Source organism: Micrasema longulum, unplaced genomic scaffold (genome assembly GCF_059751315.1).
Source record: "Micrasema longulum isolate JH-2025_06_02 unplaced genomic scaffold, ASM5975131v1 h1tg001017l, whole genome shotgun sequence".
Classification (NCBI taxonomy): domain Eukaryota; kingdom Metazoa; phylum Arthropoda; class Insecta; order Trichoptera; family Brachycentridae; genus Micrasema; species Micrasema longulum.
In genome coordinates this window covers 1-72,089 of record NW_028278205.1, presented here as the reverse complement: position 1 = coordinate 72,089, position 72,089 = coordinate 1, and the positions used below count along the sequence as shown (strand labels likewise).

Sequence of the window (72,089 nt, the reverse complement as noted above, 5' to 3'; positions counted from 1 at the left end):
CAATGAATGCTACTCGGTGTGTAAAGTGATTAATTATTATAAAATAGTTTGAATTGAATTACCCATCATCAGGTGTTAATATAAACTATATTCAGAATACCTGAGTGAAAGTTGTGTTATAATATATTAAAATTTTATGTGGTAAAAATTACAAAGTGTTTCATTTTAAATCAATTCAAAATGTTTTTCAACAAAGTAAATGCTGAAACAATAAATAATACAAAATAAATAGTTTGTTATTAGTGTTACACATATTTATCTATTTAAAGAACTAACTTTAGTTTGGGAAGAGCACTCCTCTCATCGACGGGTGATACAAAACTAACATTATGAAAACAGAATACCTACTCTTTCAAATGTAATCATAAAGTCTAACTCTAAAATAAACAACTAAAGTAGGATTCGTGGGTTGGTATTCCACTTATCTACTGTGTTGACATATATATGGGTCTGAGTCTAGAGGAGGAGTAAGGAAACATGATCAATACAGACAAGAGAATGTTAAGGAGAATTTAATGTCACATTAAGATGGAATTCTTTTTACAGAATAAACTTGTGTAACACTTATTACAAAAAAATATATATAATCATTTATCGTGTCTAAATAAACTTCGACATACTGAAAACATTGTAAATTGATAAATTTAAATATTTTTTACCTGTAGGGAGGCACATCCTTTCTATTCTGGTGAACCGGAGAGGTCTTACTCTGGGGGACACCCCTGACCACACCCACCGGGTGGTTCCCGGAGTGTATCACACTTCCCATTACCATTGGCTGTGCGTTGTTCATAGTGTCACTCTGCATCTGTACCAACGTGTCTTGCCCGTTATTGAGCCAACCATTGGCACTGCTGTTAAACACATTAAACAAGAAACAATAAACCAACAATATCACAACCAACAAGTAAACTACAAGAATCACCGCCATGTAATCCATTCGTATTTTTTCAGACATATCGACAGGAAAAAAAACACAAGAAAACGCATAATGTATTCCTACGATTCATGCAAATACAGTTTTTGGCCAATGTGTTCAGCAAAAGGACATCTGATACAGTCTCCAACACAATCACAACCCACTTTACATTAAATAATCTTATTACGCTTGTAACAATATAAAAGTAACGACATTACTAGTTGAAGACTGAATCAAACTAGACTGACTTAATGTAGAAAAGAGAAATTTATTATGTAGTTACTTTTGTACTTTTCTAATCAGGTTTTTACTATACTTGTATAAATATTAAATAAAATAGTGAAGAGGTTGAACATAATAAATTATGTATTATAAAGATACCAGTTAGGGAATAGTCGACTCTTTAATACCATACCTGTGAGTGAGACTTTTCCGTCCATCTTTGGACCTCTCTAGCCCGTGTGTTGCGAGATCACTACTGCCCCCTGATTGACTGCTTCCAGAACTGAAATTCAATAAGTATTTTTAATAAGAATATTTCCAGTTTCTCCAAATGTTTTATTTTATACATATATAAAAGTTCATTTATACATATTATATTAAAGCAGGTTTATTGTCTTAGGGTAATTTCATTCTACACACCTAAATAGTTTACTACGTTTGTAGAAAACTGTTGAATTTTAAAACCTAGAATATGGGTGGCCAACGCGGGGCCGGGTATCAACTTGGGGCCCACGAAGCCGGATCATAATTATGAATAAACATTTTTACTTTTAGTGTACCTTAAACCGCTAAAAGGAAAATTTCGAGAGCGCAGCTGAAATACCGTGTCCAGAAAAGGAGAAATATTTCTCCCAAATAAGCCTGGCATATCAAACTGTTACTAGACGTGAATTCATAATGGAAAACATATAAAAAAATAATTTGAAAAATCAAGCATCTGAGTTCATATTATATTCTCTAGCATTAGAAAACTCTTTAAGTGTAGCATCAGCTTCAGTGGAAATTAACATTGACGATCTTAGCTCTGCCAAACAAAGTTACGTTAAACGAAAATAGTTAGTGATTCATATTTTTTATTTGTTTTTTTTATTTTTATTTGTAACTTTTTTAAAAACCTGTTAAGGTTATATTAGCTTATTTTAATACATGTCAAATTATGTTATGTCTCATCTGCTTCGTGTAGTCATCATGTGGTCCTTAATGCTGATTTTTAAATAGTCTCCAGTATTATTTTTAAAGTAGTTAGGTAAGTTATTGTAGTATTTATGTCCATTGTATAGTATTTTTGATTGCCCTGCATTTGTCCTTGCTTTTTAATGTGGTAGTGTTGTTATTGTCTGGTATTATATTTGTGTGTCAGTATTTTTGGTTACTGTTATGTCATCGTCTTGTATGTTCACGAGTGCAATTTTATTTTCTATTTTTATCATCACAATTTATGTAAATATATATTTCTTTTTTTTTTAACTAAAAAATACACATAATATTTAAGAAAACTAACAAATAATGGTATAAACAACCCCTGTGTGAACTTCAAAAAACAGTGAGATGACTCACACAAAGTTGCTAAAATAATCAGAAGAAGAATGAGAAATATGAAAAAATTAGGAAACATAATGTATCTGAATTGATTAACTTGTAATATAGTAAGTAAAATTATTGTTTTATAATACATATTAATTATAATGTAAATTGTAACTATATTATTTAAGTTTATTTTTACAACTATCTAAATAAATACATTACATTACACAACTGGCTTTTTTTTCATTCAGTTCAATTGTAGGGTTTAAACCCTTAAGTAAGGTATGTTGTATATTAGTTTTATGATTATAAAAATATTAAATGCATAGTAAATAATGTAGATAAGGTGTCCTTTTATATCAATGATTCATAAGAATGCAATTTGTATCTCAATAGTAAATAGTTAGCATAACGGAAAATAATTGTGTTTCTACTTTCACTTCTATAGTCTGTAAGCAGGGTCTTGTTTACACAAGGTTACAACAAGATTGGGCAATTGAATAATAAGAAGAAAATAAATGGCTCAGAAACCCCAGAGTACAAATTATATGCACCATAACTAATTATTTGTATTTTTAGTTAGTTAAATCTTTTTGAAAGGGGAATATGGATATGTTTATGACCTGTAATTGGCCGATTTAAGATATCACTTGTGAGTAGGGTTGCCAACTCAATCAACCGAAAATCGGTGTCAGGAGGAAAAATGAAAAACAACTATAATCAAATAAGAGATTTTTTTTTTTTTTATATTCACACAACAACATCACAACTACATGGGCATATTTTCTTAAAATTATACCTATTTTTTACGCTGTGCGCATTGTTATATGAGGTTGCTGCGTACGTTCTCGGACTTCAATGTTAGTTATGAAATCGAACCCACTTATGCCTAATATTCTCCTAAAGCAGTTACTCTCAAAACTCAGAAGTCCGGCGTTTTGAGTTTAAACTGTTAGGGTTATAAAAACATATAAGGTCATAGTCATGTTTTCTCGTTTAGTTAGTGTAGAGTCGCCATGTGCTTTGTAATGTTGATTTTAAATTTGCTTCCAATATTTTATATTTAAAGCAGTAACTTTGTGGTTATTCATTATAACAAAATAAATAAAACAACTTCGTTTTCAAACAGCCTAAGTATTAGTGTGTCTCTACAGGTTCCAAAAGATACAATTGTGTGTGTTTATTGAACGCGTAGGCCCCATTAACACGAATCGTCCAAATCCACAGTAAAATTAGGATGGATTGATTATATTATGTTGTATTTATTTAAAATTAATTCAGGGGCTACTCTTAGGTGAAAATCCTGCAAAAGTAAATCAAGTGGAGATTAGTCACCTTATTGCGTTTGCCTGACATTAAATAAATAAATGTAATTAAAAAAAATAACTAGAATTCTATAAATATCAACCCACCTTTGGTTATATTATTGTACTGTGCGGATTTTACAGCTGTGTGAAATGGCCCGTATTTCCAGGTATGATTTATGACATGATTAGAGTAATTGTAACTCAGGTACAGGTGACTTTTGAATTTATTAAAAAAAAAAAAAACCCTTTTTTCATATAATTTACTGAGAGATACAATGACAAAATAATAATAAAATAAAATAGTAATAATAGCGAACGGTTATGCTGCGGTAGCAATTCCAGTGAATACAAGTAGATCTAGTTTTATTTTGGTGCTGATTCATAGTAAATAATAAAAAATTAAGTATTTTGGTGTATGCATTAAAAATAATATAAAACATAGAATAAAAAGACAAAATATGAATTAAAACTAAATAATAAATAAATATAAGAATACACATTAATTATATCCGCATTAATACGAAACATTGCTGTGTAAAATCACTCTGAATAAATATTTCACGTAAACGTGAAATATTTATTCAGAGTGATTTGGTTGGGGTAAACCCCATGCACGGCAACCAAACACGTTAACCACTATACCGTATTATATATATTATTTTGGTGCTTTTCGTTTTATCTGCTAGAAAACTAAACATATTATTTTTATACCATTTTATGATATTGGGGTAAATAAATTAGTTTTAATAGATATCTCATGAGTAACAAAGGTTTTTATCTTATACTTTTGTTTTTAGTAGGTATACAGACGCTTTACTAATGATGATTTTAATTTGTCATTTATTTAGCTTCAAATTTATATTTATTTAGTTTTTTCAGAAAACGCAGTAAATATGTTTTGTATGTCCAAATTATCTATTTGCTAATCTCTTTATCATTAACTATTAGTTTTTCCCGCTGTTTCAACTTATGAGCACGCTTGAGAATGATCCGTTCGCTATGGTATAGGTGTTTACTTTATTATGACATTATACTAATTTTTATTACTAATTACTAGACGTATGGGTCGAATGTTAATTAAAGGTTTTCCCGCCTATTCAGTATTATTAGATTTTGATAACGAGGCAAACATTATGGTAATAATCCTAATCCTTACAAAGAATTCAATAATCAACCACCAATACCAATAAACAACCTAACATTAAGATAAATAGTATCCGACGTGTTACTATAAAATGTTTCATTGTATTACATATTACAAATTTTATAAGATAAATAAATAAACATGAATACTTCTGAATTAAATAAATAAACACATTAATATTTTTGTATGTTTACTTCATTTTGTATTTTTTTTTTGTAAATCGCCTTCGTGCATTTATTTAAAATAAAAGAAAAAATATTTAAAATTAAATATTCAAGAAAAAAATATAATATGGAGAGAAAAGAATCACTCTGTATTTAAAATCTATACTTGTAAGGGTACTGTGATCGCCTCAATTTAGGCTGCGTTACCTATACATACAAACGTAAATTTAAATTTCAAACATTAAAAATATGAAATTGTTACTTTTGCAAAATAGTTTACCTTAGATCTCAATTTGTTGCAACAGAGATGGAAAACATTTTTGAGAAGGGAATATGGAAGTCTAGGCATTTACAGGGCTTATGACTTGTCATTAGCTGGTTTAAGTGGCCACTTTACACACCACAGGCCCTGAAAATCCCTTCTCAAAAATGTTTTCCCTATCTGTTTCAACAAATTTAGTTCCAAATAACTCCCTAGGGAGGAAATCCAGCCTGTCTATAAACATTTGGACATACTCAAAACATTGTTAGTTTACTTTATACGGAGGATTTCTCACTGTTTGTAATACTTTATACACGCTTGCAGTACCGTAGAAAATTTCATCTTTGCAAATATATTACATTAACCAGTTACCCATTACCCAATTTATGTCAAAAAAAAATATAATTAAAATAATAATTTATTTATTTTACCGTGTTGCATTTCCTGGAGGCGATTTTAAGCCTAAATTGCTGTAATTAATTGGAGAGCCAATACCGCCTTGTTGTTGGTGGTTGGACTTTGTATTTATAGAATCGGATCGTTGGAGAATAAACTGGACATCATTGGAATATTCTCCCCATTTCATTAAAATCTGGAAACGAAACAAAAACGATATACAATATTGCTCATTTAAAAAACATTTAGCAGCAACAATACTCTGAAATAAAATATAAATAAATATAGAGATTCATTTTGTAATTTACCTTTAGCGGAAATTCATGAGGTGCTAAAAGTCTTTCATTACTTCTCCAACGCTCAATAAGTGTAAAGCGACCAACTTTACCAGTGGCGTGAGCTAAAGCAAACACTACATCCTGTAAACAATGATAAGCAGTAAATAAATAGATTTCTAAAATTAATTAGGAGAGTTAGGAAGTAAAAAATATTCAACCGAAATAACTAACAATGGTAGGTACTAATTTGAAAAGGTGGCTATAGCATTCTATTAATCAAAAATTAGATTTATGATTAATAGAATGCTATAGCCACCACAATATTACAGATATAATGCTAAAACTGTGTGGTAAAAGGAAAAATTCCATTGATGTTCCACTAACCTAAAAATAGGATTCTGCATTCGTTAAAATTGAAACCAGATATCTTGAAAATAAATAAACAAATTGACAAACCTGGCAGGTTGTGACTTCTGTAACTCCACAGACTATCCTTTGTATTCCTTCGACCCAAACCTTCAGCTCCATCTAATTTCTCAGAAGTATGCACTAATGTGTGTCACTGGCACGACTGGCACATACTAGAAAGCAAGTGCGAATATATTTATACATAAATCCATTTTCCAGATTTTCACTCGACTATTTTTGCCTATTAACAAAAAAAGTCAACTAGTACCCACATGTAAAATATTTTTACGATAACTGCAACGTTAGGCGGATGTAAATATTTAGGATAGTTATGAGTAGACAACAATGTAAACAAAACAAAAATGTAATTTATTAAATTATAAAACTGTCAGAGTAATGATGAGTAGTATTTAAACTAGATAAGAAAATAGCGCACAAATTACGCGAATGAACTTTGATGAGATAAGGATCGTTTTTGAGTAAAATAAGGTCAAAAGGTAATGTACCTGCTAATCGTAGGTTACAAGTTAAAAGACGCTAAACTCAATAATATAAATACACCCTTATGTATAATGGAATAATTTAACTATCCGAAAAACTCAATATAAGGATGAAGACATTTAATAACGCTCATTTTCACTCCACAAAACAATAAACGCCTTATATTTCACTAAGTTATTTTGAGCTTTCTTGTTTGTTAGCTAATGTCACTGGTCGGCCATTTATGGATTGACCACGATTTGACGTTTGAATTTACTAGGCCACGTAAACGCTGAACTTGAACTTAAATTATGTCTGATTGATAAATAATTCAATTAATTATAACATGTATATACTCATACTTATAAGTACATAATACTTATGCGTTTTATAGGTTTTAAACGGTTTTAGTTGATTTAGGGAAGTAAATGAGTTTAAAGTAGGTACTTTTACGATAGGAATATTTGTTAAATTTTATTTTGATTTCGATTGGAGTGGGCGGAGATGGTATATTTATTAATGTTTGATCATGGTTTGATCGGCAAAACCTATGTAAAAGGTTTTAACATTTTCAATAATTCAATCATTAATTATTTTCATTCAGAAAACTTAGTTTTAAAATTCCATCATCAGGTACCTACGTTTTATTTTTTACTGAATTAAAAAATTCCTTAGCTTGCCAAAGCTATCACTCTCGGTAAATATTGATTTGATAAAGATTTGATTCTTCTTTATAAATGATTTAGTTGAAATATGGTAGTCATATTGTCATCTTTTAAAAATTGCCCCTTTCTTCCTCTCTTCTCCTTTATCTTCTAGAAGTAAAAACAAAAATATAAACTTACATTATATGTAGGTACCTTATTTCCACATTCCCCAATAATTCAATTTTTCCTTCATCTTGGTTATTTGTTTCCTTCCTCTCTGTTGAGATATCGATCGCTTTCGATAAAATCCTAAGATGGTTAAATTCCAGTATTTGTCTACTAAGGTTTGGACATACTCAAAATATTATATACCTTATGGCATTCAATTATTTTTATTCTATGCCTTATGCTTATGTCATCATTATAGTGATCTCTTTAGCCATACTCAAGAGTGCATAAGGCACTGAATTATAATTATAATAACAAGTAATATTTTTTTATGTTCTAAATATGAAAACATTCATCACACTATATCATCTCTTCTATCTTCTCTAAACCTTTGAAATGATTTTTTTTATGGGAAAATTTCTGAGTAAGATGGTATAAACTTTTAGGAGGCTGTTATTCCTACTTAGATCTTCTAAATATCCAGTGGCGAATTTGCCCTAAGGCCAAGTAGGTCTAGGCCTAGGATAGCCAGATATTAGGGATGGCCAAACGTAACAAAAAAATATTATAATATTAAAATATGGGCGTACGCAGGGAAGGCGTTTTACATACTCGAAAGAGTTATTCATTTTTTTGCAGTGTCAATTCAGCATTTGGAACTCTTTCAAGCCCATTTTACCGTGAAAAGTCTATCAACGACTCGTTGGTCAGCTCGTGCAGATGCATGCAAAAGTTTACACGAATCGTGGAATGAAATCCATGGAGCATTAGTCTCCATCGAAAATGACAGGCAAAGAGAGGTATACGTATGGAACTGGACGTCTTGAAACGGCGTTTTTTGAGGATTTTTACTGAATCGCATCAACTTGACAAGTACAACTTTAAACTTTAAAAACTTTATGATGTACTAATCTATTTTATTGGCAAAACACGAGATAACTTTGATGATTTCGAAAATAAAGCCAAAAAACTGTCCTATGCACAGGAATATGAAAGAGATTTTCGACGCAATCGGAAGCGTAAGCTACTTCCTGGTGAGACTAATACAGGTGAAGAGATGCGGCAAAAGAATGATCTAGAAAACCTCAGAATCACTACACTTGAAAGGGGCGGCTGGTACTAGGTACCTACACTACACGGCCTAGATCGGCCGAGACTGCAAATCCGCCACTGTAAATATCCCAGTCTACATAAAATTATTCACATGCATGGCAGAAATCATCCTTCGTGAATTGCCAAAAAAATAAAAAATATTTGTAGTATTAACTAGTAATGGAGATGACAAGTCTCATGCACAGTAGGAAATATTATTTATCATATTCACATATCATCGGGATTATAAAACAACTACTCATGTGATTTTCTTCAAATTTACATGAGAGCGATTAGAATTTATTTTTGACACTATGTCACAACTCACAACTTGATAAGTGCAAAAGTATACCATTTGATACGTGAGTAAGTGAAATATATGTTTATATATATGTTCTTTTTCAGACCTGGAAAAAATTTACTTTATCATAGAATTTCAAATAGTCTTAATTCTATGTACTTTATATAACTTTTTCAATATCTATATCATAGAATTAAGATTCTATATTCTATGATCTATATATATATATATATAAAAGGCAATGTTCAAATGGTTGTCCTCGATGGACTGAATAACTACTGGACCGATTTACGCGCGGTTCCCAGATAAATGTACATCTTTGCCCCGAGAAGGTTTATAGCTCATAAAATCTTCAATTTATTGAGTAGAAAAAAAGTTAGGAGCATACCAAGTGTTTTTTTTTATCCATCACCAGGGTTGCATTTGCCGAGAATGCGTTTTCTAAAAAAATGGATGGATGTTATTTTTTGTGTATTAAAAAGTTTGTTTTTAAATGTTTACAGACAACATTAGTTTTTTTATGGATCCCAATAGATTATTTCGTTGAATTCCTTATTATCTACCCATTTATTTATTTTTTCTGTATTTTTGGTTATACTAAAATAATATCAACTGATATTCTATACATTTTTGAAAATCGCATTCTTGACTCAAGTGCATCCCTGAGCAGAGTTTGACATTTGCTAAAAGAATTCTATATTTGAAAATAATAGATTATTTCATGTTTTGGAATTCAAACATAAACAAGTACTTAGGTACCTACTTAAATTCAATTTTTGAATATCCATTATTTTTAGATTTGGAATTCAATCATAAACAAATACGTAGGTACCTACTTACCAATGAAAAGTTCAAAAAAAAATTTTTTTTCGTTTATCCTAACGGTTTTTACTAAAGATTTTAATCAAAGTTTTGTAAGTTTACGTAATTATGTTTAATCGTAAGAGAAAAATATTAAAACATACCTACTAAAGTATGAGGAGAATTTATGACACAGAACACTCAGGCTTAAGAAAATAGATAGAAGATAAAAGTATAAAAGAATAACAAAATCTCCAGATAAATCACTTTTCAGCAGATTTTTGTCATCACGAACTAACTCAGAACTCTCAAAATATCCAAGCGAATACACTAGAGGTCTTGCTTGCATATACCTACTTGCTTAGTCTTCTTCTTGAGTCCAGTGTTGAACAAATATCTCCCGTTCAGACATCCACAATTCCTTGTCAGCCACTTCCCTTTGCCACCTTGTATCTGCAATCCTCCTGATATCGTCGGACCATTTGGTCTGGGGTCTCTCTACTTGTGTATACTTAGTCAACAACTATTATATTTCCTTGGGCAAAATTTAGAGCAATTCTCAGCAAAATAAACACCTACACAGGTGTAAGTTATTTTGCTAAATTTTAATAGTGAGTATGCTCAACCAGATATTATTATACCTACCTACAAAGATCTTTTTTCTTCTGGATCATATTATTATTTTGCTTCACCTTGTAGAACAATAATTTAACTAAATATTGATTATTGTATGAATAGTACCTACTATCAGGTACCAATGGTATTTTTATTCCCTTTTTTTTACTGTGAACAAAAGAAAAAACGCAGGCAATTAAAAAAATCCCATACATTGTAATATATTAAACTTGTTTTTATGTTATTAAGTTATATTTATTATTTATAAGTTTTCTTTCAAAAAAACTCTTTAAACACTTTTAATTGAAAGAAGTACTTTACTAGGATCCTAACTTTACTAGGAGACAGCTCCAATAGGCCCTGAGCCCTACCGTGGGTTGCCCAAATGTGCTTCTCGGAACGAGCTTAGGTAATGGGCTAGGAGGCAGAGAGTAATGCTTTTGCAATAAGTACCTGGTCAGCACCATGCAAAGGAACTGATAAAGAGGTACTCGCAAAGATTTGCCTTCGACCTAATAAAGATCAGCCGAAATCATGTGAGAGTTATCACTAGAGCCCTCACAGGGCACTGTAGATTAAACAAACACCTTGCTAGAATGAACCTTTCTGAAAGTTCCAGATTTAGGTTCTGAAGTGCAAATGAGGAAATACCTGTACACATTCTTTGTGAATGTGATGTTTTACATCATAAAAGGAGCCTTATCCTCGGGGATCACTGGTTAAACCTGAGGATGTTAAAGAGCTAACCCCCTACCTAATAGCCTGATACTTTGCGGATCTGAGCATGGAGGGGGAGATTTAGCAAAATGAAAACTCTCGCCTTCCACACAGTAGCCAGGCTCTTTATAGACCCTGGGCTTGGAGGGCAAGAACTATTAAGGGCACCCGTCTCAATAGATCTTCACAGGGCGCAGTGAGGTGGGGAGCTTGTATAACACTGACCTCCACCCTTAAGAAAAAAATAACAATTACTAGAATCCTGGGATGTCCTATTTAGTTTTTTTAGCCCTTGAAAAATGTTTATGTGATGAAAACTGTAAATGACAAAGAAAATTAATAGTATTTAAGTATCTCTAAAATATTATAGGCTGTTGTATTCTCTTATGAAAAAAGATGAAAATATATTTTTCAACAATATTTTGAGTATGTCCAAATGTTTGTAGATAGGGCCCGATTTTACTCAACACTTGAGATTGAAATTTATTAAAAAAGCGGAAAAACATTTTCCAAGAGAGAATATAAAAATATAGGCATTTACAGGGCTGTTGGCAGGACTGTCATTAAAACATTTTTCCTTTCTATTGCAGTCTTCAAACATTTGAACAACTCGAAATAATAAATTGTTAATTTAACTAACCGGTATAAATTTTTAAATTTATTTTCAGGTTTTACCTATCGCGTGAAATAATTCAGCTAGACATATCTAATCCAAAAAGTCAACAGCCAAAAGATTTGAGGAAATGTGGATTTTTAAACATTGGCAGAATGGTGAATGTCACGCAGTGTGTAAAGTGGCCACTTAACCCAACCAACGACAGGTTACAAGATGTTTTTTTCTCTGTTGCAATAAATTTAGATATATTTTTCACACATTAAATATAAAGCATGGAAAAAAATAATTAAAACTATAAATATTATTGAAAATTTAATATAAAAAGCAAATCCTTTATAAAAATACTTTATGCTGAAAATGTACCAATAACATGAGGTAATGATAAAGCAAGTTTTTCCATTCCTGAAATATTCTGCAGACTTCCATATTATTGGTTTATGGACGATGTATTAATATATATCTTGCGGTGGTGGATTACCAAATAATAATCTCCATGAGGGTGGATGGATATATTTCTGATTACCAGAAAGACTCAGAAGGCTCATCCAATTGTTAAGATAATTCAACATCTCTTCGGCATCAGGTATGTTATCTCCCTCAGAACAATATTTAAACAGAATAAGACAAGGAAGTTTGACTTGTGTGCATATTTCTAAGAACTTTTTAGCAAATCCCCCTCCATGTATTTCATTATCTTCTTTATCAGTGGAAAAATTTATCCACTTTAAAGCCTTAAATACATCTTGATTTATAACATATTTGTTATGAATGTATCTGAAAGGAACTGTACTAATACTGTGTCTTTCAGAAGCAAAACTACTAGACAGTATTACAATCTGCTGAAGAGAATGTGCTTTTCCCAATTCTGCTACTTTGGTGAGAAAATCGTGGGAATATTTCTTAGCTAAAGGGGATCTTAGTTGTAATACTGCTATCTTTTTAGTAATGTTGGCATATAATTCACACGAAACCATTAAAGCTCCCGACGTTAGGTCATAAGGATCACTTCCAATTATAGGAACGATCGCTGGATGCCACACAGAGCCAACTTTTTCCATTTGGAGGGATGATATCACTAAATCAGCTGTCAATTGTCCAACATTTCCAATGGACACACATGGAATGATTAAAGTGTATAAATTAAAATCAAAGTCGGGTTTTAATTTCAACATCGTGTGTTCGGTAGGTTCGAAAAAACTAGGGCGTTACTTAGATACACAAAACTAGTACACAAATAAATCAGAACGCAAGAACTGAGTAAAATTTTTGCAATTTTTTATGTCAACTTTATGACGAAGCTTATTTCAATTTTCAATATCGAATCAAAATATCAAAATAAACAGTTTACGGGTTGCCAACATTGACATTCTGAATGATTCAGAAATTAGGCAGAAAGTTTTTCTCTTTTACTCTTAAGCCAAATAACACGTGAGTAAACGAAGTAGAATTATGGCGATTATTGGCTTTATTATCATGAAGATAGTGTAAAAATGCTAACTTGCTTGTAGCCGGTTGTAATTTTTGTCACTTGTGCCTAATATCACTCCATGTTTTTCGAAGTTTGCATGATCTGTCACTAATCAGTTCAGCCAACATAAAAAAAACATTAGAAATGACAGAATGTTATCGTCGGAATTTAAGCAATTCGAACAAAATTGAACTTTAGTGCGGTGACTTAATCGTGGTCGTTATAATTCCTAATACAAAGATCTGAAAAAGAACAGTTATATTTTTTCAGTACTTTTCCCCAAACCGAAAGTTCAAAGTAGTGTTAAGCTTAATTGATTCGTTACTGATTGATCGGGCATTAGAGAAACTAAATTTATTATTTATACGAAACATTTATAGGTAATTTATGTATTTAAATAAAATATTAGAATTCTGTGTTTGTGATCGCGTAAAAATTTTAGTTGTGTTTTTTTGATACCAGGGCTGATTTCTTAAGATTTACATTATAGTAATAAAACATCTAGCTGTTTTGTCTTTCCAGATCCAGATAATTACTTGGAATCATATTGTGCACCTATTTGATGGATATTGTTCCACGACTTTTACAAGTTTTAACGAGAATTATGACACAACTTCAAGTGATATAAAGGATAATGTATTTGACATTTGTTGGGGCCAAGTGATCGAATATTGAAAATATTTATTTGTATTTCCCCTTTGTTCATTTGCATCTTCATCCATTAACATGTTTTCAAGTTTAAGAAGCTTTTTAAATAGACATAAAAGAAAGTTTATTGTGACAAGTGTTGTTATAGGTGGTTCGGCGATGGCTATTAGCTATGCACATAAGAAATTAAGAGAATGGCAAGAAAGAGAGACACGAAACTTTATGGATATGACCCGAAAGAAAAACCATTTTGAGAGTACAGAAAGGACTTGTAATCAGACAATATTGTCACTTGCCCCGTCCGTGTGTGAAGCGGTCAACAGAGCTCTGGAAACACAGGAAATTCTTGATCTTCTTCGTAACAACCCAGAAAATAAGGTAGAACTCTGGGACGAGCTGAAAATTCTGACATTTGCTAGAATTTCCTCCATGATTTATGCATTTACTATTCTCGTTGTTACTTTAAGAATACAATTAAATATCATTGGTGGATATCTATATAAAGATTCGACAAATAGAGACTCTTCTCCTATAATTAACAGTAACATCCAGCAAAAATACTTGTCACTTTGTCATTATTTTGTCTCGGGAGGTGTTGAGAAGTTGTGTAAACAGATCGAAAGCAAAGTACAGCCCGTCGTACAACCGATCCCTTTGAACAAAAAAGTATCGCTTAAAGATATTGAACAAATGTTTTGGTCAATCCAAAACTCCCTCTTTATCGACAACTCTGATCCATTAAAACAAATGATTTCTTATTTGATAGAAGACACCGAAACATCCGATGACGAATTATTGAAGACATTATTGAACGAAACGATGGATCTCTTGGAGAGTGAAGAAGTTATATCGTTAGGACTTTCCAGTGTAAGCCGTGGTTTTGCTTTGGTAGTAGATCATATTGCGGAGTTTTTCAACCTGCCTACTCACACTAATGGAAAGGTTTCCATTGTAGAATTAGGAAGCCAGGAAGGGACATCCAATGGCTCTGTTAACAAGTCTCAGCTGAATACATTTGTCAGCGTGAATAAAGTAGAATTGTCACTTGCCAAATTGATTCCTATTATCCACAAGTTGATATCTCAGCCCCTAGGAGGGGACCTTTCCGGAGTGCTGGGTACGGCCATGCAACAGTTAATGTTGAACGATAAGCTTAAGGTGCTGGGTGCCAATATTTACGAAACATTTTGTAGTTAGGATTGTTATGAATGAAACAGTCATCGTAAGTGTTTTTATCTATTACTTGGGTATTATTTATATGGGGCTAGAAATAAAAACATAGATTTTTTATAGTTTAAGTTTCCACTACCCTTAAGAATAATTAACTTTTATTTTTTAGGTTATTTTATGTGACTCAAAGTGTGTATTTATGGGAATAATAAAAATATTTTTGTTAAAAATACGCTTTTATTTATTTTTCTTTCATCTTTTAGACCACGAGAATCTGGATATTTCAATAATATTATTCTATAATTGCCATGTTAATTTATTTGATGTTTCTTAAAACTTGTTTTTCAATTAAAAATTTGGCTTATGATACACATTTAATACATCTTAAGTGAGTAAAAGTTTGTTTTTATACCTGTAGTAAAACAATACATCATAATATGTGTAATATTGATTGTCATGACACACCAAAAATATTAAAATTTATGGCCTATTTTCAAAATATTATAAGTATGTACACAATAAAAGCTAAAAGAAAATATATAGTTATTTTACAGTGTTTATTGGACCCCTGATCTGGAAACCAAAATACTACCAACAAATCACAACCTGCGATACATTTTGAAATTTGCTAGGTTTAAATAATTTATTTGTTTTTTATATGTGTTATTGTAATATTTAATATCCATTTATCTTGTCTCAAAGTCACCCGTGACCATTAAATAGATTTATTACAACAAGGAAGTTCAGTGCAACGGTAAATTGGATATAAAAAATGTTTTACTAAGCATGGTCAAAATTTGAACATTTAATTTTATGAAGAAGTTTCTCTAAAACGTATGAAAATATTCATAAAAATGGACTACTTTGAATGGTGTCACTAGTTCTCATCAATGACAGAGTGTTGTGATATGACACATTTCCGGTTATCAGGAAGCTAACCCACCAATCAGGAGAACTCACTGTAGAGAACTTATTACATCACAGGTGGAGTGATTTCAAAATCAAAAACCTTTAAAAAATCATAGCGCTAATAATATGATACATAAAATTTTTAAAAAATAAACATTTTTGGCTTAGTTTGATAGTATATTAACAAGTAAAAAAATATGAAAAACCACTGGATGTCCTCATTAGGTAGGTACATCTTTTGAGTGTATATATTAATTCTTGTTGTTTCACATTAACTTAAAATACTGTGCTAAAAAAATTATCTGCACACAGTGCTGAAATGTCGTGTTACATTAAGCAGAAGATGAGATATTTTGAAATATAATATGTATTGTATGAACATCTAATTTAGGCCTGTTTCAGCAAAATACAACTTTATTATTCGAAGAAATAAGAGATATAAATTTCAAGTCTTGTATTCTATGTAGACTCATGCGACATAGCCACACAAGAGTTAAAATTGTTTTTGAAGAGTTTCTATCCAATATTTATATATATGACTCTGGGAATGTTGTGACAATCAATCGATTCAATATTATTTACCTATTTGTCCAGTATAACGGATATTTAAAAAAAATCTAATTGTAATGAGTAGGTAATGAAAAAGTCGTGATTATATCAGTTCGTGTCTAAAGAGTCTTATGTCATCTCAATATATTGTTTGTCTTCTCATACTATTGATGTTTTCTTTTTTAATTTTCAAGGTTATCTCTATTATGTTATACATAATACGTGAATATAACTAAATATTCAATACAATGAGATTTACCGATCTTTGTCGAAATAGTAAACTCGTATTTTCATAGTTATTGACATAAATATATGTATTTTCAATTGATTTTGCTGGAATATACGCTACTAATATAAATACCCAAAATTTTGAATTGTCAGTTTAAAGACACAAATAAATATCAATAAATCTTGTATCTTCCGTTTGTTATTGAGGGTTTGATTTTGTCAGTTTTTAATGTATGGATGGGTATGAATTAAAACGATTTTTTTGTTCTAATTTTATTTAGAACCATTAATTTAATCTGTTTTTCTTCCAACTCAAAGTTAACATATCACAACAGAGAGGAAGAATATTTTAGAGAAGGGAACATGGATGCCTAGATATTTACAGGGCTTACGACCTGTCATTGACTGGTTTATGTGACCACTTTACAGATTGTGTAACATTTAGTTAAGTACACCTCATAGCGCAGTGATTAGTGAGTTCACCTACTACGCTTGAAGACCAGAGTTGGATTCCTAGCGGAGTCGACATGAAATATTGGTTTTAAAACTGATTTTACTCATCAAAATTTCATTGTCCCTGGACTGGCACTTGAAGCGTAAGTTTAATCACCTTACCTTCTTATATCAGATAATCAAGATAAACTACATTTGCAATGCCCTATGCACCATCGGGGGGGTATTGGAATATGATGATGACGATAATTTTTTTACTAAGCTAAATAACATGAATTAAATTAAAATATATTCTTTTGAATTTGTTGCAACAGAGAAGAAAAACATTTTTGAGAAAGGAATATGGAAATCTAGGCATGATCAGGGCTTTTGACCTGTCATTGGCTGGATTATGTTGCCATTTTACGCACTGTGTAATTCTACCATTTACCATTCTGCCTATATTTGAACATCCACATTTCCTCAACTCTTCCATCTGTTGACTTTTGTGAAGTAAAAGAGCTGAAACCTTTATCATGTTTTCGTTTATTTTTTTATAATATTTGTTTAACTCCACAACTTGACAAGAGGCATCTAAGGTCTTTTCACGTTTTTAAATTATTATTTTTAAATAAGCAAAACAATAAGTATGATAGTAACAGTACTATTTTTTCGTGCGACGCGTTGTTGGGTTAATTTTCTACAATAGGTAGTTTAAAATATGCATATTTTGAATTACTTGAAAAGGAAAAGTTTCGCGCCCTGGGGGTTAAAGGTTACCGTGCCATGTTTGTACCTACGCAATGTTAGAAGCGGATTCAGCGGGCTCGACGTATGGCGTATGGCGTCAAAATGACCACTGACTATATCGAGGGTTTGCTGACAGAATGCATGAAGTCATTAAAAAAAGTTTCGGGATAATCGCCTTTAGAGCTTTTTTATTCTTTCAGCGCATTATTTCTCCCATAATTTTAATTTATTCAATTTTTTTTAAAGCTTTAAATGAGTAATCTTTATTCTAGGCATAGCATAAAATTTGAAATCAACACCAATAACTTGCACCTATATTTTAAATATGTCGAGGCTGTGCTGACAGAATGCAGTCTATATAAATTTCAAATATTTTTAAATATCGATGCAAGCTGTTGATATCAAATTTTATGCTATGCCTGGAATAAAGATTACTATTTTAAAGCTTTAAAAAAACATATATTTATATAATTATAAGAGAAATAATACATTGAAATAATAAAAAAGCTTTAAATGCGATTATCCCGCAACTTGTTTTAATGACTTAATGCATTCTGTCAGTAAAGCCTCGATATAGTACAAGTGAATATGACGCGAAGCCAACTGCGAGCCGTTTTGTAGGTGCATGTTTTTAAACCCGAAATTTGTAAATAAAATCTTGTTTTTATACATTGATAGTTATATCATTAGAACCGCTCTAGGTATTTAATATATTTTCAACGTTATTCCCGGTTTGTTGAAAATACTCTAATCATAACACCCAGGATTTAATAAAACCACAATGAATTATTGTGATGTCACCAAGAATCGAACTCTGAACCCTCCTTGCGTGGGGCAAGCTGGTGCACCGTGGTCTTACGTTAAATCGTTTTTTTTTCTTCATTTTATGATAATCATTACACAAAATCGTAAATCTATAGGTACCTGTTTATTTTATCATATATCATAGTCATACCTATGCAATTCATGGCGTTTATTATTGTTTTCGCAATCCGCGAATGTCGCTTAATTGTATTTTTACGATACAGAGATCAAGGACAAAAGAACTAAACTTAAAACAATTAAAATCTCTGACGTATACATAGGAGATTTTAAATTTTAGGTGTTAACCAGCAGGCTTATTCTGTCACAATTTCGTTTCGTAAGTTAGTTCGTTCGTCATATATCCATCTCATTCTAACGCAGTTAAAACCACATTTCCCTCTTATACGATACGATTGAATTATTTACGAAACGAATTAGTTACAGCATAAGGCCACAAAGTTGTAAATTTATTTTTATTTAATTTCTTTAGGATGCGAAGCATAGGTATTAGCTTAGCACTTAGTTCGTGAAATGCTAATCACTGAATTTGCCAAATATTGCTTTTTTTGCACTATGGCAAAATGCTGTTTCACAGTGTCCTACAGCTTAATATTAGTAATGGAAACGAATACTATTGTTTTCCTTTCATTGCCGTGCTAATGTAAATACCTCAGCACGTAAACGCTAAATGTTTTTTAAAAAAATAATGATTTCCATCTCTGGTTTGTTTGACCCTTTGAGACCGTATGTATGTTCGAACGAACATATTAGCTTTGCGGTTTTATTTATCCCATAATAAATTAAAAAATGATGTCGGGTTTTTGTTTTCTAATTGCTGGAAATCTTTTCCGCTAGGTTGCAATCCGCAATCTTACTTAAAACAGCATTCAAATTTTGACTGATTGACATTAGTTAGAGCACCTAATGACCTAATTCCTTGCGTTGTTATTTTGACTGTTTAAGGTATATAATCTATTTTTTTCACGCAATAATTATTTATTTTGTTGCATTAAGGCGTATTCTTACGATACCACAAGCCATAACATCAATTTTTGAAAGTTATTTACTAGAATTTTACAGTGAAACATAATGTTCGTTCAATCGAACATTCGGTCTCAAATGTAATTTTTTTTGCTAGTATGACTGATTGTTCATGTTTTATTATCGTTAGAAACTCTTTAATTTTTGCAGGAATTATATTAAATCTTTTATTTATTTTATTCATGAATGGCCAAAACAATGATATCATATGAATATTTTTACAATTTACAGATAAATACAAGTCGAAATCGCTCTACTATTAGAAGGCGAAATATCAAACATTGAGCTGGAAAAGGAAGACAAAATTGATAAAATACTGGATCTCTGGAGTCACAAGCCCTGTAAATGCCTAGACATCCATATTCCCTCCTGGAAAATGTTTCTCCTCTATAACAGAGACAGCAACAAATGCAGATTTAAATACCTCCCTAGGGAGGAAATCCAGCCTGTCTACAAGCATTTGGACATACTCAAAACAGTGTTAATATGTTTAAATTACATGTTTTTATAATAACTGTTTTTTTTTATTGATAAAATAATTTTTAGTATGTATTTGCAATTTGTATTTATTTTTCATACTAAAAAAAAAATCTTTTGACACCTAATTTGTGTTCAAACGAACACTGGAATAACTTAAATAAAAAATAAAAGAATAAACTAATTTTTTTTTTCTTATCTGTTATCAAGCATCTAATATTTTTTTACAATTTCCAGATTTAATTTAGGTTTCAAAGGGTTAACATCGGCAAAACCCTTGAAGTAAAATCTAAATAAATAAAATCTAGTGTAATCTAAATTATTATTGTCGATTCGAATTATGTGGAAAAGTATTGATTTAGCACTCGGAAAATAAATGAAATTGTTATATTTCAAACATTCACAGTATATATTGCTATGTTTTAGATTCTTCAATTACTCACCCCCTGTTCACAGTTACCAACCGTTTTAGGTGTTTTTGCGATTATTTTTCGCGATTTTTAATTTCCTTTCTGAATTTCTTCAATCTTTTTAAGTTTTTTTAATTTTTCAAAATATGCTCTTTGACTTTAATGAAATGAATGTGTTTCGCGAGATTTTGGTGTAGAAAAAAATAATAATTACCAAACATAAAATATTTTATAAAACCTAGACATGTTTAGCTCGGCACTGCATCAAGTGGTATTGCGAGTACCTTCTACTCTAATAATAATATAAAGTACGATGATACAATACCGTGATTATACCAAATTAAAGAATAAAATATCACATCGATATACACCATAAAAATACCGTTAAATTATACGAATTTGAATAAATTACGTCGTGTTGCGTCGCGTCACTAAATTTAATTTTCCACTCAAATGTCAACAGTTTTGAATCGTGCAATCTTTATTTCCCAATGGTTTTCATCATTTTTCAATGTAGGGATTCAGAATCTGCCTCATTGATTAGATACCCATTTTTTTAGCGATACTCGTTATGTTGCAACGGCTGGCGGCCAGCAAACATCTAATACTATTTTCTCTACAGATGTTAATATTTCGTAAAGTAAATAGTCAAAAGTCCAGTTCACGGCCACATTGCATCAAAATGCCAGGAAAAAATGTTTATTCAGTATTATTTTCAATTTTATCACAACAGTCCGAAGTCACACGTGATTCGCATGTGTCGCGGGTTCAGTTTTAAGATTATTATTTCGCACCAGTAATACAATAAATTTATTGTCACCCTGTTATTTATGTACGTCGAAAAGGGGCGTAAACAAGGTGTATTTAGACGTTTTAATGGCTATCTATTATGCATTTAGTTAACCGAGTTATTTTACTAGTGTTATTATCTACAGTAAATTTTATAATGCGACCCGAGTTGCACAGTGTACGATTTGAACGAGTGCTAAGTGTTTTGTTTACATATTTTAAATAAGATTTAAAATATTGTGTTAGGTGGTTTTTTAAGTGTTGCCAATCAAAACGTTTCATGTCCACTATGTTCCATTTTGGTTTTAAAACATCATTTCGGTAAGTAGGTACTAGCATAATATTTTTACCAGTTTTTTTATACATTTATACGTTTGATACGTTTAATCCAGTTTAGTAATTTTGTAGATCATTTTATTATTATTGATTTTATCGCTCTCGCGACATCGTCAGACAGGAGACCTGCATAAACCTGTTATTTATTCAAGTACCTATTATTTGTTTTTTTTAATAAATCTTCACTAATCGTTGTGAACATTAGAAAAACTAATTTAACCGATTACGTTTTAAAATGTACCACATTGGTATCTATATTTTTTAGTACACCTCTTTTCAGCAGGCTAGTTTAATTCATAATTAAATATTGTAAATAGTAGGTTGTTTTTTAAATTTAAAACATAACGTTATTCCCTATGAAGAATGGTCAATTGCTTCTGATCAGTTTAATCCAGGGTAAAACATGAAATTGATATTTCTGTTGAAAGAAAAAAAAATGGCACATGCTTTATTTTAACTAATTACAAACCAATGAACTATAACTTTTACACTCGTATTTGATGATTGGTGCATTCATTATTTTATTTAGCTTGCTTTTTTTTTAGATGAGCCGCTAATTTATTCATAAATTATATTTCATCAATCATGACTTATGTGTAATGACTGGTTGACATTCAATAGCTCGAAGATTTTATTACTTCTACGTGATGACGAAAAGTGATGTCGAAAGTTCTCATGAATGTCATTTTGCAATAACATTTACTTTACATACTAAAATGGTCCATTTCATACGCTATGATGGTAAAAATCCACACGGCACGATAAAATTGTCAAGGTGGATTGAAAAATTGGGAAATTTATATTGGTCCTGTGAAGTCAATGAAATTTGATACTAGATCCCATACATAGCTTTCAAATAGATTAATCAATTGCAACAAGGATTGAGAACAGGGCTGTCCGAAGTTGTGCATTCCACGACGTGATTTTAATCTACCGGAAATACGAACAGTTTTTACAATTTTTTTTGCGTAGAACATTATTTTCTTTTTATGGCATCCCAAATAAATTAATGAAATATATATTCATATGGCAACAAGTTTTCTCTCACTATCATTATGGGGATTCTTAAACTGTATATTTGTTTGCATTTTGTCATGTTTGTCAGACGGACGTGACGTCAACCGTACCGGTGCTCCACATGATTGGTGCGAAAGCCGATGCTCGTCGTCTATTGGGCTTACACTTTGCACTTGTCGTTCGACGCAACGAGAGTTATTAACTAGTAATAGTTCTACATTATCTCTGGAATTATTGGTCATAGTTCTACATTATCTCTGTTATTGGTTATAGTTACGCGAGCTTACCTGTCGGCCGTTCATTCATTTGTTGACTTCCCTGTATTTTTATTTTATTACAAAGTATGAATTATAAATACATATATATATTTAAGGGTTAACCCGCTAAGCCTCTATTTCAGAGGATTGTCAACCGGTGGCAAAGAGGAGATAAGAAAGGGGGTTATGAAAATACACCACAACACCCAGACCAATTGAGAAAATCATATTTCTTGGATTTTTTCTTGCAACTGGCGAGAGTCGAACCCGTGCCTCCAGTTTCACAGTTGGCCGTCTAACCAACTGCTCCACGGCGCCTGTATTTTCTATTTTATTTTATTTGTTGTGGTTCACAAACAATAAACAATACATACGACATTGGTAAAATAATCCCAATTTGTTATGTTTAGTTATTGTTCATCAATTATATGTGAACACAACATGAACGAATAAGTAAAAAAAAATTTTTCGTATATTCGTATTTCGCGCCTTTATTATTATTTTCGAAAAAGTAATTTCGTATTTCGCGCCCTTTTTTTCCACTAAGTCATCTCGATCAGTATTAGTCACATCGGATCATACAATACGGCGTTGTAAAGGTGTGAGTGTATACTACAAACGCTTGTTCGGCAGTATTGCGCTTGGTCGATTCAGTCGTGAACTATCGTGCGTCGAGTATGGGGGTCTTAAAGGAAGAAATTCGACATATTTTACATTTACTACCTGAAAGGGAAAAACGCGTCGAAAGCGACCCAAAAAAATTGCGATGAATACATCGCATTTTTTTTTGTATACGGGGCCGATACTCTTTCGGTTCATGCTGCACAACAGTGGTTCAAGCGATTTCGTTCTGGTGTAGTGGAGGTGAATGATGCACCACGCTCTGGCAGGCCTGTCGTCGAAAATGTCGATAAAATCATAGAAAATATCGAGATAGACCATCATGTTAGTAGTCGTAGCATCGCCCAGGAGCTGAATATCTATCTTAAAACCGTTTCGAACCATTTGCAGAAGGTTGAACTTAAAAAAAAAACTCGATATTTGGGCGCCACATGAGCTGATGCAAAAAAACCTCATAGACCGAATTTCCACCTGCGAATCGCTGCTGAATCGTAACAAAATCGACCCATTTCCGAAGCGGATGGTGGCTGGTGATGAAAAGTGGGTCACTTACGACAATGTCAAGCGACAGAGATCCTGGTCGAAAGCCAACAAAGCGGCCCAGACTATGAGCTGCTCCCCTATGGCCAAACGCTCAATTCTGCCCTCTACTGTGAACAACTCGACCGTTTGAAGCTGGCGATCGAACAAAAGCGGCCAGCATTGGTGAATAGGAGAGGAATCGTGTTTCATCAGGAAAACGCCAGGCCGCACACATCTTTGATGTAGCGCCAGAAGCTCCGGGAACTCGGATGGGAAGTTCTTATGCATCCACCCTATAGTCTGGACCAGGCACCAAGTGACTACCACCTGTTCCTGTCTATGGCCAACGCGCTTGGGGGCACAAATTTGGCCTCAATAGAGGCCTGTGAAAATTGGTTGTCCAAGTTTTTTGCCAATAGGGACGAAGTTGGATTCTCGTTGGCAACAAGTTATCGAACAGAACGGCGCACATTTTACTTAAATCGGATGATTGTCACACTTTTTATAAAGCATTGAAATAAAGCGAAAAATACGAAATTACCTTTTCCCCAACCTAATATACATATATATTTATATATTTTTATTGACTAGCTTAATTAAAGTCTATTAATATTATTAAAGTTATTATAATAAATTACACTAACAGGTTATTACAAATTAATTTACCTAACTAACATAAGGGAATATTTGATTTTATAAATTGCGTTACAGTTCTTTTATAATTATTTAACAATATCAGCATTACTTTCCACATAATTATATACTCTTAACATACGTGATAATGCATTAAAGTGCGCCATATTATTATCGAAGGTTGGAAGATAAAATGTTGTGTACGATCTCAATCGCCAGACTGGAGACATTCAGGGGTACATTTTCAAACAAAATGTATTATGAATATTACAATTAATTATATTATAAAGATACATCAAGTCTAAAATCTATCTTCCAAATTCCAACTTATCTGAACCATATAAACTAGCAATTGAACAAAAATAAATAAATAAAGAACACTAAAATTATAGGTATGGTTTGCATACACATATAAGGTACATATTTTATATTTTAGTGAGTAAAGTAGGTATGTGATAGTAAATAACCCAACTTTATAAAAATATTGGAATATAAAAAAACTAAATATAATTCTAGGTATTGCGATTTTCAATGAAAGTTCTAGCATGTGCTTATATAATGTACAACTACAAAACATCACTAATCATAGTATAAATAATATTATCTTCACGCGAAACCAACTTTTTTTACAAAATACTCGGTTCTATTTACAGTAACACATTACGAGTACTCCAAAACAAATATCTGATTATCTTAATAAATAACACGTTGCCAAATGCAAAATTCTGAAAAAATGAATTCTTACTAAAATGGCGGAAGTCCCATTTCACACGCATCGTCGAAATCCACACGGCACGGTAAAATCATTCCGTATTTATAATAATATTTAAAATTTATTTAGCGGCAACTCTTTTTGTACTTTGTGTAACAATGCGCGAACCAACTTCGAAATGCACTTACCCAAGATACAAAGGTATGGAAATCAATGTGAACAAATATTCGATATTTTCAATACAAATTGTGTTGATGAATTAAAATGTAATCTCATTCGGTATTTTTTTAAAACAGTAATGGATTTAGTCTAAAATTTATTATTAAATTTAACTTTGTTTTCTTTGATACGTTTTTAAAAATTATTTTAACTTTAATAGTATAAATACTTGTAGGTACATCGGCGGATTTATTGCAAAATGGCAACTTTTTCCAATCAACTGATGAAATAATTATGTTATTTGAAAAATTGAAGCTTTCTTATTGCTCTAAAAAACATGTTATTAATAATGTATTATTGAGGCATTTTTTTGACAGAATTTTAGGGTGATTATAATAGTAAAAATGTTTATTCAAGTAAAAAGGCTATAAATAGTGCAGAGCCTATTTTACCATGTAACAAAAACCATTATTATCATTTATCATTTATTTATTTAACTTTTTGTTCATAGTATTTTATTTATTTATTTATTTAAATCTTAAAGTAGGGCACACATATCATACATATTGTTATGTGTGTTCTAATAATAACATTGCAAATATATTTAATTTATAAATTGTTTATCACATATGTCTTGACCATTATTTTAAATTTTGATATGTTTTTTTCTTCATAAATATTTTTTTCCATTTCGTAATACTTTTTAATTGCTTTAAATAAAATTGAATTTTGTGACTTTGCCTTTTTCCTAAATGGAAGTCTAATTTTGTTCTTTTCTCTAGTATTGTGATCGTGTTCATGCTGGTTCCGATCAATTTTTTTCCAAAATTCTGTTTTTTTTATTAGAGTTTATAATTTTATGAACAAATATCATTGTATTGTAAAATATTCTTTGTTTATATGTTAATAATTTCATTTCATTTACCATCGACTATACCCTCGTATATCTGTTTTTTTTCAAAATGATTCTAAAGGCTTTATTTTGTAATACAGTTAGTTTAATGACTTGTACATTGGCGGGCATATTATCAAATGGCAATATTTTCCGACCAATAAACATTTTACACGAAGGTAAAATAATCAATTCTATGCTACAGGTACCAGTCCAGAAACAATCTGGGCGTGAGGACGGATGACAATATCCGACAAAGGCCCTTCATCTAATTTGCCAAACCCATAGTGAGAGGGACTGTGAAGTTATAGAGTAGTTAAATTCAATGAAAATCGCGATGTATAAAATTATTACGTTTTAAAAAGTAACTCATTTATTGACAAAAAAACATCGCTTTTTGTATGAGTGAAACTGATACAAAGACCCACGGTCTTTAAAACGGTTTCGGGTATGTAGAGTAATGTACTTTCAGTCCAGGAACAATGAAATATTGTAATTGAAAAAAAACCTTTAAAATCAATATATCACTTCCACCCTGCCAGTAATCGAACCCAGGACCTCAAGAATGGTAGGCGAACGCGCCAACTACTACAAAACGAGGCGGACTTATCTCCACTCGATTTTCTTATACAGGATTTTTACCCGAGAGCAGTCATCGAGTTAAAAACACTTATCCAGGGTTCTGGTTTTATTTCACCACATAACTGTATTCTTGATCCTCCTGGACCCAGAGGAAAGTATCAATAAGAAATGACTAAGATGTATTACATATAATAAATTCTTATTTCCACACCAATCACTGGAGGTTGTCTATTTTTGGTGTGGTATTGTTTATTTTTTAAGGAATAACTCGCTAAGCTTCTATTCTAGAGGCTTGTCAGCAGGTGGGAAAAAAGGATATGAAAAGAAGTTATGAATAAAATACCACACACCCAGACCTTGCAACTAGCGGGAATCGAACCCGCGACGCCAGTTTCACAGTTGGCCGTTTAACCAACTGCACAACGGCGCCTATCAAATTTCGTTTCATTTTCTTTTTCATCATTTCTAAACTAACACCAAAAGTGAAGCAAAATGGTAACATCTCTTGTAGAGCAGAGAATTTTCTTTCGAATGACGTATAACCATTATCATTTTGGCCAATGTTTTGAGAATGAGTTTGAGTCTGCCGACTGGCTGGATTTTCTCCCTAGGGAATTATTCATATTTAAATTTGTTACGATGGAGAGGGAAAACATTTTTGAGAAGGGAATATGGAAGTCTAGGCATTATCAGGGCTGTCATATGCTGGTTTAAGTGTCTACTTTACAAACTGTGAATGTGGAAAAAAAATGTTCAGGCGTTGTCTACATGATAAAGGTCTCAGCTCTTTTACTTCACGTTCTTTTGTTTTGTCCTCCCCTTACGGGGGTGGTATTCGGATCCTCTGCCTCTGACCACCCAGTGAGTCCTTTTTTATTCAAGGCCGCTCTCTCATTGTAAATATCCGTGTTCTACTTATGTTTGTTGTGTTAGTTATGTTTGTTGTGTTACTATAGTTTTAAGTCATTGTTTTTGTATATTTGGATACGTTTATTTATGTAAATTGTTTGTAAAAGAAAATTTTTGATGGAAGTTCATTGTAATTTATTATATAAATAAAACACGAGTGATACTTTGACACGAGTGATTAATTTACTTACATATAACTTTGAATTATGTATCCTTACCTCTGTTCTGTATAAATACATTTAACTTTTTAATAAAGGTACCAGTCTCGAAGATGTCGCGAAAGCGATGAAACCGGTCACTGGATATTCCAAATTTGTGGATTAAAGTATCACTCGTGTTTTATTTATATAATAAATTAAATTGTTTGTGTAAATACGTATTTCTGAATAAAAAAAACAGAGGCATTGAGGGGATCCTGAGGGGTGGGGACGACGTGTTGGCCTCTGTCCATACATCCTCCTCCCTCCTCCTTAATCTGCATAGAGTTTGTATTCCATAGGAATATTTATAATAACTTTCCTCTATGCGCAGTTGACAGAGAGTCGCCCAGAACTCTATAACAGTTGCGGGTGGATGGTGGGCTTAAGGATCTCCCCTCAATGAAGATGGAAGAGTTGAGGAAATGTGGATGTTCAAACATAGACAGAATGGTGAATGTTACACGGTGTGTAAAGTGGCCACTTAACCAGCCAATGACAGGTCATAAGCCCTGTAAATGCCTAGACTTCCATATTCCCTTCTCAAAAATGTTTTCCTCTCCGTTGCAACAAATTTTAATTACCATTTTGTTTTACTTTTTGTGTTCGGTTTTAAATTAGAAAAAAAACAAGCTCCACATAATATGTTAAAATCCAATACTTTTCGTTTTTTCGTAAGTGATATTAATTTACGATATTTGGTACCATAATGTTGGTAATGCTATTGACTTTATAGTGATTTCACGAATCCAATGCCAATTTTTCCATACTCAAAAATCCACTGCTAGTCATTGAATCATCAGTTTGTCACGTAGTAAAAACCTATTTATAACCTAATGAAAATAGTTTAAAATGTGTCCATTGTGATACAGCGTGGGTTATCCTGATCCATAAAATGGTTTGAGTCTTAGGATTCCCCCTGTTTGTTTATGTTATATTTCAATATCATTATTAGTGTAGTTTTCCTAGTGCGTCAAACCATTATACTCAAATCGCTAATGTTGAGCTTTAGCAACATGGTGTGCAAAACAAAAAACAATAATATTAAATTTATCTTGATCTTATTTGTCATTAAATAAGCGATAATACAATATTACAATTTACTATCTCCACGCTTTTTTCCTCATTTGGTATTTTACTAACTGTATCACTCACTCTCTATTAATCTCTCATCATATCTTCATTTCTTTCAATCATTCACTATCTTGGTCTCTCTCTTTCTCTTATTATCTTACTCTCTCTTGATCTCTCATTCTCCTCTTACTGAAGAGTAAGATAAGAGACCGAGAGAATTAGATACCAACCTTACTCTCTCGGTCTCTTAATCTTCCTCTTATTATAATATCTTACTCTCTCTTGAATCTCTCACTCTTTCTCTTGTTATCTTACTCTCTTTTGATCTTACTATTATTGACAGGCGCCGCGCCGTGGCGCAATTGGTTAGACGGCCAACCGTGAAACTGGCTCCGCGGATTTGATTTCCGCCAGAAAGATTTTCTCTCAATTGGTTTGGGTGTTGAAATGTATTTTTTTATAACCTCCTACCTTATACCTTCTTTCCTACCTGCTGACAAGCTTCTAAATAGAGGATTAACGAGTTATTCCTTTAAAAAAAAAATATCTTACCCTCTCTTAATCACTCGTTCTTTCTCTTTCTTGATCTCTCAGTCTTTTTTTTCGGTTATTTATTTATTTATTTTTTTGCACCCAATAACAGTGGTGAATTACATCACAAAACTCCCAGGCTTGAGAAAAAACACATTTATTTTTTTGTGTTCTCACCGTGAATCGAACCCGGAACCTTCCGTGTGTGAGTTAAGCGTCTTGACCACTACACCACGGAGGCCGCTTCTCTTTCTTGATCTCTTAAACTCTCTTAATCTTTCACTCTTTCACTCTCTCTCGATCTCTTACTCTTTGTCGTAGAAAATCAAAATAAAGCTACGAGTACATAATATTCACGTAGACCCTTTGAATGACAACCCAATGAAACAAAAAAACACAATTTGCCTACAATAATTTAAATAAATCCAAATATTTGCAGACAAGGTTGGATTTCAGTCCCTGGGGAGTCATTAAGATTAAAATTTGGTTTATGAGGTGACTTTACACACTGTGTAACATTCATCATTCTGCCTGTCAGTCTGCAAAATAACCACTTACGCCAGACAATGATAGGTCATAAGCCCCTTAAATGCCTAAACTTCCACATTCCTTTTGCAAAAATGTTTCCCTCTCTGTTGCAATATTTTTTAATACTATTTATGATGGAAAATACATTTGTAATTCAATAAGAATCAAAACTGCGCACCAACTACTACACCACTTATTGTAATAAGTTCTTACCCCTTTGTCTGTTGCAATTAATTACATACGAGCTGAACACGGCAATACTTTGCTATTGCTAGATTTGCATACATACTCGTATATATAAATGAACACAATCGAAAGTTTGATACCAATTATTGTGTTCAGTTCAAATCAGATATGTACATACTGATACATTATTTTTGTGTTTCGGATTACATAAATTCTGAAGATATGCGGTGAAAGGGAATTTTGATAAATAGGTATTTGAACATTGTTTTCCTATCACCGTCTCGAAGATGCCTTCCCGATGCTATGCGAAAAAGACAACTGCATTTCGGACCTTTTATGCCTAACTAAAATAGACAAAATCAACGTATCGCTGTCCCATTTTCAAATAAATAATTATTTTTGCATTAGCCAAACTCTGGTTTTCTATTAACAGGGGTGCACTTCATGTGGGAATGCGATTTTCAAAAATGTAAATGTCAGTTAATATTATTTTATTAGTACTGAAAATCCATTAGAAAGAAATAAATAGGGAGAAAAGACCAATAAAGTATTCATAAATTATGCAGAAGATGTAAACATTCAATATGACTAAAAAATTCAATAAATAAGAAACTAAAGTGAGAAAAGAATAATTATTAACATTGGCGTTCTCTATGGAGGTTATCATTGGTAATAAATAAAAATACCGAATGCACACTCCGAGCTAACCATACACACACATGAACGCACATATAAAACATACACAAACATACACATACATTACATGCGGCACATATACATAGCATGAACCACTTATTCAGCAAATATCCCAAATAATCACCTCCATATTAACATACTGCAAACATGTATATTACTTATTCTTTTTATTTCTTTTACATTATAAATCTATATCTATACAGGTCCATCACCAGTTATTCCACATTTTATCACAGTTATCAATTTCTATTCGAAGAAACTAATTAGTCAAACCAGATTTGAATCTAAAGTCTTTTGGCTGCTTTTAATATTGCTAACTTTTCATACTGAATTTTTTTATTCTGTTTTTTCTACTGTTGATTTTTTTTTCAAAACTTTAATTTCTTTTATTATTACTTTGTGACGATTTTTTTTGACATTCTTAAAAAGTTATACTTATTTTTTGAAAATCTTTTCGCACGAGCGAATGTCTTATGTTCTTACCTATAAATTACTTTTACTAAGTTTTAATATCCCCTTCCAATAAACTTTCACTAATGCATTAGAGACCATGGTCCTTACAAAAAGAATTGTAGTAAAGCTCAAATGCACACAGCGATCCATGGAAAGATCCATGCTTGTTGTAAGCCTAAAAGCTAGGGTTTCCTAGGACAGCGGTGCTCGTATTTTAACGGCCGTAGTGAACGGTGATGCAGTGGACAGTCGTCGTAACGGTGACTAGAGAGTGGTTTCCTAGGAAAACGGTGTTAAATGGTGTTGATAACACCGTTTTCCTAGGAAACCACTCTCTAGTCGACGTTACGACGGCTGTCTACTGCATCACCGCTCACTGCGGCCGTTAAAATACGGGCCCCGCTGTCCTAGGAAACCCTAGCTTAAGAGACAGAATAAGAAATGAGGAAATTGGGAACAGAACCAGAATAGCGGATATCATGGATCGCGTAGCAGGACTGAAGTGGCAATGGGCAGGACATGATGCGAGACAAGACCCCACAAGATGGAACCCTAAAATTTTAAGATGTAGACCTTGGGAGAATTGACGAGGCGTCGGAAGATCTCAAAAAAGATGGTCCGACGACATAGCTGCTGTGGGGGGTAAAAATTGGCTGCAAGCAGCAACCGACCGAAAAAATTGGAAGGATATGGAAGAGGCCTATATCCAGCAGTGGAGGACAAAAGGCTGGAGAAGAAGAAAAAGAAATGTAAATTTTGATAACTTTTAATACAACTTTTCTACTTATTATTTTTGGGTTCCTTTAAATATTGTTTTTTGTTATAATTTCTTGATCATGTTTTAAATTTCATTTTTAAATTACTTTTAGTATTGTTTTTTTCCACTTATATTATTATTCTTGTACCCAATTGTGACTAAAGAGACAATAATATAGTTAATTGATAATTAATTATTATGTATACATTAGCACGTAATATAATCTGGAAACTTCACTGGTCTATTAGGAATAAGTCAATTTGGTATACTTTAAAATTACGTAAATTATACTGTATGTTGTCCAGAATAATGTGAAAAAAAAGCTACTAAGCGGACAAAACGTATTGTTATTAAATACATAATGAATTTAATGACCCTAAAAAATCAATTAATGTTTGTTCCTCTGTATATCTTCGGCACATTTTGTACATCCTGTATGTGACAGTAATATGTATTTTTTTCCTTGTAAACAACCTTTGGGTTATGGACCAACGTCCTATGGATATAATGGAATATAGCGAGGCTACGTATGCGAGATCCGAAGGATTAATAAATAATTTACTAACCTAAAAAAATTCAGTTTCCTCTTGGACTTCCTTGCGGAAGGATGTTCACAGACGTATTGTTTATAAAGGATTTGCAATACTGCAGTTCTTGGAGTTGTAAAACAGTGAGTTTTTGTTATTATATCGTATGCTTGTTTAAAAATAATCGTAATGTAATAAAACAACGCATAATATGGTGTTTCCACGTTTTCAAAAAAATATTTTTAGATAGGCTATTTTTTTTCCGTGCGATGTCGGATAATTTTTTTACAATGGTTTAAAACACGCATATTTCAAATTAATTGGAAACCAGACGTTTCACACCCAATGAGACAAACGGCACCTATTACGTTACCGCAATGTTTTTAGAATTGCACTTGGCGGGCATTGCGTGTGACGTCAACGTGACGCGGTCAAATGCCGGCCGTTTTTTATGTGCTCGTTTTTAAATCGTAAAATTATGAATGAAAACCAGTTTTTATATATTGATAGTTGTATCATCAGAATCGTAAAAAAGGCTCTTAAAAAATATTATATATTTTCAACGTTATTTGAATTTTTAAAGAAAATCTAACATACTCGGGATAGATTTAGCAAAATGTAAACTCTCGCCTTCCACACAGTAGCCAGGCTCTTTATAAACCAGGTCCCCGATTACAATGGGAAGTTAACATTTATCTTCAATTGTATCTACAAAGTAAAATTAAGTTTTATGTATGAAAAGCAGAATATGCATACGTTTTTTTATTTTAAACATGTTACCGACGAAGATACTTTAAATACTCACGCAAATATCGATTTTTCTTTATAGACAGTCGAAGATAACTCTGTTAACTTCCCATTGTAATCGGGGCCCTGGACTTGGAGGGTGAGAACTATTCATGGGGACCCGTCAAATAGATCTTTGCAGGTCGCAGTGACGTCAGGAGCTTGCATAGCACTGACCCCCACCTCTAAGAATAAGAACATACTCGTATTATGGTACATAATGAGAACATTACATTCTTAAATTGGCAAGTGTAAAAATGATAAACTGTATTTTAATAAAATCAGTACTTGGATAGCATTATCTGTTTTCGATATGAAGGTTTATTTATATACAGTAGGTTTATAAGACAAATAATTGATTGCTGATTTATAGACATAATTATTTTGACAGTTGTAAATTGAAATACTACAAACATTGACATATAATACATAGACACGCCCGAAAGAGTAAAATATTTCAAAAAATGTGAATACGTACCCATTGTTACTAAGTACTGTTTAACCAGGGCTGCATTCAACGAGCATGCATATGCTACCAAAAATCAAAGGATACTCATTTTTAATACATAAAAAAGTTTGTGTTTTGACGTTAACCATTAACATTAGTTTTTGCTGGATCCCAATCAGGTTCTTGCCTTAAATTCCTTATAATTTCGACCCATTTTTTTTTCACTGGATTTTGGGGAATGTAAAAATAATATTATCGCCATAGAATTAAGAATAGTCCAGAAGGAGCGTAGAATCATAATTTAATACATCGGACTGTGTCCAATAATTCCCCCACTATGCTCTACTTTCGCCACGCGCATTCGTGAGGTCGCAGCGTAATGTTGCTTGATGGGAAAAAAAATTATCATAACACAAATATAAGGTAAAAAAAAGCAATCTGTTAATTTCTCTAAAATTTTATTGTGCACGTGGAAATATTGATTGACACAACAGAGTAAATAAGTAGAGGGTCATTTAATAAGAGTAATTGAATTAATAAACTTTAAACTTAAAATATAAAACAAATTTTATTTTAGATAAAACGGATATTTTTATATCATGTTTAACAATATTTGATGTTTTGAAGATAATGTCAGTCAAATGTCCACCACAGAGTTGTTTAATCCAAAATCCAAATTTCATTAGTTCTCTCATTAGATGAGCAAAGTGGGGAAAAAAATTACTACCCTGGCAACACTAACGAAATGTTCATTTTGTTTCTTCGACAATCTGACAGATGGAAAAATAATTCAATTTTTAAGTAATGCATTTGTTACATACACATTCATATGCTAATTACACATAAAATGTGATTGCATCCTGTTTCTTTAAGATCCTAGCAGTATTTCTACTCTTTAAAAGGACACAACACGGCATAGTTGAATTCAAATCAGGAGTTGCGTACTGAGCGACGTCTACAAAGAATCTAATGGTAAACGTAAACCTACTCATTTATGAGTAGTTGAGTCGCCTATTGTTTGATGTGCGTATGCGGTTTCTGGACTATTCTTAATTCTATGATTAACGCATATTTATTATATTTTAAAAATATATTCCTATCATGTACCCCCCCCCAATGAGTAAAAAAAGATTCGCAATTGCGCCGCTAGGCGTAGTTTGACGTTCACAAAAATAATATTCACATTTAAATACTAATTGTTTTAAGGTTTGTTAATCACTCATAAACAAATATTTACCAATGAAAAGTGACACAATTATTTTTACAATGTTTATCCGAAAGCTTTTACACGTTCTCATGACACAAGTAGGCATTTTTGTTTCGATTCTAAACGTTACGCCTAGCGACTAAATACGCATTGGACATGACTGAGCGTTTAGGCATGAGTTAAGAGTAATCATTTTTGAGGGCTCAGTGCATGTCTATGTATTAACATGTTAATGACTACAAATCTGTAAAATATTCCTGAAAATTTATTTATTTTATGCTTACATATTGATAATTGAATTTTAAGAATGCCAACACTTTTTGACTATATTCCGTGTGGAGAAATATTCCTACAGACGCAACTAAAGCTCTTGTAAATGCTTATGTCGTTTCGCGTCTAGATTACTGTAATGGAATATACGCAGATCTCTCAAAATATCAACTTCAATGCAGCAGCAAGGCTTATTACGGGAGTGAAAAAATATTCTCACATCTTACAACATCTTCAAGATTTGCACTGGTTGAAAAGCCCAGAGAGAATAAAATACAAGTTTTGCTGAACAGTATTCAAATCCCTTTATGAAAAGGCTCCAAGATACCTATTGGACCTTTGTATTAGGGAAAATACATGTCAAAGAAAATCTACTCTTAGGTCAGCATTTGATTCAGGGAGAGGAAAACTTGTTAAAATCCGGCGCCCCCCAAACACTATATTTGGAGATTGCGCTTTTGCCGTTGCCGGCCCCTCTGCCTGGAACCAATTGCCTTCAAACTTACGAGTCATCGACAGTCCCAGTCAGTTTAGATCCCAACTAAAATCTCACTTCTTTAGATTATTTATCATACCCTCAATTTTAAATCAGAAAATATAATATGTCTCTAAGTTCAGTTAGAATGTAAGTTTAAGTATGCAATTGTAAAGCGCCCTTTTAGTGATTTTTCACAAAAAATGGCGCTATATAAATCAGTCAAATATTATTATTGTTATTATATATACTGGATACATAATAACATTCGAGATCTTGGGATACTTTTTGATAACAAACTCAAATAAACCATCACATTGACCACATTTCAAAGAAAGCGTCCAAAATCTGTGGATTTATTTTGCGAATATCTAAGCCATTCAAAAGCCCGAAAATTGCAATTACATTGTATAAATCATTTGTTCGTAGTTTGCTTGAATTTAATTATATAATATGGTCTCCTAATTATAATATTCATATAACGCGGATTGAATCGGTGCAACGGAAATTTTAAAAATCATTAATATTTAGAATAGGATCTAATACTTTCATAATCAACTATTATGTTCGTCTAGAGTACTTTCTTATTTTTAATTTAGAATTCAGAAGGATTTTGGCTGGTTTGATATTCTTGCACAAATTAATGTCTAACTGTACAGATGCCCATGATATCCTTGCTCAGATAAACCTTAATGTACCTCACCGTAACTTGCGTACCAATCCTGTCTTTGCTGTTGGAAATTATAAAACTAACATCGGATTCTTTTCCCCTCTGCCAAGGATCCTCAGAACGGTGAACGAAATCTCACTAAACGGTACTGTCGATGTGTTCCTACAGCAAGGGCAGGCATTTAAGAAGCAAGCAGTGTGTCTCTCCTGACTCGCGATGTCACACTTGCCATTTCCGCCTAGATTATGCTATATACATACATTTTGTTAATTATACACTTTGTTAATTTAAGTAGATTTAAAGAATGTTTAAATTAAGTAATACTAATTAATGCCAATCTATTAGGGCTTACTTAAGTCTGTTGATTGGCTAAAAAATAATAAAAAAACATGAAATGCGATTTCTTTTCCTTCATCGTTATCACTGATAGGTTAATTTAATGTAATTGTTACTATTTTATTTGTGCGTAGGGTAAGCGTCTATTACACCACAGTGGCCACCTTATTTCAATTTGCAATAGATTTTTTCCAATCAAATTGTTTACAAACAAACAAAATCAACGACAAATGGCTTCAAAAAAGAAATCAAGTTTTTTGGATACATTATTTTTTATTGTTTAAACGGCAATCATCCACTAAAGCTAGATGTTTTTGCCAGAGTCAAGTTAAACGTTTAGTTACATTGGTATTATATACATCAGTTATCACGATTACAAAGTACAGTAGAACCCCAATTATCCGAACTCAGACCATCCGAATCACTGATTACCCGAAACGCTTTATTTATTTATTTATTATAAAGAAACAAACAGTCGAAATGATATAGTAACATTAAAAAAAATACACTTTAAAGACAGACCAGCAAAGTTTCTAAATAAGAATCATACATATTATTAAATTGCGTTACAACAAAAGGGTGTGTTTATGTGTATTTGTATGAGCGTAAGTGTAGATGTGGGTTTATGTGTATTAGGTAGGAGTAAGTGTTCAGGTGTGTGTAAGTGTGAGCATTATTAAATAGTAAGTGGGATCGTATCGGAGCCAGTAATAATGAGTCTTAATTTATTTTAAAATAAATTAAGAGGCGTGTAAAATATATCAATAGATGAAAAAAAAGTTATACATTATAGTTAGAGCAAGAACGATAGAGGAAAGAGTGTTGTGCATATTTAATGCTTTCAGAATTTTAGAAAATTTTTTTTAGATGGAAACGTACTGCGATTCGCAAAACATTGATTCTGTCTACGCGCGCTATTGTCCTTTCCTCCGCGAATTGTCCTCCTTTACTTAACAACTGTTCGTTTTGATTGATGAGATGTGCGACTTGGCTGCCCGAGAACGGATGATCACAGTTAAACAGCTTACTTTGACTGAAATGTTCAGCAAGCAATGATTTTCATTTACAGTACAGTACGTACATACTGAACTAATGTACATCACTTGCCTTTTCATTTAATTAAAAATAAATGCATACTGGAAATAAATAATATTTTCGTAATTTCAGCATATGTTAATTTGGTTTTTCTTTTATTTTTCTTTTCTTTTCTTTTCTTGTCTTTTCTTTTCTTTTCTTTTCTTTTCTTTTCTTTTCTTTTCTTTTCTTTTCTTTTCTTTTCTTTTCTTTTCTTTTCTTTTCTTTTCTTTTCTTTTCTTTTCTTTTCTTTTCTTTTCTTTTCTTTTCGTGGTCATGTCATACCATATATATGTGCTATGAACTTTTGAATGAACTTAGGAATAGCCCACGCTTAGACGCTGTAGTCTTTGTAGGCATTTTTTTTTCAATTTATTTTAAGATGTATTTTTCCAAAGTGTATTTTTGTAATTATATTTCTACGTAAATAATATGTGTATGGAAAAATAAACAAACAAAAAAATATTAAAAAAAGAATAATAATAATAATTGAAAGCTCATTTACTTTAAAATAGTTTTTTTTCCAATTTTCAACATACATACATACATACAGTAATTGATTCTAATAGACCCCTTCTTTGGAAAAAATCCAACTATCCGAAAGGGGTCCAGTCTCAATTGATTCGGATAATAGGAATTCTACTGTATCCATCATTATAACAAACAATACAGTTTGTTTTTTTTAATTTTTAAAGAATTAACTGACAACATTTTTGAAATAAATAAAACCATTTTGTGATTGGGATCAGAAACAAGGGTAGATATTTGAATGAGGAAGTTCAGCCCTACGGGAAATCAGATATAAAACATGTATTTTTACGCGCGGTAAAAATTAGAGCGTTCAATTTTAGGGCGAAGTTTCTGAAAATGTAAGAAAAAAAAAAAGAAAAATGGCTTTGAATGAAAACGAATTGCTTTAAACGACATCACTAGTTCTTCCGAATCAACCAATGATGAGAGTGTTGTGATAGGTTTCTGTTATTCTATTATTTCATACTATGTACTACATGATTATTGTGCACTGCTGTGATTATTTCTGTAAATTATTTTTTTTGTTGTAAAAGGTTCTTTGAACCGTTGATGTATAAATGAATAAATAAATATACCATTTTTCTTCCACTCCTTTCGTGAATAATTTCTTTGGAGAAAATTACCATTTTAATACAACTTGGGTGAAATGTGAACAATTTATTGACGGGTAGTCGGAAACACTAGGAATTATTTAGTGGCAATCCAATCCAATAATAAATTATGATGTATTATAAAATGGTGGAAAGACTATTTTCAAAGCTTTTTCCGTACCCGGCTATTCGACCTTGACGGGGTTGCCATGACGCCCCGCCATCTTGAATCGTGACGTCACTCGTTTTCATTCAATGTTTAAATCTTTCTTATAGTGAAGAAGTTCCGTGCTACGGGAAATTAGATACAAAAATGTTTTCTTACGCGAGGGAAAAATCAAAGCATTAAATTGCAAAGCGAAGTTTCTTGAAAATGTACAAAAAAAAATAAATATGATTTTAATAAAAAATATCTACTTTGAACGACGCCGACGCGACGTCAGTAGTTCTTCGGAATCAACCAATGAGGAAGTTCAGCGTCTTTTTTATTTTTTATTTATTTGTTAATTGACTATTAAACTAAGCTAATTATAAATATATATATATATCGTATTATCATCGCAATGATTTTTTGAAGTATTGTATTTCTGAAATAACTCCACGTGTCACGTCAGAGGTTCTTCTCTGTCAGTTCTTACGATTGGTTCATTTCCGGTAAGCTAACCGGATATCCTTCACAGCTCTCATATCATTGGTTGGTTTATATGAACTAGTGACGTCGTTTAAAGTAGTGCGTGTTTATTAAAATATTTTTTACTATTTTTCCGTATATTTTCTTTAATTTAATGCTCTAATTTTTACCGCGTGCAAGAAAACATTTTTTGTATCCCGTAGGGCTAAAGTTTCTTATCGTTGCGATAGATTTCAGGGCTACGGGAAGTCAATTCACCAATCAGCAGAACTCATTGAAGAGAACTTGTGAAGTCACACGCGGAGAAACTTCTGTATTACAAAACTTTCAAAAAATCATGGCGCTGATAATACGATACTTTAGAACTAACTTGATAACCATATGAATGAAAGTAAAAACATATATCTTAATGTTGGTAGACAAAAATTGAAACAACTATTTGAAATGGTTATATTGAAGTCTGTCATTTCTTCTTCTTCTCTGTCGTTCCTCAGTTCTGAGGATCGTGATCATTGGTACTCACTCCAGCCATTCCATTGACAAAGGGTCTCCACCCTTCACGGCTCTTCACCCTCTTCACAGCTCCATATAGGTTCGCCCGTGGCGTTGTTTTCGCCTGATCGATCCATCGAGCTGCAGCTCTGCCCCTGCTTCTTATGTGTCCGAAGAGCTGCAGAATATATCGGCAGCATATGGCCGATAGGGGAACTTTTACATTGAGTTCCTCCAGTATGGAGATATATGTTCTTCTGGCTGTCCATGGTATTCCCAGCGTTCGATGCCAACATCACATCTCGAAGGCATCTATTCTCTCCTGCTCACGTGTTTTATTTGTCCACGTTTCTGCGCCATTTAAGAATATTAGGAACACGAGAGTACGCACTATGAACATTTTAGTTTCCTTTGGGATCTTGCCAAATTTTAGTGAGTCGAGTCATGGCTTTTTTTGCGATTAGGATGTATCTTTTAATTTCTGATGTGCATATACTGCCCGCAGAGATGGATGAGCCTAAATAAAAAAAAAAATAGCTCGGTCAACGATCATGAGCTTCGTTTTAGTTCTATTTATTTTGTACCCAAATTTGCGACTTTCTTCTGCTACCCGAGCCAATTTATCTGCCATTTCCAGCTCGTCTTTAGCAAGTAATGTGGTATCATCAGCAAATCTGAGGTAGTTGATTAGGCAACCACTAATTTTGATTCCTCTTTTCCAGCCTTCCATTCCATCGCTCTTCTCATTACGTGGTCCCCGTACAAGTCTGTCATTTACATGACTTATAATTTGACATTACCAGATCAATTATATACTACGTGATCGGATCATTTCATAAATGGTTTAATGGTTTTTTAACACACATTCTTTAAAAATGAATATATAAAAATTATATTGTTAAGTCATTTAATTTATTTTCTATCTGATATTTTTGGGCTTATGATAATTATTATGAAAAATACTGTAATCGGTTCACACAATATTTCATTACAATTAATTTTGAATTATGTATAAATAACTATATGATGGTCTTAAAATAAACAAATAAAAGTATGATAAAATAAAATAAATTGTCTTAAAATAAACAAATAAAAGTATGATAAAATAAAATAAATTTAATGAATCAGTATTTATATTCGATTAAACCAATGGGCTAAGTAGAAAAAATATAATAAAGTGATTTCAGGCGATTCCTTTTGTAAAATAAAAAATAATATGTACATTCCGCACATCAATAAAGGTTTCAGTTCGTTTACTCCTTAAATGTCAACAGACGGACGAATCAGGTAATGTGGATGTTTAAATAAGAAGGTAAATGTTAAACAATGTGCGCAAAGTGTAAAGATAAACCAGCCAATTAAAAATAGTTATTGAAAAATGAAATATTTGACTAAAGGAATCGATCCTAGGACCTCAACAAGCATGGTAAGCGAACGCTACAATTAACACACCATGAAAGAGACTTTTCTTCACATGATTTTAGAATTTTTAACTGAGACCAGCTATCTAGTCGAAAACAATTGTTCAGGACTGTATTCTTTAACCGCCTCGACACAAAACAATAAGTATAACATTCATAAAATAATCACGCCGATTACAGAAATCTGTAAATATTTTTTTTTTTAAAGTAAATCTTATTCAACCTAATGCAATGTATTCATGAGAATTTGGTTTATGGGGTAGAATTTCTTTCCTTTGGGGAGGGGATTTCTTTACGCATGCGCCCTCCGCCCCGCATTCTCCTTATGGATTTTTATACCGGGATGCTGACTAACCAAATGTTCTTATGTCACACCCTCTCCATGTCCTTTGCGATTCCAGCAATGTCAATAATACTAATTCAAAGTGTAACCAAGTCTACAAAATTAAATTAAACGGTAAATAATACGTTCAAGCAATTTGTAAAAATAGTCAATTGGAAAATGGACTCGCCGAAGTGATTCTTTAGTGCTTTCTATTTTGCGGCGAATTGTGATATTTCTAAGCGTGTTTTGTGTTTTAAAGTGCGCAAGAAGGATTAATTTTCTTGGAATTCTTATTGGATTTTCCAATGTAAGTATAAAAATATGCTTTAAAGTACATATCAATTAAAGGGTGCACGCCATAAACTGGCTTTTTGCATTTTTTTCAACTTTCGAGATATTAAACCATTTTTTTTCCTGAATGAGGTCAGGAAAATAAATTATTTATAACTAACAAACTGTGGCTCCTTTTTTGATAAATTGTACGAAAAAAAAAAGGTGTGACCCCTAGCAAAACAACTAGTTAAGCTAGGAAGGAGATTTTAAAATTTATTCAAATCTAGAGAATATAGACGTTTTTGTTAGTTTCTTTACTGTGATTGAATATATTAGTAATAGTATATTATTTTTTACATAGGATTCACTGAATCTCTTATAAATATAAAAAAATTAGATCTCTATAACATAATTCACCAATTAGTAAATTAAACCTAACAAACGATTAAAAATATAATTTAGATGAATGGAATACCTATCAAAAAAATTAACGGAGTATTCCACAAATTTAGTTTTTATTCTTAAATCTGCTCTCCTGTAAAACTATATTTTTGCTAATGGACCCGTTTTTGCCGAATACAATGATTGCGGACCGTTTTCACGAAGCGAAATATTTACAAAAAAAAAACAAAATATGTTCTTTGACGAAAATGGATTCTTCTATTTATTTATTAACATCTTAAGAACTAATATATGCTTTTAGTAACATTTAAATTTTTATGAAAATTTCTTAAGAACATGTTTTTTTCAAATTGATTTGAAATATTTCAATGCTTTCTATTCCTTTTATTTCTTCAGGTAACTCATTGTACAGCTTCAATCCCTTGCACAATGAGTTTTGAAACTCTGTTTTTCTCCTCTTTGGTAATCTTTTTTTTTTATCCCTAGTTTCATATGTATGACATTGCACATATATGAGGTCTATCGATTGGTAAAATAATATTTTAGCTAAACGATCAATGTGCGAATTTGCTTCGGTTCGAGTTGGATTGGATTATCATTTAATTGTATAACAATATGAAAATATGATTACACAATTAAATTAATTTGTAATATATGTATCAGCGTTTTATTTTACACGGAAAATATTATAATATACCTACAAATTGAACGGTTTGAGTAGGTAGGAAGAAATTGTCAGAACATGTCAATGAGGAACTTCAGTCCCACGGGAAATTAAGAACTAAACATTTTGATAAAAACGAACTACTTTAAACGACGTCACTGTTTCATATGAATTAACCAATGGTGAGAGAGTTATGGAAGATTTCCAGTTTGTGTGCCGTGAATAGGCCAATGGGCAGAACTTATCGAGAATAAGCGGAAGAGAACCTCTGACATCACACGCGGAGATATTTCAGAAATACAAAACTTTGAAAAATCGTAACGCTTCTAGTACGATATATAAAAATTGAAAAATTTTTTTTTGCTTAGTTTAATAGTCTATTAACAAATAATAAAATCACTGATCCTCCTTGTTGCAAATTAAACGGTTTGAGTAGGTAGGAAGAAATTTTCGTAAGCCAATATGCCCTCCCTTTTGCAAATGTATGTAAACTATATATTTATATAAAATGTTAAAATAAATAAATAAACAAATACAATATTTCAGAAAAAACATACCTGTCCATAGGTATATGTGGACATGTTATACAGGGTGTTCTTTAAACCCTGTCACATCCGAAACCACGATGGTCAGTATGGGCAAGAAGACATATAGGAACATCAAAATAAATTTTTAGAAAATATTAAAAAAAACAAATGGTTGCTTACTTCTGCAAGGGAGAAGCGAGGAGAGGGGAGGGGGAGTCTGATACACCGTCAACCACATGGCCACGCCCCCCTCGCTTCTCCCCTGCAGAAGAAAGCAACCATTTGTTTTTTTTAATTTCTGCGTTTTAAAAATGGTTTTAAATATGCTAATATGTATTCTTGCCCATACTGATCATCGAGGTTTCGGATGTGACAGGGTTTAAAGAACACCCTGTATAATATAACAAAAAAATATTCCACGCAGAAGTAAACTTGTATTATATTCCCAACACAAATAAACTCTTTCGTACATGCCTATCGCACAATATGTTGCCATACCGTTTTTGTGAAAAATTGGGAAAGCTTGGATCTATATTGTTGATTTCCAGTACATGAGTTAGGATGTAGAATTTCTATAAAAAGTATTTTTGTTTTTGTTAAAACCCCAGTAGATATTACAATATTTGAGTTTGTCCAAATGTTTGCAGACAAAAGACTGGATTTCACTCCCTCGGGAGTCATTACGATTAACAAATTACAACAGGGATGGAGAATACCTTAAATAAGGGAATATGAAAGTCAAGGCATTTACAGGGCTTATGACCTGTCATTGGCTGGTTTAAGTGGCCACTTTACACACTGTGTAACATTCACCATTTTGCCTATGTTTGAACATCCATATTTCTTCAATTCTTCCATTTGTTGATTTTAGTGAAGTTAAAGAGCTGAAACCTTTATTGTTGTGAAGAGATTCATCTGACTGAATTATTTCACATGAAATTGAGAGTTGCTTAGTTGAGATATATATCCAGTTGTCCAGATTTTTATTGAAATTTATATTTATGTAATAATGTTGTCTGTAATATACATGCTTCCACTTTCTATTTTGTTGTATCCCAACTCCACACAGGGCTCTTGACCTCATAGAGTTAGGGATACGTTATATATATTTGTAATATGTATCTTTATAATAGAATAAATAAAATAAAATTGAAGGATAAAATGACATTAATAAATAATGTACGCATTTTGTAATAGTTTTTTATGGTAAAGTTCGTATATTCATGACAATAGGGTTGACCGAATTTCGATCCGCAATCGCATTACTACAAATTTGCAATCTGTCAAAATCGTTATATTTATGCTTCCGTCTATAAGGCGGTTTTAAAAAAAAAATAAAGGAAAAATTCTTGAATCGCACATAGTCTCGCTTGAAATAGAGAACAGAAATGATCTAGTTTAATCTTTCTGGCAGCTATTTCTCTCACGTCGTCGTAGGGTGCAAATGCTAAACCTATTTTGCCATTTAAGAAACTGCATCAGTGAAGAACCTCAATTCAATCCATGGCAGGCAGAACTTTGTAATTAAAACCAAGGTCCATCCGGTAACACTCCGCGGGAGTGAGAAAAAGTTTCAGTTTCTTTGATAGAACCTGTCAGTTGGCAAGTCTTGCAGAGTGAGACTTCTTGACCTTATAGGTCTTTCCAAGTTCCTTGATTCAAAGGTTGAGCGGCATGAAGTCTCTAAGAATAAACACCAAAGAGATCGTTCGTAACTCTTACAAAACCTGGCCAGACAATTTGACGTTAAATAGTCCAATTTCTTTTTATTATATTTTTTATTGACCGTGTCTATCCACATACTAGAAGCATGCGTGTAATCGGAGCCTCAACTGTTTATCCACAAAGAATCATAAAAATTAGAATAATACCTTATTGGAATAAAAACATAAAATAATAATTTTCTATATCTAGACAATATTGAAACGGGTTGTGGTCTACTCACGGATCAGAGGTCCTTGGTTCGAACCCCACTCCTACCTGAACTTGATAACCATTTTCTAAAAGTAAATTATTTACTCTCGACTCGTTATATATGACCGTTGTAAATGACCTCAAAATTAAAATATTTGGGATAATCGTAAGAACGCAAATATATCTTTTAAAAAAATGCGTTTTGTGGCTCCGTTATTTTTAAAATATGGAAGTTTTATTCTTTAGTATGCACAATTTAACATATAAATGAATGAAGTCAATGCAGTACTCGTATGTTGAATGTACATACGTCTATGAAATACCTACATTATTACAATAGCGGTATTCTTATCTACCGCAAAACGACCGATCCTTTTACTAGTTTACCAGGGTTGGATGAAGACATTTAGAAGAAGTACAAAACTGCGAAATTGATAATGATGTATTTATATTAAAGCATTAAGTATTTTTTTAAGGGAGAAAACCCACCTCCAAACTCAGCTTTTATAGAGTCATAGGGGACGTCAGCCACGCCATTTTAACGAATGAACTTTTTATATACATTTTTTTTTTGCCATGTGACTGAAGTAATTATAAAATATACACGATTTCTCTACCCTAGTCTCTCTTAATGCCCCCGTCACAACTGTATTGAAAAAAAACAATATTTTTCAATAGAGCATTATAAATAAAATTTACAAAGTTATCAAACATTAGCATTAAGTATAGCGACCGACCAAAGTTTCGCTCTCGAATTCAGCCTGAAAAAGATTTTCGGTGTCAGACAATTTACGGCCGAAACCAAAACTAACCACGGCCGAAACTACAGTCGATTGCAATGTATTCTTCTTCTTCGCGTGTCATGTCGGGTCCCCCCGACGTTGACGACCACTTGGGAGAAAGCTTCTCTATCCTGAACAGTGCGAAACAGCTCCTCCACAGTTCTAATCCTAGTCCATGCGAGGATGTTTCGAAGCCAGGAAAGCTGTTTTCTTCCGACACCTCTAGGTCCCTCGATCTCCCCTTCATTTATTTATTTATTTATTTATTTATATATATATATATAAGATACATATCACAAAAAAATAATAACGTATCCTAACTATATGAGGCATTGAGATCTACTGATTCATTTGTTAACTTACCGTAAACCGAAAATCTATCACAACTTTCTTATCCTTAGTTGATTCGAAAGAAATAGTGACGCTATGTGCAAAGTAGTTCGTTTATATTCATCATCACCATTCTCTTTCCGCACCTAATGGTGCACGTGGCACTGCATTGGTACATCAATCGCAGCGTATCTTAATCATTTTTGTTACATGAATGTAAGATGATCAGTGTTATACGCTTCAGGTAGCAGTCCAGAGACTATGAAATATTCTGGTAAGAAAACACATTTTCAAATAAAAATTTCATATTAACCATGCCGGGAATCGAACCCGAGACCTCTCGCATGGTAGGCAAACGCGCTGACCATCATACCACGAGGTCGAAACCTTTTTTATTATTATTTTTTTCATACATTTTCAAGAAACTACACCTTACAATTTAATGCTCTAATTTTTACCGAGCGTAAAAATACATTTGTTATATCCGATTTCCAGTAGAGCTGAACATTCTCTTTAGATGTAATAAATGTTTATTTACACGCGATAAAAATTAGAGCATTTGACTGACGGCGAAGTTTTTCAAAAATGTATGAAAAAAAACTACTGTCTCAAGTTCTTCCGAATCAACTAATGATAGAGTGTTGTGGGATATTTCCGGTTTCCGGGAAGCCACCTTACCACTCAAGATAACTCACCGACTATGACTAGTGACGTCACGGGCGGAGTAATTTAAAAATTACAAAGATTAAAAAAATCATAGCGACGATACTATGAAAAGATAACATGAAAATTTGGCTTTGTTTGATAGTTTATCAACAAATAAAAAATAAATAAAAATCAAACCGCTGAACTTCCTTATCCAGCTGAAATTTTCACGGATCTGTTTGCATTTTCAAAATGGGTTGAAATGGGTTCATCATTTTTTCATAAAACACATTTTGTCAATTTAAATGTAAACGCAACCATTATTTAACTGGTTTTCAAGTTCATATAAAATATTTTTTATTCTAACAAATCGAGAAGACAAACCTTTTTAAAGGTAAAGTCTTGATTTCAAATGAAAATACCAACTGCTTTCTCTAAGACACAAACAAGGCTGAGAACCACTTTTTCAGTGCTTTTCACACATTATTTATTTACTTTTTTCTGTTTTTTTTTTTAGTTTTGATTTAGTTGTGTTCGTTTTGTTATTGAATACTAAATATTTGTTTTACCATAATTTTAATCATTTTTCACTTAATAATTATAATTTGTATAAATTACATTAATTTTACTTATGCGTCGACCGGTTTTGAGATTACTTCATCATCTTCAGGATTTATACTAACTTTAAATCACTAGCGTTACTATTTATATTGATACTAAAATATAGTCAGAAAAGAACCGAAGAATTAAAAAAAGAGATAAAAAGATGCTATTAATCATAGCGAAAATAATTTTAGAAGAGGAATCGAAGTTAACTCATTTGATGTTTTGGGAAATTTTTGGTTACAGCTCTAATTATTTTTAATTTTGATGAAGTAGTAACTTCAAAACCGTTAGACGTATAACTAAAAATTAATGTGGTTTATCCAAACTTATAAACAAATAAATGTAAAGTGTCATACTACAAAGTCAAAAATGTTTTTGATATTTATTGATTTATTTTATTTCATTTTTTCATTCAAAATTATACTCGTATTTATTAAAGCTTTTTAGGCTGTGCCCGTGTAAATAAAAAAAATAATTAAAAATCTATATAAAATAAATCAATGATTTGTTTATCTAAAACCAACGAATCACCACGCCATTTCCCCGTGTGGATAAACAGAAAGGATAGAACGCCACATCTCGCATACAGACGTCGCTTCCTCTTTACTGACTTTTGTGAATTAAAAGAGCTGAAACCTTTCTTGATGTTGATGAGATTCATCTGGCTGAATGACAAAAGTCAAGAGTGAAAGTACATTCCTCCACATAACCGAAACCGTTTTGAAGACCGTGGGTCTTTCTATCGGTTTCTCTCAAACAAAAAGCCATGTTTTTTTGTCAATAAACGAGTTACTCTTTTAAAATCTACAATCTTCCTTAATCTCTTCTCCTTTCCTCTTTCCTGTTTTTTCCTTTTCCCATTGATTAATAGTTTTGATTCAGGGTAATTTTAAAACGAATAAGTTTATTTCTATTTTTGTGTATCTTTAGCTTTTTATTCTTTATATGTATGTCTGTAACTTGAATTATAATGAAAAACTATTATTTTATTGGTTGGTTGAAAGAAATTGCCATTTGGCAATAAGCCCGCTAATGTATAAATAACATTATGCACAAAAAGTTTAATAAAAATATTTTTTTATTTATCAATATTTTTATTGAATTTAACTCTAGAAACCATTTTGAAGACCGTGGGTTTTCTATCGGTTTTTCTCAAACAAAAAGCCATGTTTTTTTTGTCAAACGAGTTACTCTTTTAAAATGTACAATTTTATTTACCGATATTTTTATTAAATTTAACTCTACTGCTTTTACTGTTTCTTTCACTGTGAGTTTGGCAAATTATATTGGGGGCCTTCGTCGGATATGGTCATTCATCCACATGACCATATTGTAAACACGAATGGTAGCAAAAACTGTATTTACTTGTATCTAATAGCCTATGTCCATTATGGTAACAAAAGTTAACAGATGGAAGAGTTAAGGAAATGTGGATGTTTAAACATAGGCAGAATGGTGAATGTCACACAGTGTTAAACCAGCCAATGACAGGTCACAAGTCTTGTAAATGCCTAGACTTTCAAATTCTCTTCTCAAAAACGTTTTCCCTCTATTGCAACAAATTTAGATCTTAATGTTATTTAATTTTTACAACCGACACCGATTCGGTACTGGCCTTTTCATTCCACAAAAATGTCGTGCATTCTTAATTTTAATATCTTGTACAAGTATGTAAACAAATAATACTTCACAGAACTAACGTTTCCTTCGCATGTCATAACTATATTATTGTGAGTGTCTACTTGTACCCAGTTTAAATTTCTTATTAAGAAGGTTTTTTTGCACAAAGAGTTGTTAACAGTGTGGTAGAACATAAAATAATATCTTTACCTCAGAGCGTAAAATGCGGGAGTCAACTTTTTGCCATTTTGAAGTTAAAAATTGATAAATTATCACAATAAGCTATTTTTACGTGAATAAAACGAGAAGTCCACTTTCGTCTTATAAATGGTTTTTATAGTTAAAATAAAAATCTGAAGTCCAATTTGTTTTAACGAAAAATGTGTATGTTTTAATGTTGTCCCAGATACCCTTTTTTTAAATGTACTCTTATTATCAAAAGAATCATTATTTTACATTCAACCTATCTCATTCGGTTCAAAAGGTTTTGAAAATCGCAATATCAAAAAATCTCGTTTCTTGAACATTTCATTTATTGTGACTCCCGTGGATTGTCTTTCAAGGTACAGATATTTTGGATAATTATTTTTTTAAGTACGAACCGTTACACTTTTTATTTAAAAAAATACATAAACAATATTTAAATCTATTCTAAATCAGTAAAATCCGTGTGTGAGATAGAACCAGGACCATGGACGTGTATTTTCGACTCGATGGCTACTTTCAGGTAAAAATCCTAAAAAACGATATCGAGTGTAGATTACCGTATTTTTCGGACCGTAGACGTACTTTTTTACTTTGGAATTTCAACCAAAAATTGAGGTGCGTCTTATGGTCCGATAAGTCTTATCGTCCGCAAAATACAGTAATCCACTTTGCAGTTCAGTGGTTGGAGCATTCGCCTACCATGTTTGAAGTTCGAGTTTTATTTTTTAACCTTTCCTAGCCGACCTAGCCTAAGAACACAGATCTAAAGTCACGCAACCCGTTAGCGGGTAGGTGAAAGGGGGAATGTACGTAAAATTGTAAAAATGAAGCATTTTAGGGTACAAAGTTTTATTTCCTTTGTAATAAGTGGTAGTGCTGTGGACTCCAGATCAGAGATTCGAACCCCACTCTACACTGTCTTCCATAATGGCCCCAAAATGGAATAAAAATGCACTTAGAAACCTAATGTATCAGATGATTTCAATGAGAAGAATAAAAATATTGGTAATTATACTATTTTATGCAGAAAAAGTTTTACGATGTGAATTATATTCCCAATAAAACTAATCTTTATATACAAAAGGCAATATTCGTATGTGTGTCCTCGACAGAATGAATATCTACTGGACTGATTTATGTGCGGTTTTAAGCGAAATATAGATCCTGGCCACGAGCATATTTATAGCTATTAAAATCTTCAATTTATAAAGTAGAAAAAAATTTAGGAGCGTAAATGTTCTTTTTTATCTATCACCAGGGTTGCAGAGACTAGGTTGAGAGAGGTTGACGAGAATGCACACAATAAAAAATTGGGAAGATGTGATTTTTTAGTGAGTAAATAAGTTTGTTTTTGAATGTCTACAACAACATTTGTTTTTTATGGATCCCAGTCAGATGATTTCCTTAAATTCCTTATAATTTCTACTTATTTATGTATTTTTACTGGATTTTTGAAAATAGTATCAACTGACATTCGATACATTTAAAAAAAAACGCATTTTAAATATAGTGCACCCCGGTTGGTGAGAAAAACAAAGTTTGATATTGAACTTTCGATTGTGTTCATTCAGTCTATAAAGGAGCATGTACTCAAATCTAGCAATAGCAAAGCATTTCCGGGTTCAGCTAGTATATTATAAATACTCGATGAATAAATTCATAGATTCTTACAAAAACTTGACTAACGTACCCAACTATTCAAATATGCGTATTTTTTAAATATTGATTTATAATAGACAATAAGATAATGAAATAAAATATATCTTTTGTGATCTTTGTGTTCAATGACGTATATATTATTTCATAGTCACGTTTCAAGTGCCTAAAACATGGTATTCTTTTTATTTATTAATAAAACATATTAGGTAGTAACATAAGTTGCGTCTGTTTTTTCCTGATTTATTAATAAGCACCAAAATGAAAACAAAATGGTGAAGATAACGTCATTCGAAAGAAAATTTTCTGCTTTATAATGTATCGTGTTTAGGACTTACATTCGAGACTCGGCACTCGAGACGCTAGTATCGAAATTTTGAGACCAGCAGTACGATTCTACACGCTCTCTAGGGGTAGACAACACGTTGCTAGCAAGTAATTTACATACTCATTAAAAAATAAAACCATGACAATATCATATAATAAAGAAAATGAAAGTAGAACTTTACAATTTAATTATAGCGCAGGCAACACTAAGAATCCAAAGCGAAAAACACACTCGCCGGCCAGAGGTGATATTTCAAACGCTCTCGCGGCCGTAGAAAAAGCTTGTATCTCGCGTATTTACTTACAAAATACGCGAGATAAAAGTGTTTTTACGGCTGTGAAAGCGGTTCAGAATAGCACCGCAGGTCAAACGAGCAGAACAGCTCGAATGTACCTTTGCTGAAGCTGCACAAAATAATGATATACTCTCTTAGCGTCCGGAGCATGATGGCTGCTGGTGGCCATCCGACTTCACCCTTAACTCGTTGGTCAAAGAAGATTTTTCTGTTAGTTATTTTAGCTAGGCTATTTTGATCTATGTTTGGTGATATAGGGATAGTTTGTTGATACGTTTAGTAAAATAAATAAAAACAACTTTGTTTTAAACCACTTTTTTTTCACCAGCCAATGACAGGTCATAAGGCTTGTGGATGCCTGGACTTCTATATTCCCTTCTCTAAAATGTTCTTCATCTCTGTTGCATTGTGTTCAAAAATAAGTGGTTAAAAACAGAGTAGTTTTTATTTATTTTTTTATAATGTAAAACCACAACGTTATTGCTTCAAATATAAAATTTATACTGGACATGTTTAGTATTAATTATAATTAAATGTATGCTATGATGTGATTTGTTTACTACGTGCACTTTTTTGTTATATCGTTACGTAGTATCGAATTGACTCGAAATCGCGAAAAGTCTCAAAATTTCGAAACTTGGTCTCGTCTTGAGACTCAAATTTGTGTAGACTGTTTGCTTTTACATTAAATGTATTATTTTATTTGCCTTTAAAATGGAATGTCAAGTAGACGAAAGTGAGCATTTTTGACATCTTCTGTTCGCTTTCAATCGAGGAAATAAAGCTACCAATGCTGCTCGCGATATTGGCGCAGTGTACGGTGAAGATTTTATGAATTATCATTGAGATATAATATATAGAGATATTACTCCATACAAATCCGAGCTAAAAAGTCGTCCTCAAAGGACAGGGATTGACCAGCGGAGATAACAAATATCGTCACGTCGACTTTGACAAGCAAAACAAGTAGTACAGTAAAAAGCACGGACTTTTTACATCGGTCTACTGTAAGTTATATTTAGTAAGTCGCTCCCTTCCGCATACGCGTCACCTTTGTTTGTCAATTCGCTTTACGCCCAACTAACTGAGACATGACATTAAAGTACGTATAAATAAATTTTTGACATTAAAATAGCTATTCTAAACATTACTTGCCGGTGAAAGGTTATACCATCGCTTTTCAGATCGATTTGTGCAGTATCTTAGCGTACATATAGGCATTTTACTAATTTCGAGGAGAAAAGTAGCTGGCGATCACTCGCAACAGACTAAAGTCCGTTCTATAAAACATAGACCAATTGGCCGCAGGTTGAGGGAACATATTTCGAATGCTTTTGTTTACTCTAGTAATATACCTCGATGTGAATTATTGACTAATTTACATTGACATAATATATTATACCTCAGTGCTAATTTGTTGTTTTTTTTGTGTCTCTTGTTCTCTTCATTTGGACAAAACGGACACAATTTATGTTGACACGTAATATATAACATGTTATACTCTCAGGATTGAAATTTATTTCAACAGAGAGGGAAAATATTTTTGAGAAATATGGAAATCTAGGCATTCACAGGTTATCACATCACCTGTTATCTAGTTCAGGAATAATAAATATTATTATTAATGAAATGTGTAACAATGTTACAATTTAACAACAATATATTATATCTTTCCCTACATTAAATTATATTTTATAATTTTATATCACTAAGGACTTATCATATACTATATCTGTATTACTAAGGTGTTATCTATTGGTGTGTTAATTGGGTGATAAAAAAACACATGGTAAGTAACCTAAATCGTGCCACATTGCAGAATTTCCTACATGATTATTAAATATTATAAATACAATTTTACTCTAATATAATTTGTAGTGTTTTTTTGTGGTTGTGTATCTTGTTCTCTTCGTTTGTAAAAAAACGGACGCAGCAAACTCCGGTGACAACTGTCGTCAAGCGGAGGCGATACGGTTGGCTAGGCCATATACTGCGGATGCCTCCTGAGAGCCTTAACCACGCTTAGCATCAGGTTCTCGACGTTCTGGATGTCCACTGCTGACTGTTTGTCGGCAGTTTATGTCAGAACATCGGAACGAGAACCTGACATGGAAGGACGCAAAGGAGTTAACAGCCGATAGCGATGCATGGAGGCTCTTTGTGGATACCAAATGTTCCAACTAGGGAGCGGACATGGAATGATGATAATGATTATATAATTGATAATGCCCATATAGTTAAATAAAGAGAAAAATCACATTCACACTATGAATTCATTGCATCACGTAATTGGATGCGTGGTCGGTTTTTTCTACAACAAACGTATTCTCGCATTTTCTCCCTGGATTATGAGAGCGATTATTCTTAACACACTATTATAAATATCCACCATAGGCGTATCCCTACTCTTTTTTTTAGTAAATAGTCTTTTGTAGGAGCTAGGATTATCCAAAACCCCTTTAAAGCGTCTAGTTTTTTTCGCCGTTTTCGGACGTACGGTATTCAAATATAATGATTATTTATGAAAAAAACAAAAACAAAGAAAATTTATTTCCAATACTCTTTCTTTAAAAAAAAGTTTAGTTTTGGGGTGCGGAAAACGGAAATATGAGACCTCAAACTTGACGATTTTAGTTCGGCATAATCAGTCCGACGCGACGTGCGGTTATCTTTTGTGCACAGTATTAGGGGAGGCATCCTTGAAGGAGTGACAGAAACCCTATATTCAAATACCTATTCATCAAACCGACCTTCGACGCACATCTTAAAAATAACAACTGCTAGCTTTAGGATCAGCAAATAAAACTCATTTTGCCGTTAATTTGTGTCATTTAAGGAAGGTTGAATGTTGATATTCCCTTGGGGTAAAATCCGGTAATAATCTACAAATATTCGAACGTACTAGAAATATTGTTTAAGGATTTTTTTTTTCAGAACATGGTACGATTTAGAAAGCTGCACGACATACATTGGTTACTTTTCCATATATATTAAAACAGCTAAATATTATTTTATCAGATCTTATTTTTTTGCAACAGAGATGGAAAACATTTTTGAGAAGGGAATATGGAAGTCTTGGCATTTACAGGGCTTATGATCTGTCATTGGCTGGTTTTAGTGGCCACTTTACACACTGTGTAACATTCACCATTCTGCCCGTGTTTAAACAGATGGAAGAGTTGAGGAAATGTGGATGTTTTCCATTGCCGTTGCAACAAAATCAGATCTGAATAACTCCCCAGCCTGTCCAGCCTGTCTCGAAACACTGTTGAATGTTGAATTATTTTATCATATCATATTCGTTGATGATCACACAGATAAGAAAGTGAAACAGACCCAACAAGCGACATAATATATCGCTTCTAATTTTATATTTTATTCTGAAGGTTCATGACGTTCGTTTTGTACAGTGTCTAGTGAAATAAAAATATATGTACATAATACAGTGAAATTTCTCTCGTGAAAATACATAAAGTGATGTTTATGTTTTGGGTATAATTTTGGGTATTCAACTTTTATCGGGCGAGGAATTTTACTGTTTTGACAAATTTTCTTTATCTGTAACTCTATTTGAACATGGCTGCAAATTTGCTTACTTAAATAAAAACTCCCATATAAAATTAAAAAGATATATTTTTTATTATAAACAATGAAAGTTTAAATGCTGTAAGGTGAACATAAAAAAAGACAATCACAGCATTGGCACACCAATCGCAGCGTACCTCGATCATTTTTGTTCCACGAAGGTAAGATTATCAGTCTCACGCTTCAGGTACCAGTCCAAGGACTATGAAATATTTTTAGTTTAAAACCTTTTAAATCAATATTTCCTTTCAATCATGTCGCGAATCAAACCCGGCGTCGCGAATCAAACGCGCTGACCATTACGCCACGAGGCTGACAATATATAATATATTGATTCCTAAACAATATTTACAGTCTTAGAAACTATTTAAAAGGAACACATCGACAGTACTGTTTAGTGAGATTTTGTTAACGGTTTTGTAGATACTTGCCAGAGGTGAAAAAAATCCAACGTTGGTTCTAAAATTTCCTACAGCAATAACAGCATTGGTACGCAAGTTACGGTGAGGTAAATTACAGTTAATTTGAGAGAGGATGTCATGGGCATCTACATAATTAGATATTTTTTCGAAATAGAATATTAGGCGATCCAAAATCCTTCTGAATTCTAAACAACAACAAAAAAGAAAGGAAATAAATCTTAATAACTATTTTCGTTGGATTTATTTTAATTTTTATATACATAAAACATCCAGAGGGCTTTTATAATACAGATTTGCTTACAAAATAAATAATAAGGTGTACAAAAAATAATAGGTAGCAGTTATACCTTCTAAACATAGGTTAAACAGTAAAGTTAATAAAGATATGTTTTAAAAGATACAATAAAAGTAATTTAAAAGTATGCCATTTAATTTATTATAGAAATAAAAGACGAGTGATACTTTAATCCACAAATTTAGAATATCCAGTGACCGGTTTCATCGCTTTCGCGACATCTTCGAGACTGGTATCTTTATTAAGGAGTTCAATGTATTTATACAAAACAGAGGTATGGATAGATAATTCAAAGTGATATGAAAGTAAATTAAATAAAGTTATTTTTATCTAAGGGATCACTATAAAAAAAATTCGGGTTAACTAATGAGTTGATATTATAATGCTTTTTTAATAATTTTAAGTATTTTGTTTAATTTTAGTGTCCCATCCTTCGTGAGTATCACTCGTCTTTTATTTCTATAATAAATTACAATGAACTTCCATCAATAATTTAACATATTTAAATGCCATTTAATTGTTACCAAGTGTAAATTAATACCGAAATAAAAAAAATAAAAATACACACACATATTTATATAAACAGATATAGAAAAGTACATTCATCAATCAAATTTAAAACATTGTTTTTGCTAATAACTTGTTATGTTGTTCTTTAATTTTTTTTTTAATTTACTTAAAGCGGGCGAAGTATTAAATATATTTTTTTAAATCCTTGAATTTTTGGCATTTAGATGAAATCACACTAATGAGAACACATTTTTGTGTGGAAAGTACATCTAAATCTGGTGTGTGCAGTGTCTGTTGTAAAATATTATACTAACCATTTATATGTTAAGAAAAACTAAAAATTCAGTTTTTTTTTCTTAAATTTTAATTTATTTATAAAATGCACTTATGTGCATTCGTCATCACCATCATCAGTCTTTACCCGTTCAGTGTTATCTGTCCATCGCCAGTCTGAACCATTGATGACCTGCCACCAGACCATCTTGCTCGTGGCCTACCTGGATTTCTATAGCCGGTTCTCGGTCGCCACTCCGGGGTACTTTTGGTCCGTCTATTAACTATGGTTCTAATAGTATGGCCAGCCCAGTTCCACTTTAGTGAGACGGTTTTATACGCTACGTCTGTAACCCTAGTTTAGTTTTTCTCTAACCCATTCGTTTCTTTTTCTGTCCCGCAAACGAATATTCAGCCTCCTTCTTTCCACTGTTTGTTGTCTTACACAAAGTTTTTGTACATTACAAAATATATATTTCAAAGGATACATAGCACGAAAAAAAATAACAATACAATTGTAATGTAAAAAAAAAATAAAAAATGAAAATACTCAGTAATTACCATCAGAGTAAAAGGAAGCCATCATCTCCTTTTCTTTCAGTAACATGAAAGATGTTGATATCCAAAGAGATACTTTCGAGTCCGATACTTTATTTATTTATAATTTTACAATTTTTAATATATTTTTTATACCAAATAATGTTGAATTTTACAATAAGTATAATGAAACATGCCTTAAATCAGTTATTTAACATAGTTAACATAATAAGAAAATAAAACGTAATTAATCTAATCTATCATCGTATACATAATAAGCAACATAAACTAAAAATAATTTAAAAAAACATAATAAATTTATATAGACTTGTAGACAAAATTTCATAATCAGGACACACATTTTTACCTATTTGGCTTGATCCACTCATCGATCCGTGCACAACCCACCTCCACTATTCATTTCTTAATAGCAGTTTTATATTGTGAGTACTTTCTTATTGTCCTTATGGACAATGGAAGTAGATTGTACAATTTAACCGAGTAGTAGGCCAATTCTCTTTGATCGAAAGTTGTATTAATTTTTAATTGTTTTTCCAGCATCAGAGAGGAGTATCTAGTAACTCTTGTATTTGTGAAATGAGTTACGGAAGGTAGGGAATAATGATTGCGTGCGTACAGTAACAGAGCTTTTAAATAAAGTTGTTTTACAGGTGTTACATTAAGATTTACGAATATACCGAGGGAGCTAGTTCTGATTGGGACTCATAAGATAATTTTTATTAAAGCTTTTTCTGCAATGATTATTTGTTTGATCAATGTGTCATTTGTACATCCCCATCCAATTATTCCATATTTCAAAACTTATTGACTTATTGCGTAATATATGTTTACAAGTTCTTTTAAGCTAATTATATTTCTTATAGTTTTAAAAAAGTAAATTTGTTTTTTCATTTGATTTGATTATTCCATCTTAAATTCCCATCTATATATATGTCTAAATATTTAATTGAATCTACTATGTCCAACGATTTACAATTTCAATGACAACTTTTCAAATTTCCGTCGACAATTTTATATACGAATGTCTGCGTTATCAATAAAACAAACCATTCAGATCTAAAAATCTTTTAACTATTTATTTTATTTTCTCTCCTTTAAAAAATAAAATATACACCTCTCCGAAGCCCGTTTCGTAAGTTTGGTTTTTTGATCATTTGAATAAAAAAGTATCAGACTTTCAAACAACGGAGACTTTTGCCATACAAATTAGTATTTATTTATGTTTACATCTACGGCATTGATCGCCTTTTATACTAGAAAAAAACATAAAATAAAGTATTCGGAATTAAAAAAGCAATTTAAAAATATAAAACGGTGTTCATGTTACAAATGAAAAATTATGAACAGCATGAAATATTATTTAAAAACCATACTAAATCTGAATATTACATAATAATGTGTATATCGCAAGTTGCAATCATCTGCCTTCTCGTAATTATTATTCCAAATCGGTAGAGTCTGGGGACATATAATATGATTACGTATGTAGGACGTAGGATAGATATTATGATAGTAAGACATTCAAAATTATAATACATCTATGTCGGGTTTGCTGCCAGATAAGATAAGGCGTACAAAATAAACAAATACGTAAAGTGTAAATTATATTAGATAAATATCAAAACGTTATTTGATTAATTTTCTATTATAAAAAGTTCCAATAATGCGCTGCAAAGAGGATCCCCTCACCCTGTTCAAACGTTGGCTACAAATAATGATCAGACCGCTTTGCTATAAAGACTTAGGTATTATTTTTTTTAAACCCCGTATAAATTTATGAATTTGTTTATTTTTCCATGCAATTTTTTTTTATTGACGTTGTATTCATTTTCTTATGAATATTTTTCAAATGTTTTTTTAGTTTTCAAGGTTATTTTTTACTTAAAACCTCACGTACTAATAATATTTTTACTTTGGAGGGCTAAATGTTAGAAGCAATATCTTTTAGCTAAATAAAACACAAACTGGTCAAAAGAAAAATTGGTCGAAATTTGTACTTTAAAAACAAAATATGTACATAAACACGGGTTTTCAGGGCCAGACCCCGATACTTTAGAGGAACATTCCTCGCAGTAAGCTTTAAAAAAATGCTAATAAAAAATTCCCAAAAGTAATTTTAAAAATTAAAAAAATATGAATATATATATAATCTCAAAATGGAGTAAATCTTAACTTTCTTGGACCAGCATCCTTTCCGCAAACCCACCTCTCCCCTACAAAATAAAATTTAGATAAAAACGTATTTGACCAACAAAGCGATACGCACCAGACGTGTACAAGGGAAGCGGCTGGGTAGAAGAGGGGTAGATGTTAGTGGAGAGACTGCTTTTCCGAGAAATTAAGGATTTACTGCATTTTGAGATTATATATTTATTTATTTTTTAAGACTTTTTGGAAAAATTTCTGAATGATAAAAAAATTTTTTTTAAGCTTAACATGAGGAAGGTTCCTCTGAAGTTTCGCGGTCTGGCCCTGAAAAGCCGTGTAAATATGTATATATATCTGTACCGTAAAGGATTTATCCTCCGCGAGAATTTAATTAAACGAAATGTTCAGGAAACAAGACTTTATGATCGTTCGATTTCCAAAATATCATAACTTATTAACCAAATTAGATCATTTCAATTTATAAAGAACTTACAATGTAAAATAATGATTTGTTTGATAATAACAGTACATAAATAAAGCATATCTGGGATAACTGATGTTTTTTTGGCATTAAAACAAAGTGGAATTCATATTTTTATTTGAATTTAAAAATTGTTTTTTATGGCGAAAGGAGACTTTGGTATTTTATTTAGGTATAAAATAGCTACGTTACGTCTTCTCAGTACTTTTTTTACGGCGTCGAAACGTGGACACTCACCCAAAACACTTCAAAAAAGATCGAAGCCTTTGAAATGTGGTGCTACAGGAGGATATTAACAATCTCCTGGGTGGATAGAGTCCGAAACGATGATGTTCTCCGACGGATAGAAAAAGATAAAGAGGTAATGAAGACCATAAAGAAAAGAAAACTTGAGTACTTTGGGCATGTGATGAGAGGCGAAAAATATAAAAATTTTCAGTCATTCTACAGGGAAGGATTGAAGGAAGACGCAGTGCAGGTAGAAGGCGCATCTCTTGGCTTAAGAACTTGCGCGACTGGTTCCATTGCAGCACTCAGTCCTTGTTCAGGGCAGCTGCCAATAAAGTAAGAATCGTAATGATGATTTCCAACCTCCATCGGGGAGAGGAACCATAAGAAGAAGAAGAAGAATAAAATAGCTTATTGCGATATTTTCTGCATTTTTATTTTATTTCTGCATTGCAACTTCAAAACGGCCAAAAGCGAACTCCTGTGTTTTATTCTCTAAGGTACAGAATACGAGTATAATGAATACATTAATTTTCAAATTACAGCTGTTTTGCAGTGGGTAGATAGAGTTCGCGCATGGAAACTTATTAATAGAAATACTTATTTTATTCATATCATATCATTTTTTTTTTTTATAAAAATAAAAGACGTTCAGCTTTTTTAATGGGATTAAAAATAATATTAATATTATATTTAAAAATAGTGCTATTATTTACCTAGAAAACAAAACATTTTCAAGTTCGTATTACGTATATTTATTTAATTATTTAGTAACGTGACCTTCTTTGGAGTAGATGCGTTAATTCAGACCTCCGAATGCGCATTGTACGATGTTACGTCTTCTCGGGACTTTTTTACGGCGTCGAAACGTGGACAATCACCTAAGCCACTGAAAAAAGAAGAGAAGCCTTTGAAATGTGATGCTACAGGAGGAAATTTATAATTTCCTGGGTGGACAGAATCCGAAACGACGACGTTCTCCGACGGATGAAAAAAGATAAAGAGGAACTCAAGACCTTAAAAAAAAGAAAACTTGAGCATTTCGGCCTGTGATGAGACGCGAAAAATGTAACATTTTACAAGTCATTCTACAAGGGAGGATTGAAGGAAGACGCAGTTCAGGTAGAAGGCGCATCTTTTGGCTAAAGAACTTGCGAGACTGGTTCCATTGAAGCACTCAGTCCTTGTCCAACCTCGCGAGAGGAAAGATTCGAAGAAGAATTTAGTAACAGAAAAAAATATACTACATTTTTTGCAACTTATTTCTTATAATTTTATCTGTGGAATACTAAGTTTCTCAGTTACCTACCTTTTTGACTAGGTCTGTAACTGATTTCAAAATAAATTTTATAACCGTCATATTATATAGACATATATTTCAAGTATTAATAACCGACACGAAGTAAGTACTTAATATGGGTTAGTAGTTAGCGCTAAAAAAATTATACATTTTACGGTAATTCAAGGTTATTTTTTTATTTTTTAAGTGTCGGTTTGGTGTTAGACTTAACTTTTGTTGAAGTCCCCCCATGAAATAGCTCTAATAATAGAGACAGCATGTACGTACCTACGTGAACGTTGAATAACATTACGCTGATTGGGTAAAATACAAAGAGCAGAGCCCCGTTATAGCGACACGTAAACCTGATAATGAGTATGATAAACATGTGTTTATTGTGTGATATAATTTCGTAAAATCGTAACCATAGAACCAATTATTTTATATCCTGAATTACTTTACAACAAATATACATGGTGGTGTTTTAAAAATAATGTTTTATTTTAATAAAAACTTTTTTATAAAATAAAATGGTAACTAGTGCATTAAAATATTTGATAGCCTTTGTTTATGTGTGCGAAATATAAATTTTTCAATTAAAATATTCTAATGTGCGATCTAACACAAACGAAATTTGTATGTTTACTTGGTTCGACACTAACACATAAATGTAGGCCATTATCAAACGCACTGTACATAATTATAAAGAAAGTACATAAAAGGTGATCAATGATCAATGATCTAAACATTCAGCAGATATTGGCCCATTTCACACCATGGCAAAAATCTACAAGGCACGATAAAATAACATAGGGTGGATTATTGTATTCTTATTATTTAAACAAAATAAATAAAACAACTTTGTTTTAAACCACTATTTTTAGTTTTTCACCGACCGGTTTCAAAGCAAACAAGCTTCTTTGTCAAGGTTTACGTAACTAATTAGTGGTTAAAAACAAAGTTGTTTTATTTATTTTATTATAATGAATAACCACAAAGTTAGTGCTTCAAATATAAACTTAAAAATATATTTAGTTAATTAATGCCAGTCAAATGCAATAACCAGTACACCATGAGGCCGACTAACTTCTACTCAATTTATTTTTGCACATTTTTTATCTTTTGAGTAGCCGCTGAATAATTTTTAGAGAGATACAAAATAAAATAACACATATCAATTTACCCTAATTTTACCGTGCCGTGTGAATTTCGACGAAACGTGTAAAATGTGCCATTGGCCCATTTTATATTATGCCGATGGTAATCCAGATGGATCGATTTTATTAAATAGGGTAGATTAATTTTAATTGCAGTATTATTATTTCAATATTTTTATATTTATTTGATGGCAGGCAAACGCACTAACCAAATCAAATTTCATTTAGCAATTTTTATTCATAAAATAATTCAGGGGTTAAATCAAATAAAAAAAATAATAATACCGAAGAAATAAAAGAAATTAATGGAAAGCCTTGATATATTTAAAATCTTTTTAATAGTTTATATTAGTTCTTAAGATATTGTGAACTAACTGATCAAAGCATTAATATATATTTTTTAAAAACAGTTTACCATAATACCGACTAATCTCCACTTGCCGCAAACATATTAAAAAATATATATATATTTACATATATATCAGTCCATACCAGACAGATTGAAACATAACGTTTGCGTTTATTTATCATCCATAAGTACTTTTATTTTTATATGTATTAGATCCACTTAACACTGATAATAACACATATATTTATTAATTTATTAATTTACGGTTTCATGAACCTTTTACATAATTACAGTAAAACCCGTGAAAAAAATACAACAAAAAAAAACTAATATTAAATAAGAACAAAAACATCGAGAATAGTATACAATGGTTAACAGTATTTATATATCAAAAAAGAAATATTACATCTGTAACAAATATAAATATTTACTAGAATAGGTAGAAAGGTAAATTAATGAAAATAGCAGTATTATCTATATTCGAGTATCTCCTTATACTTAGTGTTCAACGAAATTTTTAATAATAGTTTATTATTTTTAACTATATACTTAGTAGCTTTTTACTAATCAATAGAAATTTTCTACTTTATTTATTTCTTATGAATAATGTTTGACGTTTGATTACACTTTATTTCGTATTTATACTTTCTAGGCTTATATTAATTAGACAATATTTTGATTGTATCTCCAATTTTTTTATGATCAAGTATGTACTAGATTTTACCGTCAATAAATAATATTTTACCAATCTTATATTTAAAATAAATACAATTTGCTCCTCACTAGTCATTCATTTCACAGTAGTTAAATGTGTGAGTTGTACTAATAATATAATGTTGTTTTCTTTTTCTTCTCTTTTTTATTTTTTTTTTCTCTTACGATTATATATGTATATTTATCTGTGTGGATTTAAATGTGAATATGTAATATTTTATATGTATTTCATATATATATTTTTAGACACTATAAGTATAATATATAAAATCATGTAAATGAATGCCTCGACACGGATTGTGCCCAGTGAGGTATTCAATTTTTTTTTTAAAGTTTTATGTAAAACGTGATATGATAAATAAATAAATTTTCTTTCACCAAGAGAATATTCATCAATAATTTCAAATATTTATATTCATTTCCAAATTAAGAAAATGTCAAAACAATTTTAAATGCTCGTACAAGGACTGATCAAAAAATATGGTGAAAGAATTTTTATATCAGCAAATGCTGACGCTACGTCCATTTAAAGTAATAGGCCCGATAGCCTGATCCGTTGAGATAGTCAGTGTCAAATTTGAACACGTGACTTGTGAGTGAGGTCATGTTTACCGTGTCTAAATTTTGTTTTAAGTTGCAAAAAGTGCCAGAGAAGCTTATGAAATTAAAATGATTAAATTATTATTATTATTATGTTAAAATCAGTGAATGGCAAAAATGTGGAGATTCTAAAGGCCATCTATAAGTCATATGAGCGATTTAAAAGCGGAAATGAGTCGGTTGAAGACGATCAACGGTCGGGACATTCATCGACCTTAAAAACAGACGACAACATACGAAAAATGACAAAAATGATTCCTTCTCATGAGCAGGGATGCAAATAATTAACTGATGCTTTGCAGATGAGACGAGTGAGTGGAATATAAAACAATCTATGCTGACACTGTCTCAGGAACATACAAACCAATGTTCATCATTATCTCAGGATTATCGACCATAACGCGCAACAATCGATTAAAATGTGTAGTCAAATACACATTCCTTCTAGTCTTTAAACTGTTGTATCCAATCATACCCTGGAGAATCTCGGTCAGATAGAGCCAAGGATAATACACACACTCTCTCATAAGAGAGTACTACAGCTACTTTTTAATAAGTACTTTTCTTCTTCTTATAAAAAAGAAATAAGTGTTGGGATCAGGAGGGATATTCTATAGTGGGCCAATCAGGATCTTTATAGCATGTGCTCCAGTGAAGAGAAAACCACTTAAAACACTTCAGAAAAAGTCGGCCTGTTGACAATCATCGACAGGTCTTCCGTTCCACTAGAAGAGTATGCGGCATTTTTAGTCCTACTTTGTTTTATTTTACCAATCTCCTCTACTAACTTGACCATGTAAGATACTACCTCTCGTGAAAGTTCTTTATGAAGTATCACCGATCCGAAGTCGCATAGGTTTTTGCGTAGACTTTTGCATCGCGCCTCAATGTTTTAAAATCCTGCATATTTATGCAAATTTTACTTTTTAAATCCGATGTGAAAATGTCCATTTGAAGATTACAAAAAATACAACATCATCATTTAAAAAAAATAAGAGAAATATATCAAGGCTTGTATCATAATCGACAATTTAACAACAAAAAATTAAAAACTTGTGTTAGTTTTCAACTCCCTAAGAAACATTCTGTACAAAAAAAACGTCGGAAAAAGTGTATTTCTCACAATGTAAAAGTCTAATTAAGTTATTATTTATTGTTTCAGCATTTACTTTGTGGAAAAACATTTCGAATTTATTTAAAAAAAAACACTGTAAATTTGTCACACACGAGTTTAATACATTATAACACGACTAGTTTCGGGTAATCAGTATTACCCATCCTCAGGTGTAAATATAACTAAATTAAAATATATACACAGATTAATACTTAGGTACTGATACTTAGTCTGATTAAGTATGGTATAATTGCGTGGGGTGGGGCCAGCAAAAATGCTATTTAAGCATTTTTGTATCTTGGTAATATGGACGAGAGATTTTTTTTAATTTCCGCAATCTCTTCAATGCCTATTTAGGAACTTTAAAAAAAATCTTGGTAACACGGGACAACAAAACAAACACACTCTTTGTGTATCCAGTATCCATAGTAACTGAGTGGTTCATTTGTACTAGCGTAGGTACCATAACGACGTTTGGTTTTTACTGTCAGAATTTATTTCAATCTAGTAAAAAAAAGTTAGTTGTTATCACGGGCGTATTTATAGCTTCCTCGCTGGGGGTTCTAGAAAAATAGTAAAAAAGGCTCGATAGGAACCTCTCTGTGTCCAGGGCGTCCAGGCGTACGAAGAAACAGTTATGTGTATGAAATAGGACAAGTGTTTTCGACTCGATGACTGCTCTCGGGTAAAAATCATGTCTAAGAGAATCGAGCGGAGATAAGTCCGCCTCGTAATTTAGTGGTTGATGTGTTCACCTACTATTCTTGAGGTCCTGTATTCATTCCTAGCATGTGAAATATTGATTGTAAATATTTTATTATTTGGAGACTGGCACTTGGAGCGTAAGACTGATCACCGTATTTTAATGTAACAGATGATTGAAGTACGCTGCATTTGGTTTACAAATGAAGTATCCTATGCACCACTGGGTGCTAAAAGAGGAATGATAATGATAACTTTGTAAACTAATGTTCTCATCGATCTTTGTTTTTTAAGTATCTCATATTATTAAGGTAATAGTCAAAAATTCGTATCAGGTCTATGGGGTTTTAAAAATTCATAAAAATCTAGCGTAAACTATAGAAAGGGTTTGTACCCCCTAAACCCCGGCCCCTTATGCCCTTATATACGTCGTTGATTGTTATTTACGTAGACATCTTATTTTAATAAGTAGGTGTTTATTTCAAAATATAAGGAAAAATCTTTAATAAAAATAAACATGGCAATAAAATCTGTCAAAGTTTAAATAATGCTAATTATGTTTTATGTTTTTATTATGGTATTATATTTTTCGTTTCTTTACATATATGAAAGGAGTTTAATGTATTTTCTAAAAACGTTTTATTAGTGCCTTAAAACAGAGTGTATTTCATGTTCAAGTGCGTAGTGAGTGGTTCTTGTGTTTATTTTATTAAGTGTGTGTCTAGGCAGATGAACTCAGCAGACTACAGTTCTTTCTGCAAAATAGAACCAGAATCTTTGAAATAAAAAAAACTGAAAATTTTCACTTTATCGCAACTTGATTGCCATTTTCAAGGATTGTTGGAATTCGAATATTTGGTTAAATCGTTTTTTTTTTTTCTTTTTCTTTTTCTTTTTTATTATATTTATTCCATAGAATTAAGAATAGTTCAGAAACCGCATACGAACATCAACCAGAAGGCGACTCAACTACTCATAAATGAGTAGTTTTACGTTTTGACCAATTAGTTTCTTTGTAGACGTCGCTCAGTACGTAACTCCTGATTCGAATTTAACCATGCCGTGTTGTGTCTTTTTAAAGTTTAGAAATACTGTTAGGATCTTAAAGAAACAGGATGCCATCACATTTCATGTGTAATGATCAAATGAATGTGTTTGTCACAAATGCATTACTTAAAAATTGAATTATTTTTGCATCTGTCAAATTGTCGAAGAAACAAAATGGAAATTTCGTTAGTGTTGCCAGAGTAGTTAATTTTTTTACCCTACTTTGCTCATATAATAAGAGAAATAATGAAAATTGAACCTTGGATTAAACAACGCCGTGGTGGACATTTGGCTGACATTATCTTTAAAACATAAAATATTATTTAACATGATATAAAAATATCCGTTTTATGTCAAATAAAATTTGTTGTATATTTTAAGTTCAAACTTCATTAATTCAATTACTCTTATTAAATGACCCTTTACTTATCTACTCTGTTGTGTCAATCAATGTTTCCGAGTGCGCAATAAAATTTTAGAAAAAATAACAAATTGTTTTTCTTTACCTTACATTTGTGTTATGGTTATATTCTTAGCGATCTGGCAATATTACTCGGCGACCTAAAGTATGCGCGCGGCAAAAGTGTGTCTAAGTGGGGGAATTATTGGACACAGTCCGATGTATTCAAATATGATTCTACGCTCCTTCTAGACTATTCTTAATTCTATGATTAAATCAATATTGTTTATTCTTTCAAGTCTTTTTGTTCCAAAATATATTTCATTCATTTTTTCTGCAACTATTTTTGTATGTAGTCTTAATTTTTATCGTCCGCCACCTGTTCAAATAGGTAACGCGTTTTCTTACCATGCAAAGGGTCGCGGATTCGATTACCGACATGGTTGTCGTTAAATATTTCTTTGAAAAGGTGTTTTTAAACTAGAATATTTCATAGTCCCAGGACTGGTACCTTCATGTAACAATAGCAATCGAGATACGCTATGGGTATATTAATGTAGTACCGTATTGTTTATTTCTCACTTTATTTGTATTTATTTTAATCCGTACCCTTATATTTACTTTATAAATATTTTATGTATTTTTTCTTAACCTTTATTTGAAATATTTTTAAAGCCTATTTTCCGTATGGGTCTATTTGTTTTTTTTTTGTTTTTATACATAAATAACAAAATCATACTGATTTATTTTTTACATAAAGAGCAAAATATCACAAATTTCCGAGACATAATTAATAATTTTTTGTAAAATGTTTATCGCATATTATAGTAAAATATATTTGATTTATTTGTTAATACAATCACAAAACAAAACATAATAGAAAATAAAAAAGACTAATTAAGTTATGTGCTTTTTTATCAGGCATTTATTTTATACGTTCTATAGAACGAAATTTTGCGTCAACTTATGACACATTGTATTAAAAATAAAAGTATCTCATCAAATTTCTTTACTAAACCGCAAAAGTACTTTGTTTAAATACGAAGTATGACAACATACCATTTTAATTCTTTGTGTAATTTTTTAATGTTTAAATTTTTAGATCGTATTTTTACATAAAGCAAGCGTTTTTAGTGCAAATTTTGGACTAACTCTCCTTTTGACCAGTCGGTTTTTGTGATGGCTGGAAGATATTGCTTTTCGCAATCAATTTGTCAACGTACTTATTATTTGTTTAAAAATAAAAATAATAATTATATAATTTTATTTAACTGCAACTAGAGAACTTTTTAAACAAACTAAGCAATTAAATATAACTGAACTCTTTCAACTAGAATCATTAAAATTTATCCATAAATTAGCCACTAATGTAATTGTAGACGAAGAACTAAAACTTGTAAAAAATTGTAGTCAACATGGACATAATACGAGAATATCAGACAAATACCATATTCAACTTTCTAAAACAAGACAAGGACAATCAAGACTAATGAACCAGGGACTGAAATTATACAATAAACTACCAGACAAAACTTAACAAAAGACTCAGACAAACTTTTCAAAAGATGTAAAAAATATTATTTTGAACAACAGAGTATAAATGAAAAATGTATATATTATTTTATGTAAAATAAATGTAATAATCCGTAAGGGTTTATAAATAAATTTTCAAATAAAAAAATAAAAAATATATATAATAATAATGTTTATATAAAAATATGCTTTAAAAAATATATAATAGGATGGTAATGTAGGTACTCGTAATTTCTAAAAATAAAACTTTTTTTTTCATTTTGCTTATTTTTAACGTTATGCTATACAAATAAATTAATAACCCTACTAATTGATGTGTCTTTTGATTCAACTTAATTTGAGGAAACTGTTTTATAGCGAACTTATATTGATCGAAAAAAATCCCACCTCTTTAATCACAATATAGGATATAAGAACATAATGGATGGAAAAGGAATGAGACTAATTTAACCTTTTTTTCAGATTCCCTTTGGAAACTCCAGCACAAACCTTGGAAAATAAGAACCATACACTTGAAATTGGAAAATCAGCCAATGAAAATCAAGGCATATCAATGACAATAAGTAATTGTATAAATTAAAGATTAAGAAGCATATTTATGCTACGAATGATCGAATGTTTGAGATTCACAACATATAAATATTAAAGAAATAACCCAGTCGTCAATCAAATAATGTTTGGATCCAATTGAATTACGAGTAAATGAATCGACAACAGAGAACAACCAGATTTTTTTCAGAAAAGCACCTTTTTTCTAATTGTTTTTTTAGAACTTAGTTATGTGCGTAAGAAATCCAGCAACGTTCCCAAATTGCCAGAAATAAGATACCCGGTTGATTTGTATCATCAACCTCGTTGGACAAGAGTTGTGTGGGTGAAGACCGTCATGCACGATGCTGCGGCCACGAGTATCGCTTCGGCGGGTATTCCTGGCTTTAATGCTGGTCTTCGGATTCGGTTTCTTCTGGATCAGCGTTCTACAGGTAACGATTTTATTCCTGTTTACCATTATAGAATCAACAATTTACTGTCCCGAAGTTTCTTATTGAAATTGTAATATTATGTTTTTTAGGATACAATATTCTCCGGTTGGAATTCCGGGAAGCAAAACAATCTGATCCTTCCAATAGTTCCTTCATCAGATGAAGAACTCAATGTTTGGCCTGTGCTCAATGTAGTTAATATAGAAAATGTAAGTAATTTTGAAATCACGAAAAACGTAATATGCTCTTTAATTTATTCAGCAGACGCAATTTTTTTATGTTCAACTAATAGACAAACCAAAATATTTTCTGAATTTTCTGGAATGCTTCTTATAAAAGTTACCATATTTAGGCTGCACAAGTTGTGACAAAGGCTCCCGAGTACGATATCATTGATGGATCAATCGGAGAAACTGTCATCAAGCCTCCTTTGCGGCCGTGGTTCGTCAAGGGTGGCGTCAGGAGACCCGGGAGTGCCTTAAGAGATCTGCAAACAAACAGAAGAATATCCCGACTGTTTCCTTCCGAATCTCCCGATGACAGGATACCGGACCAGCTCATGTTCGTTCCGCCGGAGTACATACCAAATCAGGAAAAACCAAAGTTAAAGAAGATCCTCTTACCCAATGGACTGGGCGCGTGGAATGTGATGGCGGGGAGACACGTGTTCTACAAGCAGAACTCGTGTCCTGTAAGCACATGCGCTATTACAGCTGACCACGAAGAAGCAGTAGACGCTGATGCTATCATATTTAAAGATCACTTTATCCAACCAGATTTTGGGAGACCAAAAAATCAGGTGAGCTACAAGTTAAATGCAGTCTATGTATTTTTTGTATATCCTTTAAATAACTCATATCGATTTCGTCTATTCAAATTGACCATTGAAAAATGCAGCTGTATAATATGTTATTTGACAGCCTTTTTGTAATACTGGAGAATTTAAAATATGAACCTGTCTCTCGTTCTCACATCTTACTTAGTTTGACATTGTTTAAAGGTTTTGTTTGTTTTCTCAGATATGGATGCTGTACCACCTGGAGTGTCCATATCATACTCCAAACATCAAGAACCCAGAAGCCTTCAACTGGACAGCGACA

At 31.9% G+C, this 72,089-nt stretch overlaps 2 protein-coding genes and 1 long non-coding RNA gene across 4 annotated transcripts in view; 2 read left to right on the top strand and 1 right to left on the bottom strand.

Annotated features, from left to right (window-relative positions):
• The window catches only part of LOC148277535 (ras association domain-containing protein 8-like), a 13,434-nt gene extending 5,734 nt beyond the window's left edge, over positions 1 to 7,700 (bottom strand). Inside the window, exons 1-6 of one of the 2 annotated variants that reach the window (XM_088232760.1) lie at positions 7,527 to 7,700; positions 6,454 to 6,578; positions 6,028 to 6,138; positions 5,755 to 5,915; positions 1,335 to 1,424; positions 660 to 854 (exon numbers count right to left, since the gene is read on the bottom strand). In XM_088232760.1, coding sequence (XP_088088886.1) covers positions 660 to 854; positions 1,335 to 1,424; positions 5,755 to 5,915; positions 6,028 to 6,138; positions 6,454 to 6,525 — 629 coding nt within the window. In that variant the 5' untranslated portion in view covers positions 6,526 to 6,578; positions 7,527 to 7,700. Of the gene's footprint in view, positions 1 to 659; positions 855 to 1,334; positions 1,425 to 5,754; positions 5,916 to 6,027; positions 6,139 to 6,453; positions 6,579 to 6,911; positions 7,126 to 7,526 lie in introns of those variants that run through there. The other variant, XM_088232759.1, reaches the window with a different exon arrangement.
• A 4,447-nt stretch (positions 7,701 to 12,147) lies between these two features.
• LOC148277534 (uncharacterized) lies at positions 12,148 to 15,358 on the top strand. The gene is made up of 2 exons (XR_015823441.1): positions 12,148 to 13,690; positions 13,833 to 15,358. It is a non-coding gene; the product is annotated as an uncharacterized LOC148277534 (long non-coding RNA).
• Positions 15,359 to 42,617: 27,259 nt separating this feature from the next.
• Positions 42,618 to 72,083, top strand: LOC148277533 (core alpha-(1,3)-fucosyltransferase-like; the record flags this gene model as incomplete). The annotated part of the gene is made up of 5 exons (XM_088232763.1): positions 42,618 to 42,669; positions 70,469 to 70,989; positions 71,079 to 71,198; positions 71,342 to 71,788; positions 72,009 to 72,083. Coding segments are annotated over exons 2-5 (732 nt in total), but the record flags the coding sequence as incomplete, so codon positions are not given.
• Between the last annotated feature and the right edge of the window lie 6 nt (positions 72,084 to 72,089).